The sequence below is a fragment of the Monodon monoceros genome, unplaced genomic scaffold (assembly GCF_005190385.1).
Source record: "Monodon monoceros isolate NGI ecotype Baffin Bay Population unplaced genomic scaffold, NGI_Narwhal_1 Super_Scaffold_5, whole genome shotgun sequence".
Taxonomy (NCBI): Eukaryota; Metazoa; Chordata; class Mammalia; order Artiodactyla; family Monodontidae; genus Monodon; species Monodon monoceros.
The window spans coordinates 104,607,082-104,678,860 of NW_021703782.1; the positions used below are offsets into that span (position 1 = coordinate 104,607,082).

At 42.6% G+C, this 71,779-nt stretch overlaps 2 protein-coding genes across 3 annotated transcripts in view; both read left to right on the forward strand.

Annotated features, from left to right (window-relative positions):
• The first annotated feature begins 6,475 nt into the window (after positions 1 to 6,475).
• On the forward strand, positions 6,476 to 30,346 carry ZBTB43 (zinc finger and BTB domain containing 43). 2 transcript variants are annotated; one of them, XM_029204018.1, is made up of 3 exons: positions 6,476 to 6,612; positions 10,282 to 10,405; positions 24,768 to 27,497. In XM_029204018.1, exon 3 carries the CDS (start codon positions 24,791 to 24,793, stop codon positions 26,192 to 26,194), a length of 1,404 nt encoding a protein of 467 aa, XP_029059851.1. In that variant the 5' UTR covers positions 6,476 to 6,612; positions 10,282 to 10,405; positions 24,768 to 24,790; the 3' UTR covers positions 26,195 to 27,497. The 2 variants fall into 2 exon arrangements, with proteins under 2 accessions (XP_029059851.1, XP_029059852.1); XM_029204019.1 differs by lacking the exons at positions 6,476 to 6,612; positions 10,282 to 10,405 and adding an exon at positions 22,854 to 22,911 and having other exon boundaries at positions 24,768 to 30,346.
• An 18,185-nt stretch (positions 30,347 to 48,531) lies between these two features.
• Positions 48,532 to 71,779, forward strand: part of ZBTB34 (zinc finger and BTB domain containing 34) — a 25,074-nt gene continuing 1,826 nt past the window's right edge. Inside the window, exons 1-2 of the mRNA XM_029203960.1 lie at positions 48,532 to 48,585; positions 67,127 to 71,779. The exon at positions 67,127 to 71,779 is cut by the window's right edge and continues 1,826 nt beyond it. Coding sequence (XP_029059793.1) covers positions 67,137 to 68,651 — 1,515 coding nt within the window. The 5' untranslated portion in view covers positions 48,532 to 48,585; positions 67,127 to 67,136 and the 3' untranslated portion in view covers positions 68,652 to 71,779. The remainder of the gene's footprint in view (positions 48,586 to 67,126) is intronic.

The following is a 71,779-nucleotide window of genomic DNA, read 5'->3' on the forward strand; positions in this document are numbered from 1 at the left end:
CAATAAAAGATTAAAAAAATTAAGAATCTTAAATCAAAATACAGTTTGTGGGCAATAATCAAATCAAGAACATGGATCATTTCACCTGACAAAAATGTTCCTAGAAAGAGTAAGGGTGCAACCCCACAAAATCATGATGTCCCAAAGTACCAGAAGTTAATTGAGTCTATAGAAAGAGGCACATGTCAGAAAGCATTGTGAGTAAGCATTTGTCACATGGAATTGACTAGAAACACACAAATTGAAAATCCAAAATGTTTTTGAGAGCTATGTATTGGCAAAAGTGTCATCATTCTAGGCAGAGATCTTCCCTACTATCTATGGGAAAGAGAAAGCTGATCGGCCACCAAAAAGTGTATATTCCTCAATACTCTCTAAAAGATGCTCTTCAAATTAACCCAGGGAGCTGTTGGAAAAGGAAGAATTTCCCAGAGAGCAGAACCAAGAACTGTAGAGAACAGACTGAGAGCCACTTCTAGAGAGGAGCCAGGAGCCTAATCAAGGAACACACTAATCCCAGGATGGGGATTTTTTTAAAAGGGGCAAAAGATTTGAACAAACTCTGCACCACAGAAGAGATGAATATGGCAAACATGCACATGAAAAGATGCTCAACATTGTTACTCATTAGGAGAATGTAAAATAAAACCACATGAGATATCACTACATGTCTATTAAAATGACTTTTAAAAACTGTTAATACCAAGTATAAAAGGAAGGATGTGGAGCAATGGAATTCTCCTACATTGCTTGTGGGACTGTAAAATGATATACTGAACAATGTAAAATGAATCATTGTGGAAAACAATTTGACAGTTTCTTTAAAAGTTAAACATATATTTAGGATACAACCCAGTAATCCCACTCATACGTATTCATACAAGTGAGATGAAAACTTAAAACCTGTACATGAATACTTATAGTGGTTTTATGCATGATTACCAAAAACTGGAAATAATTCAAATGTTCTTCGATTGGAAAATGGATAAACAAACTGCAGTATATCCATATAATGGAATATCACTCAGCAATAAAAAGGAATAAACTACTAATACCACAACAACATGCATTACTCTCAAATGCGTTATGCTAAGGAAAGGAAGCCAGACTCAAAATGCTACATACTTGTTAAAAAAAAAAAAAAGTGATGAGAGGGACTTCCAAAAAAAAAAAAAAAAGCTACATACTGTATTACGTACGATTCTTTCTGGAGAAGGCAAAACTACAGGGACAGAAAACAGATTGGTGGTTGCCAGGGGTAAGGGGCTGGCTACGAGGGGACACTGGGGAATTTCTGGAGCTAATGGAACCGTCCTACGTCTTGATTGTGGTTATAGTTACATGACTGCATGTGTTTGTCAAAAATCATAGAACTATACACCAAAAAGGGTGAATTCTACTGTATGTAAATTGTACCTTAATTTAAAAATGGAAAAAAAACTGCACTAGTCATTTTAAACTATGTTATGCTAAAATAACAAACACTAACTTCAAACTCTAAGAAGCTTATAGCATCAAAAGCATATTTACTTATTACCCTATATTTTTATCTCTGGTCAGCTTAGGGCTCTGCTACATGCCATCTTCACTCTAGGACTCATTTTGATGGGGCAGCCACTTTCTGGAACATTGCTGGTCTCCACGGCAGAGAGAAAGTAGAGGGAGGGAAATTACACATTGGCTCTTAAAGCTTTCACCTGAAAGTGACACGTATCATTTCAATTCCTTTTACATTGGTCAAAGAAAGCCACAAGGCCACATCTGTGTTCAAGGGCAGGCCTACCACGTATCCAGGAGAAAGACAGGAAATATTTGGTGGACAGCACTCATGAATTCCACAGTCTCCACTCTGATGGTGAATTTGTCGATTTCTCTCAATAATTCTATCAATTTTTACTCTATACCACAGTTTGAGGCTATTATAATATTACGTGGATACAATATAGACTTATTATGTACTCCTGCTGAGTTGAACTTTTCTCATTAAAAAATAGCCTATTTGTATTAGTCATCTTCTGTTAACTTATGCTGCAGTAGCAACATGATAGCATGAATCATGCACTTGCTCAAAAAGTACCCACTTGGAAGTGACACACTTCATATTACATTAGTCAAAGAAGCCACATGACCACACCTAACTTCAAAATCTCAGTGGCTTATAAGAAGGAGAGTTAATTTCTCACTCATGTTATACATCCTTTGTGGGTCATTTGTGCAACTACCCACTCTTCATTCTATCTTACTTTCATTCAAGGACTCAAGCAGAAGGAGTGGTCCCATCTGGGACATGATCTGCTTCTGGCAGAAGGAAAGAACAGTGCTTCTTAAAGCTCTGCTCAGGAGGGCACACATAATTTCATTCACGTTTCAGTGACCAAGCCTGAAGTCCATGGGGTGGGAAGTAGAGGCCTCTTACAGGGAGGAGTAACAAATTACTGAGAACAATAATAAAATTCATCACACTATTTTTAGCAGTGCTTTTTGCCTTAAAGTCTATTTCATCCAATGTTAATACAGCTAACAGACCCAGCATGGAATCTCTTTTACCATTCTTTTACTTCAAATTTTCTTTGTGTTTTAAACAGTGTACAGCTAGGAAACTCCCTGGCAGTCAAGTGGTTAGGACTCAGCCCTTTAACTGCCGTGGGCCTGGGTTCAATTCCTGCTCGGGAGACTAAGATCCCACAAGCTGCACGGCAAAAAATAAAATAAAATCAATTAATTAATTTTAAAAATAAAGAGTGTACAGCTAAAAATTTTTTTAAAGCTGGTGTTATAATTTTTCTTTTAACTAGAAGGTTTAGGTTTTTTAAAATATACTTACTGTGATTACTGAAATATTTAAATTTTTCCACTTTATTTCATGCTTTACATTTTTCCACTTTTTATGTTCTTTTGTTTCTGCCTTTATTTCCTTCCCCTTTTTTCCTTTCCTTCTTTTTAACAATATTACTTTTCTTCCTCTGGTTTGGTCTATAACTATTTTTATTCTTTCAATAGCCTTGAAATTTTAACTTCTTAATTAGAAGTCTAATGTTAATCAGTATTTTTATGGACAGTGGAACCAGTCAATTAGATCGATTGAACTAATGGCTCCAATTCCTCACTTTCTCTGTATGCAAACCCTTTGCCATAATCCTTCACAGCTCCTTCCTACTACAGCCTTGGACTCAGTCATGTGACCTGCTCTGGCCAATGAGATGTTTAAAAAAAGTCTTGAAAAATGTGGTTGTACATTTCCTTTGTGTCCCTGCCATTGCCATGAGAATTTATCCCAACATCCTGGCTGGTGGGTAAGAGACTCATGGAGAAGAGTCAAGGCTCCCAGTCAAAACCATACTAGATCAGCTGACCCCAGACATATAGGCAAGCCCAGGCAAACTCAGCAAAGCTTTCTAACCAACCCCCAGCAGACACTAGACATGTGAGCAATAAACAAATACAGCTGCATCCCTCTAGGTTTTGTGGCTGTTTGTTATGCAACAGTTAACTAACACACACTTCATAATATTTTAACTTCAGTAATCCTCTTATACTTTATTACTATCGTTCCATTATTTTGGTTTTGCCATTTTTAATCACACAAATTATAATTGTTCTTGTTTTTTGTCTCTGATGTTCGTTTATCTTTAACCATGTTTGCCATTTCATTTGCTCACTAATCCTTATTAGTCCTCAGGTCTTCCTCCTGGGATCATTTTACTTCTTCCTGAAATATATCTTCTATATTAGCAGTTCCCAAATTTCTGGCACCAGGGACCGGTTTTGCGGAAGACAATTTTTCCACGGACCAGGGGTAGGGGGTGGGAGGAGTGGTTTCAGGATGATTCAAGCACATTACATTTATTGTGCACTTTATTTCTATGATTATTACATTGTAATATATAATGGAATAATTATACAACTCACCGTAATGCTGACAGCAGGCAGAGCTCAGGCGGTAGTGTGAGCGATGGGGAGCGGCTGTAAATACAGGTGAAGCTTCGCTCCCTCGCCCGCCGCTCACCTCCTGCTATGTGGTCCAGTTCCTAACAGGCTGTGGACTGGTACCAGTCCATGGCCCGGGGGTTGGGGACCCCTGTTCTAGATCCTTCAGTTAAGTTCTGTTGGTAGTAACTCTTAGTTTTTGTTGATCCAAAAAGTACTATGTTTTCATTTTTGAAAGATTGTTTGCTAAGTATGCAATTCTAGGTATAAGATTATTTTCTCTCATCACAGTAAGGCTATTATATCATTAATGATATTATTTCATGCTATTATTGTTATCATTGTTCCCATTATTGTACAGTCAGGAGTTAGTATCACTGTTATTCCATGGTGGATTATCTGACTTCTGTCTGCTTTTAAATTTTTTTTTTAATTTATTTTTAATTTATTTTTGGCTGCTTTGGGTCTTTCTTGCTGTTTTCTCTAGTTGCAGCGATCAACTCTTCGTTGCGGTGCACAGGCTTCTCATTGGGGTGGCTTCTCGTGTTGTGAAGCACAGGCTCTAGGCACGTGGCCTTCAGTAGTTGTGGCATGCAGGCTCACTAGTTGCGGCGCACGGGCTTAGTTGCTCTGCAGCATGTGGGATATTCCTGGACCAGGGCTTGAACCCATGTCCCCTGCATTGGCAGGCAGATTCTTAACCACTGCGCCACCAGGGAACTCCCCATCTGCTTTTAAAATCATCTCATGCTTTGGTGTTCTGCAGTTTCACCAGACTGAATCTAGGTTTTTTTTTTCCCCTATCCTGCTTGGTATTCACTGTGTTTCCTGAGGATGCTTATCTTTCACTGAATCTGGAAAATTCTCAGCCATCATTATTTGACAATTGCCTGGCTCATATTCACTTTATTATCTTCTAACATAACTGATAAGCATGTGATAGACATCACTTTTTTTCATTTCCTTGTCTCTGGGATGCTTTTGGGTAATTTTCTTCAAATCTATTTTTTAGATCACTAATTTCTCTTCAGCTGTATCTGTTATTTAACCTTTCCAATGAACTATACACTTGAAATGTATCTGACTCTGCCACTTGTCTTCTCAGTTCATGGGTTTCTGTTTTTTGATTGTGGGTTCATATTCATTTGGAAGCCTATCCGTGGGAATTCTTTGAGACCTGGGTTGACAGTGAGTTCTTCTCAAGAGGACTTTGCTTTGGCCAAGTACCATAGGTACTATCTACCCAGATCTATTTTAAATTGAAATGTTCAGCTTGTGGGCTTTTGGACCATGCAAATAGTGTGGCCATGTGATGGCCAGATTTTGGCCATGCATCCACTAGGAAAATGTTTTACCCTTCCACCCAGAACCAAGCAGAGTCAACTTTCCTTTCTGCCTGCCTCTGCAGGGCAGTATTTTGTTTTTTCTCTAGTCTATCCTTCCCCAAAGATATATTCCTTCTTGGGTTCCCAACCTGATGTTCCAATTTGGCTGTCATCCTGCCTGGACCCACGTAGATGCCCCCATAGCTGGTAGTAGCGTTATTGTTAACCTTCCTCCAGAGATGATTTTCAAAATATTTGTCAGTATGGCATATGCACCAAGCCAATCAGAAAAGATACAGACTGTACCTGTGCATAACTTCTGAACATTAATTCTAACTTCCTAGGCTTATGTTTCTGCTCCCTTTCTGGCCTCAGATGATTTTCATGACTTTCTCTCAAGGTTATCTATACATTTAAAAAGTGTATTTTCAATACTTCTCCTAGCAATTTTATATATTTTGTTGCCGTTATATTTGGAGATATGTAGTCTATAATACTGCTAGAAATAAAGTCCAAGTAAGTTTATCAGGCTCATGCAACAAACATCCAGGAGTAAGCAGTCCAAAGCTGAGACTGTAGCTTAACGTCATTTGAGACCTAGGTTCTCCCAATCTTTCTGCTTTGCAGGCCATGGCAAAGCACTTAAGGAGCACACTCAACTAGAAATCCTAGTGGACTCCGTAAAAACAAAAACAAAATAAGCAAACAAGAACTTTTCCAGAAGGCCCACTCAATGACTTCTATAATACGTAATATGGGATAGAAGTTGGTCACATGCCTATGCCTAGTCCAACTACTGGCTAATGAGAATGAGTTTACCACGAAGAGTCTGGACCAATTATGTCATTCCCTCCAGTTGGGGTGGAGCTTCTCATAGGGGTTCCCGGCATAGTGCTTGCCACACAGAGGGCACTGGTCCTTTCATTGAACACTTACTGAGCATCCACTACGAGCCAAAGGCTCTGTGGAGGCACAAAAGGATTTGACACAATCTCTGCTAGACAAACTGAGATAGGTCAAAGGGTTTAGGACTCGGTATCCGCTCAATTCTCAGCGGTGGCCCTAAAGTCCCTAATGCAGATTGACGTGCTCCAGGTTATACTGCGCAGCCGCCGGCTCTCTCTGAGCACGCTCCTGACGCCCCGCCCCAAACGCGAGTCCCGTATGCGCACATCGCTTTCTCTCTGACGCACCCCCGGAAGCACTGGCAGTTTTGGTGGGGGCTGGACCGGGAAGCATTTCCGGGGGCGGGAGGCACAGGCTGAGGCGGTTGCGGCGGCGACGGCTGGAACGGGCCTGGCGCCGGTGGCGGCGGAAACTATCCCACCGGTGGGCTATGTGAGCGTCGAGGACTTGGCAGGTATGTCGGAGTCTGGACAACGGGTAGCAAGGGGGCAGGAAGGGAAACCGGAGAGGTATAAGGGCTTCTCTGCAGGTCGCGGCGCGCGCACCGCTGGCACCGCCAGGCCCATTACGCCGACCGGGATGCTGAAGCCGCGCGCGGGCCGTTGGAGTCCCGGCACCCCGGGTTCGACACCTACTGTCTCCGGCCAGCCCGGCGCGCGTACAGCGACCCGAAGGCCCCTGAGGCAGCATTTCGTCCAAGGTCACCCCGCGGCGGCGGACCTCAGCGGGCCAGAGCGCTTAGAGATCCTGCCCCCCCGTCAGTCCGCCCGCCGGCCTTTCGGGGGCGCCGGGTAGGCGCGGCTTGGCGGCCTCGGAATCGAGTCAAGGCCGGGAGAAAGACTACACCGGGACTTCGCTGATACCTGCCTCTGTTTACCTCTGTGTTTCACCTTTTTTGTTGTCTGTGTCACCTGTGGTCACCTGCCCTTTTTGCTTCTCAACTCGGCTCCTGTCAACTTCGTATTTCTCTCCACTTTGGCTCTCTCGAACCCATCTCTGAGTATCTGGACCCTGTCTTTATTTCTGTTTCCATCTTGCTTCTGTGTCTCCTGACCCTGTGTTTACCTTTTAGTCCTTAACTTTCATTCATGGCCTGCCTGTCGGTCCAGCTCTTTGCCCATCTGTGTTTCTCTCTCTCTCTCTGCCAATCGTGTGTCTTTCTGTCTTGTTTTTGCCTCTCCCAACTGGGTTTTTCTGGGCGAGCCTGCCCTGACCTCTGAGCCATGGAAGGTGACTCATGACCCTGTGAAGCTTCCTGTACGGGTGACAATGTCAGCGACTAGACTGCCGTCTGACCTCAACTCTGACAGGTGTCGCCCAACCGAAGTGTCAGGGTGCAGGAGCTCCTGGAGGACAGAGAAGGCCATCTCAGGGCCAAAGTAACTGGATGAATCCTTGCTTTTTCTTACCGTGGTTTTTCAGGCCTGCCCAGCTCCCTACTTTCCCTTGCTCCATCCACATGGCCTCCAGGGTTCTAAAGAGCCTGCTTTCTGAGTTACAGCTGCTTAACCAGGCCTGTCTCCAGGAAGGGTCTGAGATCCTCTGCCCCTTGGGGCTCATGGAACGGTAGCAGAATTTCTGGGAGAGCTGTATGCTTAGTTCAGATTGTGTCACTGTGTACAGTTAAATTATGAGAAACATAATAATTTGGGGTTCTTCATTCTTTGCTTTACAAAAGTATTCACCGGAGAAATAAGCCAGACACAAAAGAACAAATATTGTATGAGTCCACTTATATGAGGTATCTAAAATAGGCAAATTCATGGAGACAGAAAGAGGAGTATAGTTTACCAAGGGCTGAGTGCGAGGAGGGAGTGGAGAGTTCAATGGATACAGAGTTTTAGTTTGGGGCTATGAAAAAGTTCTGCAAATGGATAATGGTGATGGTTCCACAACAACATAAATGTACTTAATGCCACTAATTGTACACTTTAAATGGTAAATTTCATGTTAGGTATATTTTTACCAAAAAAAATTGCTAAGTGTAGATTCCTGGAACTAACAAGCGCTATGAAAAATGTGACTTTAAAAATTCATTCTGTAGCTTTTAGGAACATTTAGTTGAACTTACGTTTCTTGATGCCTGCTCTCCATAGCCAAGGTCCTTAGAAAAAGAGTTTGGTTGAAAGAATTTAGTTAAAAATTTCTACTTGTAGCAGGTTCCCACCCTGGCTGTCCCTCCATATTCATTGGATTCAGTGCAGGAATCTGTTACACAGGCAGAAAATTTGAGGAAGATTTTAACTTTTCACATGAAGAAAACTCTTAGGGTTGGAAAAATAGTCCTTTTATTATAATAATGAAAAATTGTGTTATTTTCTTGTGTGTTTTCTGATGGGGGAGGCCTTTGTTTTATGTTCTCTCATCTAAGTTATCGGTTTGTTTGTAAGCCAGTTTATCAAGGTTTCTTATAAGGTGTAGCAGTTGAATTACTACCATATTGAATCCTAGATACCATCGATTATTTTATGTACCACCAAAGGAAGAGAAAACACTGCCAATTAAGCTATTACATATGCTTCTTTACATTTTTTTTTTTTTTTTGCGGTACATGGGCCTCTCACTGTTGTGGCCTCTCCCGCTGCGGAGCACAGGCTCCGGACGCGCAGGCTCAGCGGTCATGGCTCACGGGCCCAACCGCTCCGCGGCATGTGGGATCCTCCCGGACCGGGGCACGAACCCGCGTCCCCTGCATCGGCAGGCGGACTCTCAACCACTGCGCCACCAGGGAAGCCCGCTTCTTTACATTTTTAAACTTATTTAGACTTTATTTTTTTTGGTTGTGCTGGGTCTTAGTTGGGGTGGGTGGGCTCCTTAGTTGCAGCATGCGAACTCTCAGCCACGGCATGCACGTGGGATCTAGTTCCCCCACCAAGGATTGAACCCAGGCCCCCTGCATTGGGAGCGCAGAGTCCAAATCACTGCACCACCAGGGAAGTCCCTAGACATTTAAAAATGATACTCTAGTGTATGTGTAAAAAGAAGAAAAGTGAAATAAATTGGTTAAAGTGTTCATTAACCTTCTTAACCTTCCTACTCTTGAATACTTTTCAATTCAGGGTTGCATCCGTGCTTTTCCACAGTGTCATCTTTTGTGCCATCAGAAACGTTGATGAGGCTCTCAGGAATGCTCTATCATTGTCTTAGGCAGAGACAACTGTTATAACTTCCACCTGGACATCACATCTTGATTTCAGAAATTTAAAAATGTGAAAAAAATGTGCCTCTTATAATCAGTTGAATATAGTTCTATATTATTTTCATGAACTTTTCCTTTTTACCTTATTTATGTTTGCAATTAGAATAGAAAGAGATTTTTGTCTTATTTGTAACATACTGAGGAAAAAACTTTTATTTTGTTGGTATGTAGAACATACATATGGGCAAGTGCTGTTTCTTCCTTCTGCTTTCTTGATCGAGCTTCTTATCCGGAATTCTAATGAATATGAGGGTGCAGTTAAAAACATTTCCTTGGCTTTATTGTAAGGTAATGGCAGGATGACTGATAAGTGGGGAGTTAGTGGTTAGAACAATAACTTCTCTTTTGAATCTCAAAGAATTTACCACAATGGACCATTTGCCCTGATGTTTTAAAATAAACATTCAGCTGTGGCATGAATCAAACTTCACAAAGTAGGTAGCTTGTTTTTTAAAAACCCTAAAATAGGTTTTACTAAGTTCTTTGGCTACAGTGTTCCAATTAGAAAATATAGGGGTATTGATTGATAATGGTCTGGAGGCCAAAAACACTTTTGCCAAGGATAGTTTAATTCTGCAAAATTACATAGGTATCGACCAGTGTTGGTTTCCTATTTTTGACAGATGTACCATGGTAATACAAGATGTTAACATTAAAGGAAAACTGGCTGACAGTCATATGGGAACTCAACATTTTTTGCAACTTTTATGTAAAACTAAAATTATCCTGTAATTAAAAGTTTATTTAAAAAATACAAAGGCAGAAGCTAAGAAGGTGCAGAAACAAAGCTAATCAAAAAATATCAATTGTGATTAATTTTCTTTCTGCTACTCACCCACAAGTATAGTATTTATTAGCAAAGCACTGGTACACAGTGAATAGCATCAGCATCTCTTACATTTTCAACGTGATTTTTCTTTTCAGAAATCAATGTGATTTTAATTTGAAACAAAACTAAGAAATGGGTTCCTCTTCCTCGTTCATTCATACTGCTTTTTGATGGTCATGGCATAAGGAACTTTACTCCAGGAATACAACTTTGCATTAGGTAAGCTATAAACTTGCTAAAAATGCAGTGTTTTAAATTATTTACTAAAATGGTTTCTTTTTCAGTAAAAAATAATAATGTAGTTGTATTTAATTGCCCTAGACCGGAAAGGTTCTTTTACTTCTCTTCTGAGGAGTATATATTGCACATTTTTTTTTTTTGTGGTACGCGGGCCTCTCACTGTTGCGGCCTCTCCCATTGCGGAGCACAGGCTCCGGAAGCGCAGGCTCAGTGGCCGTGGCTCACGGGCCGAGGCGCTCCGCGGCACGTGGCATCTTCCCGGACCGGGGCACGAACCCGCGTCCCCTGCATCGGCAGGTGGACTCCCAACCACTGCGCCACCAGGGAAGCCCTATATTGCACATTTTAAGGCCAATCACTGCCATACTTTGTACTGTTAGAGCATTTAAATTCCAAGAAATTTTCTGCTAAGTGATGGTTTTTTTTTTAACTTAGAAAAACATTAGATTTGGAATTACGCTTCTGTTTAAATCCTGACATACCACTTCTGAGATATGTGGCCTTGGACAGATCTTTTAACCTTCTTGAGCTTTAGTTTAACTCGTGAGTGTGATGATACAGGGGTATTGCCAGACCCAAGTTTACATAGTCTGCTTTGTGAACTGTAAAGCATTTGACTTAAGTATTTTTGTACGCATGGGGTGTTGGTATTATTGTACATTTGTGCCAGTCTAGAGATTTACTAAAGTAATATTTACTGTGTTAAAATGTGCTCTCTACAGTAAGCATGCAAATTACCATGTGCCGTGATTAAGAAATCTCTGGAGGGCTTCAAGAAAAGTCACTCATGGGTTGGCTTCCCTATTATATTGTTGTCCTCTGTGTTTTTAGGATATGTAATTGGTATTTAAATAGTGTATAAAACTTGACATACAGTTCCTCAGCTGAATAATAAATACAGGCTGCTTTTAAACTTGTCAGAGTTGGAAGGGATCTTGGAGGTCATCTAGTTCAGTGATTCTTTTTATTATTATTATTAATTTATTTTATTTTGGCTGCGTTGGTTCTTTGTTTCTGCGCACGGGCTTTTCTCTAGTTGCGGCGAGCGGGGCTACTCTTCATTGCGGTGTGCGGGCTTCTCATTGCAGTGGCTTCTCGTTGCTGAGCGCAGGGTCTAGGCACGTGGGCTTCAGTAGTTGTGGCATGCAGGCTCAGTAGTTGTGGTGCACCGGCTTAGTTGCTCCGCGGTATGTGGGATCTTCCCAGACCAGGGCTCAAACCCGTGTCCCCTGAATTGGCAGGTAGATTCTTAGCCACTGCACCACCAGGGAAGCCCTCGTTCAGTGATTCTTTAATATTTACCCTTTGTCCTCTGCTTTTAAAAAAAGCCAGATTATCTTAGTGAACAATGGAAGGAGTTAGCTGGGATTGGTATGTTTGTTTTAGAACTGTTACTATTGGATTTTTTTTTTTTTTAACTTTGCAAGGTGACATATAAAATTGCTAGTACTTCATTAAGTCTGAAGATGGTGAATAATTTGCTCTGGAGTTTATGAATGTGTTGTACATTGTAGATTGTTTCAGGTATTTATTTGTGAAAATACTCATCTTTACCTTCCATACTGTCTCATCTCTCAGACTGTATTGGGCCTGAGCAAGTGTTTTGAATTTAAATTCCAGGTTCACTGCTTACGGGTTATATGACCTTAGGCAAGTAGTTTAGCCTCTTTGTCTATTTCTTATTCTATACAATAGGAATAAAAATCTATCGAGTGGGTTGTTATGAGGATTAAATGAGAATACAAAAAGTGCTTTGCACAGTCTTTTACAATACATGCGTTAAATACATGGTAGATGCTGTTACCTCTCCTACTAATTATGACATTTTCCTAGTTACCCAGTTGGGATTGGTAACTACTTTACTTTGCATCCCTCTGTTTTTTAAAACTGCTTTATTGAGACATAATTCATAGGTAGTTAAGAGGTTTTTTTTAGTATATTTAATGGGTTGTATACCCATCACCACAACTTAATTTTAGAATTTTTGTCTCCCCTTTAAAAAAAAAACCAATTTGCAGTCACTCCTCGCCCTGTAGTTCCTTGCAGCCGCTGATTTACTTTTTGTCTCTGGATTTCCCTCTTCTGGACATTTCATATAAATGAAATCACACAAGATTTAGCCTTTTGTGTCTAACTTCTTTCATTTGGCACAGTGTTTCAAGGCTCAGCCATGTTGTCGTATCTATCAATACTTCATTCTTTTTTATTGCCGAAAGAATGGCATAATACATATAGTATGTAATAAAATGGAATAATATTCCATTGTATAGGTATACCACATTCTGTGTATCCAGTCATCAGTTGAGGACATTTGAGTTGGTTCCACTTTTTGGCCATTATGTATAATGCTGTTATAGACATTCATGGATAAGTTTTCTGTGGACATTATATGTTTTCATTTCTCTTGGGTATATACCTAAGAGTAGAATTGTTGAGTTACGTGATAACTCTGTTTAACTTTTTGAGGAGCTGCCAAACTGTTTTCCAAAGTGGCTGCCCCATTTTACATTCCCACCAGCAGTGTATAAGGGTTCTAATGCTTCCATATCCTCTCCAGCACTTGTTAGTGTCTGTCTTATTTATCATAGCCATCCAAGTGGGTGAAAAGTGATGTCTCATTGTAGTTTCGATTTGCATTTCCCTAATGAATAATGATATTGAACGTCTTTTGTATGCTCTTTTGTATATCTTCTTTGGGGAAATGTCTATTCAAATCCTTTACCCATTTTTCAATTGGGTAGTCTTTTTATTATTGAATTTTAATAGTTCTTTATGTATTCTGGATACAAGTTACTTATCAATTATATGATTTGAATATATTTTCTCCCATGTTGTAGGTTATCTTTTCATTTTCTTTTTTAATAGATCTTTATTGGAGTATAATTTCTTCACAATACTGTGTTAGTTTCTGTTGTACACCAAAGTGAATCAGCCATATGCATGCATGTATGCCCATTATCCCCTCCCTCTTGAGCCTCCCTCCCGTCCTCCCTGTCCCACCCCTCTAGGTCATCGCAGAGCACCGAGCTGAACTCCCTGTGCTATGCTGCTGCTTCCCACTAGCTAATTATTTTACATTCGGTAGTCTTTTCATTTTCTTGATAGTATTATGTGTACCTTGGGCTACTCTTGCATCTTCCTGCCTACCCAGTCAGTTAGTCCCATCAATTCTGTTTTCCATACCCACTGTTACTTTCATTGCCTCAAACCTGGAGCATATTTACTGAAATCTTAGAATTGACCTTTGTTTCAGACTCGCTCCTGCTTTAAGACCATCAACATATTATCCTTTCTGAACATATTTCACAGCATGTCACACAGAAGTTTTCAGTGCTGCCTCCAGTGCCCACATTTAAAGCTCAAACTCAGCCTTCAGCAGGATAGTACCAGTCATTCCTTCCAGATTTATCTCTCACCACTCCCTGTCACTTGTAGAAGGAAGCACAGGTAATGATGTACGTGCCACTAGCAGTGGTCTTGAATGGAAAAGAGCTTTTGAGAGGACCTTCTGGTGGTAATTTTATCATAAAATAGGATCTTGCCCTCAGTGTGATGGTACTAGTAACTCAATTTTTTCAGTGTGTCACACATAATACACTCAACCTACAAGAGATGAAAATAAACCAGAATGCCATGTGGTTTATAATGTTTCTTTCTGTGTTAATAAGTGATAGGCTTACAGTTTTTTCTTTGTTGTCCAGTTTTGATAGCACGGTTTTATAAAAAATAATTAGCAAATTTTCTCCTATCTTTGTTCCCTTTCTCCCTTCTTCCCCCTCTGAAACAGTTTATATAGTATAGGAATTAGTTTCAAAGAATTTTCCCGTTGTGCTTTGGGCAGTCATTTGATTATGTTTTATCATTTCTCCATAGTTACTGATCTGTTAGATTTCTATATTTTTCTATAAAGTTTTTATCAATGAGACTTTAAAATTTATTAGGGGAAAATTGTTTTCTATTTTAAAGTTTCTATCATGTGATATTTCATTTCTTATTCCTAATTTTGTGAATTTGACATTTCTAGATTTATTATTGTGTGATCACTTGTAATCAAATGAGCTCATGTATGCATTTCTGCTTTGGGGGATTTATTGATGCTCTCTGTGGCCACTTATGATCATTTATGTAAATGTCCTATGGAAACTGAAAAAGAAGATGTATTATTTGTAGGATACAGAGGTTGTATGTTTCAGTTAAATTAGCATTATTAATGATAACCAGTCTAAACCTCTAGATCCAAATTATCTTTTGCCTTATTGATTTATTAAAGATTAAAAGAGGGACATTTATATTTCTTACTATAATTATGTTTCTGTCACTGTTGTGTTTTTTTTTTAAAACTGTACTACGTTTACACATAGAAGTTCGCAAGTTAACCCTCATGTGAATTATAGAATTCATCAATTATCAATAAACTTTCACCTCATTGGATGCTTTTTTTTTTTAAGATTTATTTATTTATTTATTTTTGGCTGCGTTGGTTCTTCGTTGCTGTGCGCGGGCTCTTTCTAGTTGCGGTGAGCAGGGGCCACTCCTCGTTGTACTGTGTGGGCTTCTCATTGCGGTGGCTTCTCTCTGTTGCTGAGCACGGGGACTACGTGCGTGGGCTTCAGTAGCTGTGGCTCACGGGCTCTAGAGTGCAGGCTCAATAGTTGTGGCGCACGGTCTTAGTTGCCCCGTGGCATGTGGGATCTTCCCGGACCAGGACTCAAACCTGTGTCCCCTGCACTGGCAGGTGGATTCCTAACCACTGTGCCACCAGGGAAGCCCCTCATTTGATGCTTTTTACATTGAATTTACTTTGATATTAATATTGTCTGAAATTTTTTTGTTTTCATATACCTGTTCTTTTTACTTTTGACCTTTTTTGTGATGGATTCTATTCACTTTCCTATATCTAAAAAAGTACTTCACCTTCATTTTGAAAGATATTTTGATTGGGTATAGAATTCTAGGTTGACAGTTTTTTCTTTCAGCACTTTAAAGATGTCTACTGTCTTGCATTGTCTCCTTTCTTCTGGCTGGCATTGTTTCTGACAAGAAGCTTGCAACCTTTCTTAACCTTTGGCCCTCTGTACACAATGAATCCTTTTTCTCTGGCTGCTTTTAAGATTTTCTCTTCGTTACTAGTTTTCAGTGATTTGATTATGATATGCCTTGGTATATAGTTTTCTTCATACTTCTTGTGCTTGGGGTTTGTCAAGCTTCTTGGATCTGTGGCTTTATAGTTTTTATCAACTTGAGGAAGATTTTGGCTGTTATTCAAATAAATTTTGGGCTTTATACCCTCCCACTCCTTCAGAGACTCCAATTTTGTGCCTTGAAGTTGTCCCACAACTCACTGATACTCTTTCCCCCCTTCCTGTTTTCTTTTTTTTTTCAGCTTTTTTCTATTTTAGATTGTTTGTGTTGCTGTGTTTTCAAGTTCACTAATCTTTTCTTCATGTTAATTCTTTTGTTATTCTCATCCAGTGTTTGTCTGTAGAAGTTCAATTTGGGTTTTTTTGTTTTCCTGTCTACCTACTATGCTTAATTTTCCTCTATTTTCTTGAACACATGGGATGTAGAATTTTCTACCATTTGTATAAGTTTGTCATTTCTGGTTCTGTTTCTGTTGATCAGTTTTTTCTTTTTTCTCTCTCCTTAATATGGGTTATATTTTCTTGCTTCTTTGCATCCCAGGTGATTTTTTTTTTTTTAATTGAATGCCAGACATGAATTTTACCTTGTTGGGTTCTGGATTTTTTATATTATGTAAATATCCTTAAGCTTTGTTCTGGAACACAATTAAGTTATTTGGAAATATTTTAATCCTTTTGAGGCTTTTTTTAAAATTTATTTTTAGTTGCGTTGGGTCTTCATTGCTGCGCACAGGCTTTCTCTAGTTGTGGAGAGTGGGGGCTACTCTTCGTTGCAGTGTGCGGGCTTCTCATTGTGGTGGCTTCTCTTGTTGTGCAGCACAGGCTCTAGGCACGTGGGCTTCAGTAGTTGTGGCACGCAGGCTCAGTAGTTGTGGCACATGGGCTTAGTTGCTCCGCGGCATGTGTGAGGCTTGTTTTTAAGCTTTGTTTAATGGGACCAGAACTGCATTTTGTCTAGGGCTAATTTGTCCCCACTGCTGAGGCACGACTCTTCTGAATACTCAAGGCTTTACACTCAGGCAAGTTTTCTTCTATTAAATATTTTATTTGATTATTCCTTCTACTCCATTTGTTTTGTTATTTCTTTCAAGGGCGCTAATTAGCCATATGTTGGATCTCTATTCTCTGTTTTCCTGTTCTGTTATCTTCTCCCTTGCTGTTTTCACATTTTTATCATCCTCCTGCATAAAAGTTCCTCAAAGTGCCTTCCCCATCATTGATTCCATTTTCTATAGTTGCAATTCTTCTCCTTATTGCCTGTTTAAATTTTTGCTCTATTTTAGTTTCCTTACATCTTGTCTTTAATTCAGTTGGCTCTTTTTTTCATATCATTCTACTGTTTTGTCTTATCTTCCTTAAACTTCATTCATGGGGACTGCGTTTTCATGTTTGTGGAAATCAGTTTAAAAATGCTATCTAAACTGTACTCTTTGTTTACACTTTACTATTTTCTTGGTTATTGTAGAATCTATTTACAGACCCCATTTATTTACAGAATAAAACTATGTTGGGAAACATTTTGTTCAGGTCTGAAAATTTCCTCCTTTTTGGGAAGATTATTTGGGGGTCCTTCACTGTACACCTGAATGCTGTTATAATCAACTCTTAGCTCTTTTGCTGGAGGATGGGCTGACTGTATGGACACTAGGGTTAGCTTGAGTAGAATGGCTGGGGCTGGAGGCTAGGTCTGAGGCACTGTTAAGAGAGTTTGAGCACTTCCTTCTGTGTTGGTGAAATTGTTTTACCAGGGGCCTATTTTTGTCTCTTTGGCCCTTGGCTGGCAAAGGATGGGCTATGTTTTTGCCTCCTTCCTGGAGCTACCCTCTCATGTCAAGTCTTTAAAAATTTTCTGCTGAGGCAGTGTGCAACCTTTGGTATCCCAATGCAGACATCTCTGAATGTTGTCAATATGCAAGACCTTTCCTGTGGTCTGCCTTGGCTTTTTAGCTGCAGGCCTTCCAGATGAACAGGTATCTGTTGGTCCTCTGTCAGGATTACTGCTACCAGAATTGCCTGGTTGCTAAACCAGGTGGAATTGCCAGGTCAGTGTCTCCCTTTATCCTGGCCCCATCTCCACTATATCCTTAATTAAAATTTGTTGCATATAGATAACTCTGATCCCAACTTTTCAGGCTAGCTTTTCTGTATTTCTTAGATTTTTTGGTTAGGATGTAGTAGATGGGAAGAATGATATGCTGCTCTCAAGTCTTCCTCTTAACCTGGTGACACCAAAATTTATAGTGACAGGATGCATAACTTTAGAGTATACCAGGTTCCCGCCTCTGAATTCCTCTTGGATTTGTAATTCTTTTGTGGTACTTTTATCAGGCTTTGCATTGAATAACAGGGTTGTATGCGTGTTTTTTATCTCCCTACCAGATTATAAGCTCTGGACAGTGACATTCCTTCATCATCTTAGAAATCTCCCACGGTACTTTGCATATAGTGTTTTATGTTGTGGGGTTTTTAAAAATTTTTTTTAGTGAGTTAATTACTTTTATGAAACTCTTTAACAATTGAAATGGCAACTGTACTATTAATATAGGTCACAACTGCCTGTGAGTTTGTAAATATTGCTTATATAGCAGGAAAACCTGTAGGAGAGGGGGAATATGTAGAAATGCCACATTCACTCAAATTTAAGGGTAGAGGTCAGATACTTGCTAAATTACAAAGACTGTTAACCACCTTGACACAGTTAAAAATAAAGTTACATGACTTTTTTTCCAGTTTTTTTTTTTTCATGTGTGGTAAAAAATAAGTATCATTCAGGGGGCTTCCCTGGTGGCGCAGTGGTTGAGAATCTGCCTGCCAATGCAGGGGACACGGGTTCGAGCCCTGGCCTGGGAGGATCCCACATACCGCGGAGCAACTAGGCTCGTGAGCCACAACTACTGAGCCTGCGCGTCTGGACCCTGTGCTCCACAACAAGAGAGGCCGCGATGGTGAGAGGCCAGCGCACCGCGATGAAGAGTGGCCCCCACTTGCCACAACTAGAGAAGGCCCTCACACAGAAACGAAGACCCAACACAGCAAAAATAAAATAAATAAATTAATAAACTCCTACCCCCAACATCTAAAATAATAATAATAATAAATATCATTCAATTTGCCACTTTAACCATTTTCAGGTGTACAATTTAGTGACATTAATTATACCCCAGTGTTGTGCAATCAGCACCACTTTCTAGTTCCAAAATATTTTCATCACCCTAAATAGAAACTCTATCCATTAAGCAATAACTCCCCATTTCTCACTCACCTGAGCCCCTGGTAACCTCTAATCTACTTTCTCTGAATTTGCCTATTCTAGATATTTCACATAAGTAGAATTATACATTTGTACTTTGCATCTGGCTTACATAAATGTTTAGCGTGTTGTTTTAGTGTAACATTTTCAGTGTTCATCCATGTTACAGCATATATCAGAACTTCATTCCTTTCTGTTTGTGCTCTCTATGTGTCTTTTCAGTATAATTGATTTATAATATTGTTAAAGTCCTCTATTTCCTTATAGATCTTCTGTCCTATTTTTCTATCCATTATCAAAAGTGAGGTAATGAAGTCTCCACCTGTTTTGTAGATCTGTATGTTTCTCTCTTCAATTCTGTTAATATATATTTCTTTTGTTAGGTGCATATATGTTTTGTTTTAAATTTTTATTTATTTATTTATTTATTTATGGCTGTGTTGGGTGCTTGTTGCTGTGCGTGGGCTTTCTCTAGTTGTAGCGAGTGGGGGCTACTGTTCATTGCGGTGCGTGGGCTTCTCATTGCGGTGGTTTCTCTTGTTGTGGAGCATGGGCTCTAGGCACGCGGGCTTCAGTAGTTGTGGCTCGCAGGCTCTAGAGCGCAGGCTCAGTAGTTGTGACGCACCAGCTTAGTTGCTCAGTGGGATCTTCCCGGAACAGGGATTGAACCTGTGTTCCCTGCATTGGCAGGCAGATTGTTATACACTGCCACCAGGGAAGCCCTAGGTACATATATGTTTTTAACTGTCATGTATTCTTGATAGAGTGATCCTTTTTGACTTAAAATCTATTTTGTCTGATAATAATATAGTCACCACACCGCTCTTTCTGTTTCTCTTTGCATGACATACCTTTTCCATTATTTTACTTTCAACATCTTTGTGCCTTTGTATCTAAAGTGAGTCTCTTATAGACAACATATAGATAAACCATGTTTTTTAATCCATTCTGCCAGTCTCTTGCCTTTTAATTGGAGAGCTAATCCATTTACATTTGAAGTAATTTACTGATAAAGGAGGATTTATTTCTACCATTTATTTCTAGCTATCTTCTGTTTATCTTACATGATTTTTGTTCCTCAACTCCTCCCTTACTGCTTTTTAATTGAGATTTTTGTTTTGTTTTTGTATACAGTTTTGATTCCCTTCTTTCCTTTTCATGTATATTTTTAGTTATTTTCCTAGTAGTTACCTTGAGGTTTACAATTAACATCTTAAACTTAGCTAGTTTCAATAGTATATGAACACTGTGCTCCTCTACATCTCCATCCCTCCCTCTTCATTATTGTCACTGATTACATCTTAATACATTGTGTGCCTGATAACATAGATTTATAATTATTGTTTTATTCATTTGCCTTTTAAATCATTCAGGAAAAAAAGAGGAGTTGTAAACCAAAGGTATAATATCAGCTCTTACATTTACCTATGTTGTTACCAGTAGTCTTTATTCCTTCATATGGCTTTGAATTACTATCTAGTTTTCTTTTGTTTGTTTGTTCGTTTTGTGGTACGCGGGCCTCTCACTGTTGTGGCCTCTCCCGTTGTGGAGCACAGGCTCCGGACGCGCAGGCTCAGCAGCCATGGCTCACGGGCCCAGCCGCTCCGCGGCATGTGGGATCTTCCCGGACCGGGGCACGAACCCGTGTCCCCTGCATCGGCAGGTGGACTCAACCACTGCGCCACCAGGGAAGCCCTCTAGTGTTCTTTTATCTCAGCCTGAAGGACACCTTTATCATTTCTTGTAGAGGAAACCTATTAGTAACAAACACCCTTAGCTTTTGTTTATCTGGGAATGTCTTAATTTCTCCTTCATTCTTGAAAGGATAGTTTTGCGGGTGTAGAATTCCTGGTTGACAGATCCTTATCCTAGCACTTTAAATATGTCGTGCGCTGCCTTCTGAGTGCTGTGGTTTCTGATGAGCAGTTAGCTGTTGGTCTTACTGAGGATCCCTTTTGTGTGATGAGTGGCTTCTTTCTTGCTGCTTTCAAGATTCTCCATTGTCTTTGGCTTTCCACTATTTGACTTAACAGTGTATCTCATGTGGATCTCTTTAATTTTATCTCCTTGGAGTTAAGCTTCTTGGATGTGTGAGGTTTATGTCTTTCATCAAATTCAGGATGTTTTCAATCATTATGTCATTTAATATCTTTTCTATTCTTTTTTCTCCTTCTGAGACTCTGATTTGCATGTTGGTATATTTGGTTTTCCATAGGTACTTCAGATTGTGTTTCTTTTTCTTCATTCCTAATACTCCTCAGACTGGATATTTCAATTGCTTTACATTTGAGTTTGATGAATTTTTTTCCTTTTGCCTGCTTAAATCTGCCATTGGACTCCTTATTATGAATTTTTAATTTCAACTTGTATTTGTTTCCTTGGTCTGCCATAATAAAATACCACAGGCTAGGTGACCTAAGCAACAAAAATTTATTTTTTCAGAATTTTAGAGGCTAGAAGTCTGAGATCAAAATGTTGGCAGATTTGGTTCCTCCTGAGGCCTTTCTCTTTGGCTTGCAGGTGCCAACTTTTCACTGTGTCTTCACATTGCACGCATGCCTGATGTCTCTCTTTCCAAATTTCATTTCTTATAAGAATACCAGTCAGCTTGGATTAGGTCCCAACCTAACAACCTCGTTTTAATTTAATTACCTTTTTAAAGGCCCTAAATCCAAATATAGTCACATTCTGGAGTACTGGGGATTAGGGCTTTAACATAGGAATTTTGGAAGGATACAACTCAGCCCATAATACAGCTCTTACACTTTTCAGCTCCAGAATTTGTTTGGTTACATTTTATAATTTCTGTCTCTTTATTGCCATTGTTCTCCTGATTTTCTTTAGTTCCTTGTCCATAGTTTTCTTTAACAATTTGAGCATATCCAAGACAGTTGACTTTAACAGCTTTGATTAGCACTTAACAATGTCTGGAATTCTTCAAGGATAGTTTCTAATTCTTTTTTTCCTGTGAATGTACCGTATTTTCCTTTTTCTTTGTATACTTAGTAATTTTTGGTTCAGAACTGGATATTTTTAGTATTCTAATGTGGTAGCTCTTGGAATCAGATTCTTCCCCTCCTAGGGGATTTTTTTTGTTTCTTGTTGATGGCTGCACTTGTCTATATGGTGATTTTTTTCTAAACTGTTTTGCAAAGTCTGTATTCCTTGTTGCATGTAGTCACGGAAGTTTCTGTTGCATTATCTATGGGATAGGCTGTGTCCTGACAGAGATTTCCTTAAATATTTGGGCCCAAAGAATGGGGAGTGGTGTTTGTATTTTAAAATCTTACGATGGATGCTACTGGGAAAACCACTGCAGCCTGAGGGGGCCAAGAAAAAGCTTGTGTGGGTTGGCCAGACTGGCCAAGATGCAAAACCCCAAATTTTTGGACAGTGTTGTTCTTGCCACCCTGGCATCAGCCAAGCACTCTTGGAAATTGGGCCACTGTCCTACAAATTGTGGCAGAGCCGAGGAATGGGGATTATTGCTGGTTTGCAGCATGCTGCTCTCTTAACGAGGTTTAGCAGCTTCTTCTTTCATCAAGCATTGCATTGGTTGCTGTAAGTGTCTGATCAGATTCCAGAGTTCAGAAATGGTTTATTCTGATCATTTTAACAGTTTACTAGCTGTTTTAGTGGAGGGATTGACACCTAAAGCTTCCTACTCCACCATTTTCTCTAACATCGCTTATGGCGTTTATTTTTATAGAACTGTTTTTAAAAGCCTTATCTCGGTCACATAAAATTCCACAACAGATATTTGAAATCTTGAGGAAAAGATGAGTTATTCAGTAAATAGTGTAGGAAAAACAGCCTTGCCATTTTGGAGGGGAAAGGAAAAACTGGATCCTAACCTTCTCCTTATACCAAAGTAAACTCTTTTTTTTCTTTTTTTTTTTGTGGTACGCGGGCCTCTCACTGCTGTGGCCTCTCCCGTTGCGGAGCACAGGCTCCGGATGCGCAGGCTCAGTGGCCATGGCTCACGGGCCCAGCCGCTCTGCGGCATGTGGGATCTTCCCGGACTGGGGCACGAACCCGTGTCCCCTGCATCGGCAGGCGGACTCTCAACCACTGCGCCACCAGGGAAGCCCTGGGTAGGAATTTTTAAAGGATGTATATGATTTATTCTGATATATGTGCAGAGAAGTTTCTAGAATATACAGGAGTTTGTTAATGGTGATTTCCTTCCGGGGGAGGTGGGGGACTAGGAATAAATGATGGAGAGATTTTTTTTTTTTAACATCTTTTTTGTAAATTTTTTTATGCGTGTGTTTTATTCCCCCCTTCCTTTTTTCAAATAGCTATGATCAAAATTCTTTACTGATGAGATAAGAGAATCCAGATGTAGTTCTCAGAATTTACATACCTCTAGTCTATATACATTTATGTAGTTAACTTTTCCTTTTGAAATTACAAATACCTAAATAATTTATTTCCTGGTCTTATTTTTTTGTTTGTTTTAAATTATTATGAAATGTTTTAAGAGCTATAAACCATAAATTAATACTTCATTCTAAAAACCTGCCTTACCTCTTAAAATTATTAATGACTAATCTGGTATTTTAGCATCTTCTTAGAAGAGGCAGCGATGTGATAGGAAAAATAGCATAGGCTTTGGAGTCATAGAGACCTAGATTTCAAATTCCAGCGTAATAAAAACTAGCTTTTATTTTAGCCTTAGGAAAGTTACTTGAAATAGTGAACTTAAGAATGTCAGTCCTCTGCGTTTGCAGGGTCGTTACAAAGATTAGGTGAAAAAAGATGTACAGTTCCTGGTATTGGGTTGGCCAAAAATTTCCATGTTACAGAGAAACCCAAACAAACTTCGGCCGACCCAATATATAGTAATTACTCAGGAAACATTAGTGTCTTCTCTTGGCATCTCTCCCTATCTCTGAAAGATAACTTTCAACCTTTGTTGGGTTATCTGCTTCTTTTATCTCATACTTAGAAAATCTGGTATTTAGCAATGTTTAGATATGGTATTAGACCTAGGTGACAAATAGCACCAATAAATCTTTTGAGTTTTCTGGTTTGTTTTAATTTACTATGGAATTATGGGGCCTGAGCATGCTGCAGAGTTCATCTCGTTGATCACTCTAGTTAGGAATTGTCTCTAATGCTTGACTAATCCCACAAAATATATTTATAGTAATGCCACAGGCAATCCCTTATTCTTTGTTATAACTTTATTTTCAGATTGAGTTCATTCAGTAACAGGGACGGTATTTACTATCCTCTTTGTTCTATAACTTTTTAAACAATTTGGAGATCACCCGATAGAATACCTTGCCTTGCCATTTCGTTCTGCTTCACATTATGAGAAGCTCTTAAAGGGCTTAAATGCTGACAGCAACTAGAGAAACCCATATTGTTTGGGACCTAGGCGAGTTCACCCCTGTGGTGCTGAAGGACCAAAGGCCTGACTGTTCTGGCCCCACCTCTTCAGCCCCCTGACCCCTTAGTGGGTTCTAGCCTGGTGGTTTCCTTTCACTTCCTTGTAGTTACCATGATCATTTCTGCCTGAGAGCCTTCACATGTGCTTTTCCTTTTTTCCACAATTCCTTCCTCACCCCAACTTGTCAAATATGGGTTGAACCTGAGGCCTCTTAAAAATTCTGTCGTTTGGAACAGATATTGTGTTTGTTTTGACTAGAAATATTTACTTTGTTTTACTTGAGATTTATATAGCTTACAAATATCTCTGGATTCTATTTTCCCACTCATAGACACAGGCGGTATCAAGAGTTAATACCATAAAGAATGGTGGCTCGTTCCTGCTTTTGGCACACTCGCACCTGCAAGCCTTGCTCTGGGGAATGAATGCTCCACCCACCATGCCCACAGGCCAGGGGACTTTATGGAACTGTGGAACTTGTCTTAGTTTTCTTAGTGATCAATAAGTTTCTCTTTGGGCTGGAATTAGTACTAATTTTTCTTTCTCTTGTAGCACCAAACACGATTTGTGATGAAATGGAGCCTGGAACAAATTCTTTTCGAGTAGAATTTCCTGATTTTTCCAGCACCATTCTGCAGAAACTGAACCAGCAGCGCCAGCAAGGACAATTATGTGATGTCTCCATTGTTGTCCAAGGCCACATTTTCCGAGCACACAAAGCCGTTCTTGCTGCCAGTTCACCCTACTTTTGTGACCAGGTACTCCTAAAAAACAGCAGGAGGATTGTTTTGCCTGATGTGATGAACCCCAGGGTGTTTGAGAACATTCTCCTATCAAGTTACACGGGACGTCTAGTAATGCCTGCTCCAGAAATTGTTAGTTACTTAACAGCTGCAAGCTTCCTCCAGATGTGGCATGTGGTAGACAAATGCACTGAGGTTTTAGAAGGAAACCCTACAGTCCTTTGTCAGAAGCTAAATCATGGCAGTGACCACCAGTCTCCCAGCAGCAGTAGTTACAACGGCCTGGTAGAGAGCTTTGAGTTGGGCTCTGGAGGCCATACGGATTTCCCCAAAGCCCAGGAACTGAGGGATGGAGAGAATGAAGAGGAGAGCACCAAAGACGAGCTGTCATCTCAGCTCACCGAGCATGAATACCTTCCTAGCAACTCGTCCACAGAGCATGACCGGCTAAGCACTGAGATGGCGAGCCAGGATGGGGAGGAGGGGGCCAGCGACAGTGCCGAATTCCACTACACCCGGCCCATGTACAGCAAGCCCAGCATAATGGCTCACAAACGCTGGATCCATGTGAAGCCTGAGCGCTTTGAGCAAGCGTGCGAGGGCATGGATGTGCATGCATCCTACGATGAGCAGCAGGTCACAGAGTCCATCAACACCATGCAGACAGAACACTCGGTCCAGCCCTCGGGAGTGGAGGAAGACTTTCACATCGGGGAAAAGAAAGTGGAAGCAGAGTTTGACGAACAGGCTGATGAAAGCAATTATGACGAGCAGGTGGATTTCTATGGCTCTTCCATGGAAGAGTTTTCTGGAGAGAGGTCGGATGGGAATCTCATTGGGCACAGACAGGAGGCTGCCCTAGCAACAGGCTACAGTGAGAATATTGAAATGGTAACAGGGATTAAAGAAGAAGCTTCCCACCTAGGATTCTCAGCCACCGACAAGCTGTATCCTTGTCAGTGTGGGAAAAGTTTCACTCACAAGAGTCAGCGAGATCGACACATGAGCATGCACCTTGGTCTTCGGCCTTATGGCTGTGGTGTCTGTGGTAAGAAATTCAAAATGAAGCATCATCTCGTGGGCCACATGAAAATTCACACAGGCATAAAGCCATATGAGTGTAATATCTGTGCAAAGAGATTTATGTGGAGGGACAGTTTCCACAGGCATGTGACTTCTTGTACCAAGTCCTACGAAGCTGCAAAGGCTGAGCAGAATACGACTGAGGCTAACTAAAAACAGGGTCTGGCCCTTGAGTGGCAGGCACAAAAATAAACTATGGTAATTATGCAAATCTGGGCACAGATGATGCGTGCTACTTGCTATTATGAGAGAAGCTTAAAAAAAAGGAAGATATTTCTGAAAGACCAGCTCTAAGTAGGCCAATTAAAAAATCTTAATTCTTCAAATTTGTATGTTCCAGGCCTGGAGTGGGTAATGGGGATAAGTTAGCCCACCTCACACCTGGCAAGGTAAACCTTCAGGCCCATTGTGAATGAGGCAGGTGGACTTGGTGATAGAGACACCTGCACTTGGAATTGGACTCCAGCCCACCAGTTCCATTTCAGGTGGCAGCAGTTTTTGATCACTCATTATTACAAGGTCATATTGGAATTTTATTTTGCTCTTACTATAGATACTTAGGTAATGTGGGTTTGTTTTGGTAGCTGCTTCACTGAATGAAATGCTACTTATGTAATAGCTACAGATAATGTGATTCCTAGGATACTAAGTTGACTAACAGAGCTCTCTTACCTGGGTTTATTCTTTCTAAAGGGTATTTTAACCAAAACTATGGAGATACTAAGAGGGTGACATTCTAAGTAAGAAACAAATAACTTATGGTACAAGCTTCAAATTCTGTAAGATGCCACTGTCACAATGTGTTTCAGACTCTTGATAAGTCAGAGTTTTATATTTTAGTACTAACATTTAGTTTAAACAACTGTTTGTAATTGTAATTCTCTAGGGTGCCAGACATAGGTATTTCTAACTGGTTTGCTGTCCCAAATCCTGTTTAATTGTAGCATCCACACAGTGGGATCTGCTCTGTGGCTAGTAGACATCTAGCCTGCTTTGACTCTCTGACCACGGTACCATTGGCTGCTCCAGCCGATTCACTCTGTCTTAGATTACGGTGCTTCCTGAAGAGGTCAGTCAATGACCACAGTTACTGGGAAGGAGCCAGAAGTCACGGCTGAGAGTTACCTGTGAACTTCAGGAGCTAATAGAGTGCTACAGTGACACTCCAACTGTCAGACTGAGAGTAGCCAAGTAGCAGAATTTTGAGTGTCAGGTTATACTTGGGTGGGGCAAGTTGTGGGGTACAATTACCCAAGAAAAGAGGAGTCTTGAAAATACACTGGTGGGGGAGATACTCGTAGAGGGGTACACTGAGCTAATCCTCCTGGCTCTTTAGGAGTGCTGGAATGTGTTTTAAAAGGCAGAAAGAAAGAGTCCTAATTTTAGGAAGTAGTCCACAGATTCATGCTCTCATATTATAGATAAAGCTGCGTAAGTTTACAAGTCCACACAGCTATATCTACCAAAAAAAACAAGAAAAGCAGCTATTCTGAGACCTTTTCTGAGGATCACTCAGAGGTTTTAGGTTAAAAAAGCATGTTCAGGATGTTTTAAGCTGTGTAACATACCTGAAGTTGTCACCAGGGTAGGGACAGGGTGCTACTGTTATGTTAACTTTTCCGTAAACTTACCGGCTTATTATTTCTTAGTGGAAACTTTTTTTCCTTAAAATAAAAGTAACTTTTCTTGGATTTGGGGTGAAGTTTTGTTCTAAAAGTTTGGCTTTGCTCTAAAGTGAGAGACTTTGCTGGCAATGGCCTCTGATCCTCAAGCTCCTACCATCAAGGCATTTACTTGTTAAACGTTGTTTGGAAAGGGGAAAGAAAGACTTACTTACCAGTTAACTCTTGTAATCGAGGTTACAAAACAGGGATGTATTCATTAACACTGTATCATTCTTGATATATAAAAAGCACTTTGTATTTAAAACTTTATTATAAATATATATATATTGATTTTTTAACCTAGAAACTAGATATTACCTCTTGGTTGTTTGCCACGTTAATATCTTCTTCTCTTAGTGTTGAAACTTCACCAGTTAACAGTCATCTCTGTGTACCTAACAGAGAATATAGAAGTGACTTAAAATCAAGCTCAGTTGCTCCTTCTCTTTTTCTCACGTTAGAAGCAGTGGGTTTTAGGTAGGATCCTAGCCTTTATATGTGAGGAGAAATTGTTGTATTACTCCTACTAATTTCAGTACTAAGGCAGTGAAGTCATTTTGTTCTGCCAAAAGCTGATCACCCTCTCCCATGGTTATCAGCAAACCATTTTCTGCCTCTTTGGAAGGTTTGATGTGCTGGTTTCTATTCAAGATTCTATTCAAATGAATGTTGGGACACTTGGGAAGAAGAGCCTGAGAGGTAAAATAAAAATATTCTGGAAAAATCATGGTCCTTCAATTATGTTGAGATCAGCACAGCACCCCGTCATGAGTAATGGTGAGGAAGAGCTCTTGTTCAGCCAGGACTACTGGGCAGCTCTTCGGTGGTAGTTTTGGAAGCAGTCAGTTGTGCTGGGACTTATTTAATGTGTTATGAAGAGAGGGATATCTTTTATTGAACTCCTTATATGTACATCAGCTACTAAATGTAGAATATAAAATGTAAGTTCCTCACATCTGCAGTTTTAAGCTTTTTATGATAGTGGGGTTTTTGTAAAAATTAGAGTTGCTAATCAGGTCAGCCAGAGCCTGTGAGGTGGCTGGGCATCTGAAGTGCTGGCCGTGTTCAGAGAGGCAGGGGGAAGGGCATTGCCTTAGTTTGGATGTTAAAAGTGAATGTTTATAAACTTTGCTTTTAGGATTAGGAGATCATACTGTATTACTACCTTTTTTTTTTTTTTCCTGCCCACCCTGAGTTGGATAGTCTCTCTCCTTACCCTCAGTACAGCTTTAGAAAATCTTTATCCTTCCCATTGAGTTTGGATAGCAGGGGGTTAACATTTCCAAACAGTCTTTCAGGGATCTTGTCAATGGCCTACAACCAAGGTATTTGTCCCCTACTTTGAGTCTTAACTGTGGTTTTTCTCCATTCCCAGTGGGACAGGGCTTCAAGGCACCACCAGTGGTATTTAATATTAGTACTTATGCTATGCCTTTAATTTTAGAAACACACATTGCAATAATCCACTTGGTAAAGTAGGTATCACCGTCTAACTGAGGAAGGACTACGATAGCCTTTCTTCAACTGTGGAGGGTTGTCCTCTGGCACTCTCGGACCCCAGCCTGTTGATTCTGATTTCTAGATCTCACATTCCTCCAGTCTCTTCTTTTGGCCACTACTTTCAAAGAGTCTGCCCAAAAGGGTCTCCTCCGTTCTAGTGGGCATTTGCTGAACTAAATTGACCCTAAGCTGACTTCTAGCTGTTTGGGAAAGCTGCTTAGTCTCAGTGGTCTTCCCACGGAGGCACACACCTCCTCAAGCTGCTGTAGAAGTGAAGTTGGGGCAGAGCAGAAGCAACAACACCGTGCTTTCCCTGAGGAAGAGGATTTGCTGCAGCCCCCTGGGGGAGGGTGGAGAGGATGCCATCCCACCAAAGCCAGGTGTTTGCTTTTATAAGGTCTCCGATAATTAGGAATACTGAAAACCAAGCAACATATATCCGCGGCCTCACCCCCAGCCGTCTGTGCCACACTAATTTTGTGATTTAGGTTGCTTTCATGGGTGACTAACTTTATTCAGTGAAACCAGGGTGTGTGTTTGTTTGGGTTTTTTCTTTGCTACTTATGTGTTTAAAGGTACATGTTTCTTATTTCAAATCTCTACTGATAGTGCCCTATGGGAAGATGCTGGAACACATTTTGCAAATGTGACTTTTTTTTTTTTTTTTTAGTTTTGCTTGAAGCCTGTGTCATAATGTCAGTTGCTGCTGCCTTCTTTCCTTTTATGAGGTTCCCAATGTTTCTTCTAGAAAATTACTTTATTTATGCAAGTCAGGTGACTCTTAGACCACAAAACCATTTGATGATAAATAGATTATCATTAGGTGCATATCTTATTGATATTTTGTGAAATGTTATGCCTGTGTTGCAAAAGTTGAATAGTTTTGTCTTTATATATTGCTGTCTTCAGTGTACAGCATGGTTTTACTTAATTGAATGTTACTGTTTAATATTTTCTTCTTATAGAAGAGACCACGGCCTTTTGTATGACATGTTTTAATAAATGTTATCTGTCAACTTTGTAAAAGTTTTGTTTTTCACTGTGGATATATGACCACATATCTTTGTTTTCATTCTGGCTTTTGCCACCTGAGAATAAAAGTTATATCGTGGCCTTTTGACAAGTAAATGCCAAATAGACAGCCCGATCAAATGGCTAGCGAGTGATCATTTGCTGTGTCAGGTATTTATGACGATTAACTCACTTAAACCCCCACCAGCCCCATCAGGGATTTAGGTGTGCTGGTTATTCTGTTTGCTCCTCCAGATTCCCTCCCCACCTTGTGCTTCGCTTTGGAGGCTTGCCTCTATGGACCCGTCCTTCTGGCTTCTGGTTAGGATCTACCAGAGACACGCTGGGAGGAGCTTGGCGGATGGGAGGAGAAAGAAGGCAGGGCATTCACTCTCTCGGCTCCTTTCTGCCAGGTGTGGGTGGACAGCAGATGGGCTCCTCTGCCAAGGCCCCAGCTCCTGTCAGGCAGCTTCAGGGCTGGGTAGCAACACCCTTCCCTTGTCCTTTCAAGCTGAGGGTTGGTCTGACTCCCTGTTTTGCCGGCCCTCGGGGGCTTAAGTGTCCTCATAGGAGTTCCTTAACCCCCTGCCCGTACCCTTTGTAAATAGTCCCTTATGAAACTCTCCTCAGTCCCCCCAGCTGAGTATGGATCTGTTTTCCTGCCAGAACCCCAGATGATGCCTTGGGTATACTCGTTTCACATGTGAGCCTGCTGTGAGTCAGAGGAGGTAGGTCTGTTACCAAACGTGGTTCTGCGACTGTGGGGTGGAGCTGAGATTCAAAAGCAGGATTTCTGGCTACAACACACGGAGGTGGTTTTTCCACTGCTCCGCAATGCCTCCATGCTCTTTAGTTGGGTCTCTGCTTCACCTCACTTTCCCCTCCCCTACTCCCCTCCCTCTCCCCCCTGCCCGCCAAGAAAACCCTCAAGAGGCAGCAATAGTGCTCTTTAAAAGTGCCGCAGGCACTGTGGGCCCCACGTATTTCCTAACAACAGCTCATTACCAGAGACACTGCTTGTTTTAGACCAAACTTAACCATCTTCCCACACAAACCTTCTGTTACCACTGTTTGTTGTGAGGGGTTTTTTTTCCCCTCCCCACTGCTGATTTTGAAGCCAGCTACAGATTGCCTCAGCTAGCTTAGCCATTCTCTGTATGGGAAGAAGTCCAAAAGAACCATTTCTGGCCTTTTTTTGAGGTGGGGCCGGTCCACCCTGACCAAGGGCAAGCAGTTCAGGCGCTGCAGCATGGTGACCCCTCCAACCCCTACTTTTACCCTTCCTGGGTACCCTGCTGAGGCCTCTGGTTACCTGCAGTCCAGCCCACCTAGGAAGCAGGTTTTCCCATACAGCTCCTGCAGGTGCAGAGACCTCTGTGTGTGAAGATGAGAAGCACCGTATCTTATTGGGAGAAAGGAAAAAGATGAAGTGGCTCATTTGTATTTGGGAACAGAAGTGGGGTGGAATGTGAGGGGTGTTATCCAGATGGAGCATGTAAACACCTGTGCAGTTTATTTAGATTTCCTCATAGTCAGATCAGGGACTGCTTCCCACCGAACCACCGAAGCATTTGTTGAGAACAGTCTCCACGCCTGGGCACCTTGGAGGGTGTACAGCTCCAGAATTTGCCCACAGTCAATGGACCAGTGAGCAGGTCAGCAACAGGAAATGAGGTAAGCTTGTTGAGCTTATTCTTTCTCAGTGCAGAACATGAAAGATAAGAACTCTGTACCCTTCCATCTCTATCTTGTGTTCTTTTTAAGAAAACTTGCTCAGTGTCCTGTGTTTAGAGTATGGTGAATGAAGATAGGAACAAATGGCATTTTTTTCCCATAATGAGAAATCAGAAGGGGAGTGAAGGTGGAGAGAGAAGTCTTATAGTCTTTTTCTGAACTGGTTTTACTAGTTCGAATCAAAACAACCATCTGATTTTATAATCTTCTATCACTTTCTTGTCCCACTGCAAGTAGCTTGATGCCATTACAGGAGAGTCACAGCTGTCCTTCAAGGGAGTATGTGGGCGCTATAAAACCAAGATAGTTCATAAGCAGTATTGTAGGTAAATAAACGTTATAAAAATAGTGGCTTTTAGACCGTAGAAATTGTGCGTTCTATTTTTTTCTTCCTCATATTCCAAAATAAAACAGTACTAAAGCCATTAAATGTTTTTATAACTTAATGAGATACTTGGTACTCCCCAGAGTATAATAGTCTGTCTAATATAATAGCTAACGTTTATTGAGAGAGGCTAAAGGCTGCCTCTAGAACTGCCCCTGTCTTGTTAATTTGGGGTCATCCATGCTGGGATAAAATCTCACTTGTTAGGGTTCTTTGAAAAGCTCCCCAGCCGCACAGCACTCCACTCATGGTGAATGGACGCCAAATCTGTAAATGCTCCTAGAATTCCTGCAGGATCTGGCTGAATAGAAATTGAAGGCTTTAAAATGGTAGCAGTGACCTTGAACCAGACTAGAAAGGATTACTTTTTTACCTCATTTATATAGTGTGTCATGATGTGTGAAATATCTTTTGTCTGCTCACAATATGAAGATACAGAGAATTTTTCTTGGAGAGTTTTTTTTTTTAATGCAGTTCTATATATTTATTGGGCTCTGAACACCCACTCAACCCACTGAACACTGTACCTACTTCAATAGGTGTAAGAAGAATTGAGGTTGCAGACTATAAATAACAGCCCTAAGTGAAGGTCCATTGCATGCTTAACATATGCTAAGTATTTAACTTGCATTAACTCATTTATTCCTCATAACAGTCTGTTTCTCCCAGGCCACCTTATGTAGCAGGAAAGGATGACAGCTTCCTATTCTGCTGGGGAGATGCTTTTTCTTTCCTCCTCAGAAAAAACCCTCTCTAAGGCCATACTCCTGGGCCAGGAGGGCTGTCTGTGTCTGAGATATGCACAGTTGTCCCTCTCCACCTGCAGGGCACTGAGCATGACTTCTAACGTCAGGGAGCAAGGACCTAGGCCAGATTATCCTGGTACATTTAGGTGGTGGGTGACTCACTGGGTGTCCCTTAGGTTCGTGCACTTTGCTGTCTTTGGAGAAATAGAGACTCCATCCAGAGACTACTCCAGGCCTGGCATCAGTAGGTCACCCTGCTTGAACTCCTAGGGTTTAGGAAATAATGTGAAGAAATTAACCCCAGGAATGGAGAGTCCAGTGATTTTCAAACTGGTAGAAAAGTCCCCTCAAGGCCTACTCCAAGAAAAGGGGAGGGGAAAGGAGCATGATCCCCCTCCACCTTCCCACCAGAGCAGCTTTAATTTCACATAGTACAATCAACCAACTGCTTGCTCCTTTTTTTTTTCTTTTTGCGGTACGCAGGCCTCTCACTGTTGCGGCCTGTCCTGTTGCGGAACACAGGCTCCGGACGCACAGGCTCAGCGGCCATGGCTCACGGGCCCAGCCGCTCCGTGGCATGTGGGATCTTCCTGGACCGGGGCACTAACCCGTGTCACCTGCCTCAGCAGGCAGACTCTCAACCACTGCGCCACCAGGGAAGCCCCTTTTTTTCTTTTTTTCTTTTTTTTTTGCATGCTTGCTCCTTAACAGAGTTTACATTTATGTGGGCCTACTGAGTTCCGCACTGTTGTAAGCACTTTTCATGGGCTGACCCTTTACCTTCACACCTACCTTGTGAGGCAGGTGCTAACGCCATCGCTGTCTAGCAGGAGGACACTGACAACAGCCAGGATTCAAACACAGGCAGCCCAAGTCCTGGGCTCCACTAAGCTACACGTGCTCTGTTGGGTTTAGAATGTCCAGAGTAAACCCTATTCTGCCTGCTGGTGCCCTGGGTGTTAAATTTTGAATGTAAGTACCTAGAGAGGGGTTCCAAAGGCCAAGGGCTTATCTGGGCCCTGACTACTGCTCTAGTGTTTATCTCCAGGAGACCGGGTCTTGGCACCAGCAGCGCCTGCTTATCTCTGGGTTGGTGGGCCCCGAGCAGGCCCACTCTGTCCCCATCAGCCTCTGGGACAGGTACGCCCTCACAACAGCCCCCGCGCCTAACATGGTCTCCTACCACCTGACTGCTCCAAGCCCTCATTCTCAAGCAGATCTAATCCTGTCACCTCCCATGATCCACCTGACAGGATCTTAACTCCTTAGCTTGCCATCCAAGGCCCTGATCTCACATTAGCCTACTTGTCCAGTCTTATCCGCTGATCTCCACTTGGGCCCTGGCTGCTCTCCTTGGGCTTTTCTTTGTCGTTGCATGAATGATTTTCCCTGCCTTGAATACTCATCCTTCTCTTTTCCATCCATATTCCCCTAACCTTTATCCTCCCAGAAAACTTTGTATTGTTCCAGGCTCTGCAAAAATAATCCCTGTGACGCCTTCCCTGAGCACGCCTGAAAACTATTCACACCACTCTTAGTGATTCCATTTTCATTTTGATCTTAATTCTGCTGTAGCGTTTGTCACTGTATTGTAATTTTATATATACCATCCATTCTTCACACAAACCCATGTCCCCTGCTAGACAGTGAGCTCCTCAGAAACAGGAACTATGTCTTAATTGTCTCTGAGTGGCCATTCCTGGCACAGTCCTGATTAACAGTCAGTAAATACTGCTGAATTTTAAAAATAATAATATATGCAGATTCACCGTTGAATCTTTATCCACCAGTTACAGCCATGGACTTTTTGCTTTGTCAGAGATCTTTCTTAGGAAGTATGGGCACCCAACAATCTTATAAAGGCCGTCTTCCCACTAAATGTCATCTAAATGTTGCTGAAATTGCCTGTTAGCTAAGAATTCTAAGATAAGTATACATCCTCTTTCCTAACCCAAATGAAAGATTTTGTATCTGAGCAGGTACTGAGCTATAATACTGGACACTTTAAGTCAGGCAGAAGAAGGCAATGGGATTTATCAAAAAATGATTTCTGGTAGAGCAAAGTCAGTGTCTGGCTCACACCAGAATGTCAGTAAACAGTTGACTACTTGCTTTGGAAGCAGAATAAACTGAATTGCCATACTCCTTATTAAATATACCAGCCCTGTAGTGAAGAAAAGTGATGAATTTTTTTTTGTCGTTAATTTCTGCTGAGCAGCTTGTTCTAGAAGAGGGCATATTTTCAGTGAGATTTTGGCACAGTCTAAAACAGATGGTTCCATGTTATTTGGTGCTTCATCTAATACTAAAATTTGTGGCAATTGATTAAGGACCAAAAATTGCTTTTGGACAACATTCAAATTGTGATTGTGGCGATCTGAGCTTTAAGTAGCAATAGAATGTTATAGTTTGGAAACACAGGATCAGGCTAGACAATTGGGCAGGTTATAAGAAATAAACCACTCGTTTTGTGTGAATCGGCTCTGAGAGAGCATGGCATGAGACCTTTCTGACCATCTGAAAGTAGGGCAGCAGTGACCTTGTGACTCTCACAGCAGCTCTGTCTAGAAGGTGTTAAGCAGTTCTGCTAGAAACCGATACAGAAGCATCTCGGAGCAAATAAATGTTCCCAGTCCTTTCAAGTAGAAGGATCTTTTTTTTTTTTTAACATTTTATTTATTTATTTAGCTGTGCTGCATGGCATGCAGGATCTTAGTTCCCCAACCAGGGATCAAACCTGTGTCCCCAGCAGTGGAAGCGTGGAGCCCTAACCACTGGACCGCCAGGGAATTCCCAGCATCATTTTTTAATATTAGAAAAATTTGCTGAGCTCCCTCCCACCATGATAATTGTTGATCAAGAAAAATTCAAAATCGCAAACCACTATTGTGAATTCAGTAATACTTAGATGCATTTATATTTATTCTTCAAAAAGTATATAGTTGAAAAGTATTAATGCAAACATTTGGGATATCTCAAAAGTAGCTTTATATTCTTCCAGGGTCTATTCTTTGATTCATTCATTTGCTTATTTATTTACCAAATGTTTATCGACCACCAGCTTTGCCCTGGGCTGGGCCTCCAGATGGTGATTCCCTGTCTTCAGAGGTTGTGAAAAGCACTCCAGGAGACAAAGAAATGGACATTTCAGGTTAGGTCCTTTGCTCTTTGTGTCATATAATTGGCTAAATCTTATGAATCCAGGCCTGTAAATAAGATTTAACCATCAACTTTAAGAGAATACTTCTCAAACAAAGCTAGCTGTGGATGTGGTGAAAGCCACTGAGCTTAATTCATCTGTAGGACCAGACCCCAGTTACAACCATTTCCTGTAATAACTACCTTCAATATCACCTGCTTTTCTGGATTTTCTGGGTTTTAACTCATCATTGTCATCCTGAGGGTGAAAGCGTGAATCCCTATCAGTAATTCCTAATTCTGCCTTCCAGGATTTTCTTACTCTCCCCCTTTTTTCTTCCTAAATTTTTAATTAATTAATTAATTTCTTTATTTTTGGCTGTGTTGGGTCTTCGTTGCTGCGCTCAGACTTTAGCTGCGGTGAGCGGGGACTACTCTTTGTTGCGGTGCGTGGGCTTCTCATTGCAGTGGCTTCTCTTGTTGTGGAGCACGGGCTCTAGGCACGTGGGCTTCAGTAGTTGTGGCACGCAAGCTCAGTAGTTGTGGCTCGCGGGCTCTAGAGCGAAGGCTCGGTAGTTGTGGCGCACAGGCTTAGTTGCTCCGTGGCATATGGAATCTTCCTGGACCAGGGCTCAAACCCGTGTCCTCAGCAGTGGCAGGCAGATTCTTAACCATTGTGCCACCAGGGAAGTCCCCACTCTCCCCTTTTGAACAGAACCCTTTTCTCCTAATTTGTCTGCCATAGTTTAGCACATTGAATTCACAACGACAATATGGATGCTATAGAATAAATCATTAACAGGCTCTCAGCACACTATCTAGTAGGTAGAGTTATGCTTTCAAAAGGCCTAACACTATGTGCTGTTCTAGATGCTGGGGATATAGCAATAAATAAAATAGATAAAATTCTCAGCTCTCCTGGAGTTCACATTCTAGAGGCAGATAAGACTGGTAGCTCTCTAACACTAATGAGAATTACCACAAACTTCAACACCGGAACAGGATAACTAGGGAAATGCAAGAAGCCTTCCTAGTGCCATGAGCATCTGAGCAGGGCCTGAAAGGATGGGTAGAATTCTGACTTGCGGAACTGTGGACTGGAGTGAAGAAGAGAACAACCTACCCAGAGGGAAAATATGAAGAAAGGCATGGAGGTGGGGAAGTGTGAGAGGAGCTGTGGAAATACAGTAGGAAAGGTAGGTTTGGGGGCCAATGTGTTACTGTGGTAATGGATGTCAACTACCAAGCATTCATTGTATGCCAGACTCTGTGCTACATTCTTTATGTGCAATATCTCTTTAGGTCTTTATTGCAATCCCGCTTGAAAGGTAAGGGAAAACCAAGGCTCAGAGAGGTTAAGTAAGTAAGTGGCAGAGCCAGAATTCCGAACTAGGTCATCTGACTCTGGAGCCCAAGCTCGCGGCAATTACAACATGTTGGTGCTTGAGGTCATGAAGGACCGCAGATCCCAGGCTGAGGAGTAGGGATTTGATTTCAACTCCAAAGGGCGATGATCAGAGCTGTCAGGAAAATTAACCGAATGGAATGATATGACCCATGACATATTTGTGCTGCATTCCCTACATGGACTGAGTGACAAATAACAGGCTTGCCAACGTGGTCTCCTGGGTGTGGAACAGGTGCCTGGTGGGAGGAGCCAACGTGAGCCCAGGTAGGTCAAGTTCAAAGTCAGTGTTGAAATGGGGCAAGCTGGACTCCTAGTAGCCTAATGGGGGGCTGTTGATAACCTAGGTAGGGCCATCTGAGAACAATAATTGCAGAGGCTCCTTTTAAACTTGCTTTTCTCCATGGGATTTTTGCCTCTGGCACACTGATCATGTACCCTCCTGCCATGCGTGCCAGTGAAATTCCAATTAGCAATTTCTTTCATGTAATTCAAGAATTGCTCACCAGTGTCCTCAAGAATGGACAGAGCAGGGACTTCCCTGGTGGTGCAGTGGTTAAGAATCTGCCTGCCGATGCAGGGGACATGGGTTCGAGCCCTGGTCCGGGAAGATCCCACATACCGCGGAGCAACTAAGCCTGTGCGCCACAACTACTGAAGCCTGCGCACCTAGGCCCCGTACTCTGCAACAAGAGAAGCCACCGCGATGAGAAGCCCTCGCACTGCAACGAAGAGTAGCCCCCACTCGCGGCAACTAGGGAAAGCCTGCACGCAGCAAAGAAGACCAGCACAGCCAAAACAAAAGAAGAGAAAAGAAAAATGCGCAACACTCACCCTCTTCTTTACATGAAGGTCACGAGGGGAAGGGTGGTTGGCAAGGAATTTCAAGAACTCCATCCACACACACATTCAATTAAGTTCAATTTTTTAAAGGGACTTCCCTGGCGGTCCAGTGGTTGGGACTTGGCGCTTTCACTGCCATGGCCCCGGGCTCAATCCCTGGTCGGGGAACTAAGCTTCCGCAAGCGGTGCGGAGCAGCCACAAAAAAAAAGCTCAATTCTTTGAAGACTTGGGAGGTGGCTGTCACCACCGCTGTCCTTTTTATCTCACCTAGATGATTGCGCCAGCCTGCTCTCCTCACTCCACTTCCTACACACACCTGTCAACCTCACTCTTCCATGTCACCAAGCTGCTCTGAAACCTCCAGAGGCTCCCCAATTCCTACCAAAGTCGGCCCAAACTCTCCAGACCATAGGATTAGACTTCCAGACTTTCTTTCTGGTTTGTTTTCACTATTTCTCCACCCTACCTATTCTACTTTCCAGCTAAATCCCATATTCCCTTGAAATTGCTCTCAGCTTCCCTCTAACCATGAGCGTTACTGAGATTCCCTCTGCCAAGCATGCTCATTATGTGCTCTCCTCCTGCCAGAATCCTGCCCATTAGTCCTGTCCCAAATAAAGGCCATTTCTAATGCCACCTCCTCAAAGAAGCTTTCACTTTTTCCCATCTCGGTATCATCTGTTCTTCCTTTAGAGCCCCTGAAAAATTTAGGACGTGTCACCCCTTCAGGCATCATTTGTATGCACATTGCTAAGCTCTGTGAGGACCAGAAGGGTGTAGAGACCTGCTTATGTCTGTTCACTACACGTCTGTGTTACAGCAGAGGGCCTGGCACCCAACCAGTTTGTTCAGTTGAAGTCAGAGCAGCCTCCTACAGTCTTTAGCAAGGCTTGGGTGGCAGTAGCAAGATGAGAAACTGGAGAGACCAAAATACTCACTGAGATAAAGAAATATCAAATTCTCGTTCTGAAGAGAGCTGAAAATGCGTGACACTATACCGTTATTGGTGGTATTTCCTCTTCTAAATTGTCGCCCTGCAAATGCAGATTTTTTGCAATCAGCCCCCCAACCCCCAAGCCAGGAACCGCCTCAGAAATTTCTGGGTATTGAAGGCTGGCTTTGTCACATTCAAGTTGCTCCCTTCCTGGAGGCTGAAATGTGCTGACTCACTGAGAGGACCCTGCTGTACCTCCAGCAGCCCGTGAACAACAGTCACAGCCGCAGCAGAGCCGCTGCTCCCCGGGGGCCTCTCTCCCTTCTTCGCAAATGGAGGCTGATGACAATTCAGCTGTATTTTCTTTTTGAACTTAGGAAAATGACTAGCTTGTCTGACTTTAAGCACAGTCTCTTCCTTGTTCTGTGAGTAATCTTACCAGAGTCACAAACTGCTCCTTTTAGAAATCCAGACCCCAAAGAATCACCCTGCCTAGGGCAGGATGAAAGTCAGCTTGTTATTCTACAGAATGCCTGGGAGGCAGTGTGTCCCGTGATTAGAGTGGCACTTGAGGGGCAGGGATTCTGCAAGATGGAGGGGCAGCCTCAGAGCCTGTGGTTGGGAGCCCCTTCCCACATATGACCCTTATCCGCTCCAGGGGAAAGTGTTACATCTTAAAGATCTTTTCCAGACAACAGCTACACTTTCTAGCAGCTACTGACCCCTGGCCTCCATGAGAGGTCATGATGATAAAGAACTTGTGCAGACAGTGATCAAGGAAAAAAGCCTGGGTGAGAGGTCCTCCCCTGTTCACTAGGAAAGGAGAGTTTTCTCTTGGTAGAGTTTAATGACCCCTACGGACACAAGAAACCTGGGCAGGGTGTGCTAGTCTTTTCATCGCTCTCTGAGTTGGTTTAAACTTATATTTACCCCAAAGCTTTGCATTATCGTTGTGTGATTCAGTCCTGGACCTCAGGATTTCCTGCTGGCCACATGCACTTTTTTTTGGTAACTGAAATATGATCAAGCATAAAAATGCACAAATCATAAATGTACAGCTCAATGAATTTTCACAAAATGAATGTACCCATGTCATCAAAAAACATGGGGCTCAAAACTCCCCTCATTCCCCTCTCCGTTTCCTGACTGTAAGCACTGTAGATTAGTTTTGCCTGTCTTTGAACTTTGTATGAATGGGATCATAGAGCACACATACTCTGTGACTAGCTTCTTTGGCTCAATGTTGTGTTTCTGAGCTTTATCCACATTGTTGGGTGTGATTGTAGTTCCCCATATTCATTTTTAATTCCTTTGTTCTGTAAATGGGATGGTCCCCAAAATTGCAACTCCAGCTCCATCAGAGTACCATACTCTGTAGCAGACCATTTCGGCTGTGGGCTAGATGGTCATACATAATCCTTATTCTACTAGAAACAGCATTCCCATCTGCAAGAATGTGACACAAGCAAGGAAAATGATGGCTATTTGGAGAGACTCCTGGGCCAACAATATGGCTTGAATTTGAACAAGAAAGGGCCATGCTTAAATTTTTTCCTCCAATTCTGACTTTCTGGGTCTCTCGATAGAGGGCTACGGTCAGGCCGTCTTTGGAGTGTGCTTTAGAATTCCAGAGGGTCTTTCTGCTGAGGACGTTTAACTGGGAGAGGGATCCAGAGGCTCAAATTATCAGCGAAACTTAAAGAAGAGATCCACACATTTCACTGAAAGGAATGGCTGTCTAATGGGTGGGTTTCTGGGGTACATTTTTGGTACAAGATTGCTGATGTGTTAATGGAAAAGAGGTTGTTTTAGGTGACCTCTCCCACTGGGAGAAGGAACTTCATCAGTTACACGCTTCCATTGGCACCTGGGGCTTGTTGTTGCTCACTTCTTAGAGGTAAACGCTGCCTGTTTTTCAGCTCTGTGGAGAGGCAGGGTGAACAGCAATTTTGAGAGGAGATTGAAGTGAGGACCAGGTGGGCTGGCATTGTAGGGGATGGCAGCTGGATGCTGCCCACTCAGGAGGGCTCTGTGAATCTATATTCCTACTTCTGAGCCATCTCATCCTAGTGGGAGCCAGCTAGAGCCTGACATCTTTTTATCCTTCCTTAGTTCTTGGTTTTAAGACATTTATTGAGCTTGGTGCTAGGCACAGGGACCACAGTGGGGAACAAGACACAGCCCCTGCTCTCAAGTCACAGGAAGCCCCTGACAACAGGAAATGCTGGTAACTTCTAAGAATTGTGCGAGAGCCAGACAAGGTCCCTGTCGTTAAGCTGCTTAAGCCTGACAGACGAATCAGCAGATGCCTAGGGCTCAGGGTGATAGGTCCCAGGTAGTTGGACATGATAGAGAAGGCTTAGCAGGAAAATAAGACTTATCCTAACAAACCCCACTGTGGATGGACACAGGAGCTTCTGGCTTTTGCTTGTTTATCACACATAAGACACTTTGCAAAGTGCTTTACAATCATTATCTCATTGTACTACTCCTGACAACCCTTTGGGATCAGAACGCTTATCTCCATTTCACAGGTGGGGAAACAGAAGTTCAGAGAGGTTAAGCATCTTACCTTTGTTCTGGGACTTTTGACCAAAGAAACTGTGTTCTTAATTTTCTTGCTTGACCGGAAGTTGAGCCACTCCTAACAAGACTTCAGGCCCCAAAGTTCTGCCTAAGACTCCAAAAAGATGAGCATGTCCAACTTGATCAAAATTCAGGGAACTCAAGGAAAAAGAAACAAGAAGAAGTTTAAAGGAAGAGGAGAATGGGTAGAGGTTACTTTTCTGTATGTCCTGTGAGTAAGGGGAGTGGGTTAAAAAATAAGAATTGTTACAGTGTAAATTGTCAGCTAGGCCAGGCTTCCATGCTGGGAGATAACAAAGGGGCTTTGATTCTCATCATGCAGAGATGAGATCCTCTCTGCAGTGGAGTACCCTGGACAAATGTAACCCACTGACTAGTTTGGCCGTGAGTGCATTTGAAGTAAAGAAGGGGCTAAGATTCCCCAACCTGCTTGAGTCTTGACTGACAAGGAAGGCATCATCCCCTTTGAACAGAGACTGTTCTTCAGGCGATGAGAGTGGGAGGGAGGGAGGGAGCAGATCTGCTGAAGAGTTTTTCTCATTAAGTGGCCAGAGGCGAAGATTCCACGGAGCTAAGCTCCATGATGAAAGGGGAGCCGAGAATGACAGTGGTTGGGGGAGGACAGGGGAGATCCAGAGGGGCTGGGGAGGGGGTACGGGAGACAAAGCCAGGGTGCACTCCCATGCTGCACCCTCCCCTGCATTGCTGCCATTAGCTCAGTCCCTCCTACGTGAACAGCTACTACTGACTCAGCATCCACTGAGTACAAGCCTTTGAAAACCACTTTATTTCAATTATCTCGTGGCATTCCCATAACAACCATCTGGGACAGGTGCACTACAACCACGTCCACCTTACAGATGAGAAACCCAGGTTCAGAGAGTCTGATTCACTTGCCCAGGGTCTCATGGTCTTTACCATGTTGCCCAATCTTAGAAAGGTGGCGAAAAAAGTTAAGTGTCTAGTAACAGTGGACGCACTGAATCTGAAAACAAAGCCAGCCCCATTCTGGGCCAGGGATAGTGGACAGGACCACAGGGATGAGACCAGGAGATAGAGGAGACACAGGAGCTGCCGAGGAGCAGATCCTCGGGGAGCCCATCAGAAGAGGATTGATCAGAACAGGGCAGGTACACAGGCAAACCCCAGCTCAGTGTCAGCAGCCGGAAGAAGATTAAGGTCAGGAAGGCAGGTAAAGGTGCCATGAGCCCCTGCTCACCCTCTGGTTTAATACAGAAGTCAGGTAAGAATTTCAAACTGGTATAAAACTTTGTCATCAGGTAATGTACTGTCTTCTCTCTTTTCCCCTTCCCTGTTTATTTTTTCCATAGCCCTTCTCACCATCTAACATACTATATATCTTGTTAGTTTATACCTCTCTTTCCCTGATAGCATGTACACTCCTGAAGGGCAGGGATTTTTTTTTTCCTGTCCACTACTATATCCCCAGCACCTAGAGCAATGTTTGGCACTTAATTAGCACTCAAAAAATATTTGTTGAGTGAATAAATATGCAACAGTCATGTCATGACAGGGTTTCCCAGGCATTGTGTGCCTCCACTGCCCAGCTGATCTGCCCTGAGTGTGGTGATGTCACCTCCTCCTATCAGGGCTCCATCCTGCAGTCACTGATTCCTGCAGTGTGAACAGGCAGGGAGAGGATGCACGGGGACTCTAGGAGGCAGGATCAAAAACCAGATGCTGAGCACCTTGTTCGTGCTCAGCAAGTAAAAAAAGCAAAGGTCATGGTGGCAGATGTATACACTGACCAAAACTCAATTTACCTCATTAACGTTGATTAAAAGAAAGAAAGATGGACTCTCCTCCCTCCTCCACAGTGCCTGGAACCATCCTGAAGCCCCAGGGACTCAGTTCCCAAAGGGCTCCCCTCCATTCTGATTCTGTTGTAAGAAAGAAAAAGAAAGAGGGATTAAAGAGACACCCCCTCTCTAGATCCTCATATTTGAAATCTTTAGTGAAGCCATCAAACAATCAGATGCCATGACTTTTATTTTTCAACAGCTTTCAACTCAAGAAAGTGCTGAAGTCATGTCTAAGGTCAGTGGAACTATTTGTTGTGGGGAATTTTACTGAGGGGAAAAGTTTCCATCACCCCGGGCATCTTTTTTAAAGAGTCTTGGTCATCAAAGTCATCCTGCAAAACCCTCTGACTTCTGAGGGAAGGCGAGCAATCCTTCTGGTCTCGTGTTTGATGGACAGGATGTTGGCTTTACATTAAACACATGTGGCAGCAAGAATGCTCTTCACGTGCAGCTTGCTCACTTCGTTGAAATCCAAGGCATGCCTGGCAGGTTTGTGCCTGGTTTAGAACACTTAGAGCTCAATCACCTTTTGAAACCAGGCTGCATCTTTGCAGATATCTTCACTTTACTGACTTTAGTCAGACATCTGCCTGTGAGAAAATGTGGTGTGAGTTACAGCAGTCCACCTCAAGACATAGCTTTCAAGAATGCCATTGATTCTGAGATACACTCTGGATTTATTGACCGAGTTTGGGGCAAAAAACACAACCAGATTAAATATGCTCATTGATTGTAAAATGTCTTTCCAGGAATGTTTAAATGTGAACAAGAATGTTTATTAAAAGAGGAAATTCGGGAATGTTAGGCCCCATTGTCAGATGGGTAGGAAAGGGTAAAAAAGATTAAGTGATTCACCCAAAGCAAGAAAAAGGGGGAAAAGGGGAAGAGAGGTGTGGGTTCAGTCTCTCAGTTCATCCACTCATTTACTCCTGCTTTGATTCCCTCAGCAAATATTCACTGCTGCTCATTTAGTACCAGGTTCTCTGCAGGGTGCAGAGGAAATGGATCAATTAAACAGCCCCTACCCTCAAGGAACACAGACGTAGAAGCAAAAACTGGTAGCCGTTCCTTATCTATTAATTCAACAAATATTTATTGAGTACCAAACACTGGAGAAACAGCAAGAAAGAAGTCAAACAAGGTCTCATCCTCATGGAGTTTACAGGCTAGTGGTGGGGGACACAGATATTAAACTCATAATTGTACAGGTCATTAATTAATTGCCATTGTGGCTACTACACAGGAGAAGGAGAGAGTGCCAGGAGTCTATTACAGGGGTGGTGTTGGAGAATCAGCAGGAAACAGGAGAGAGCAGATCAGGAAGAAAGTGACAGTGAGGAAGGACTCCAGAGGCAACACCTGAGCCCAGTGGGTGCCAGCAGGGCTTAGATCAGAGGCAAGCCAGGCCCACCCAGAGGCTGGGCAGATGAGACAGGAGGACAGGAGAGAGCAAGCTCTCTCTCCAGGAAGTGAGAAAAGGCTTCTTGAAAATGGGTGGAGGCTCTTGAAGCCATCTATCATCCCTTGCTTTCTTGCTGACCAAGAATAATTATTGTGTGTGCCGTGCTCTATTATGGTCATATTTACCACTGAGGTCGGTGTCATCACCCTCTATACAGATGAGGAGGCCAAAGCTCAGCAGGGCGAGTGCCTGGCCCCACTTCAGATCATGGAGCCCTTGTGAGGCTGAGTTATGGCAGTCCACCTTGTGAGGCTGAGTTACGGCAGTCCACCTTGTGAGGCTGAGTGGGGACGGGGACCCGGATCCACCTCACTGCTTAGCCATAGCACTCTACTGCCCACCCTTGGCTGTGGGAGGGGAGGCCACACATCACACCCCTCAGCCTAATTGCCCTTTAACAGATGAAGAAGAAAGGCTCCCATCACACAGGCAGTAAGGACCAGAGGAGTCTCCCAGGAAGACTGCTCTTCCCGGACTGGGTGGAACACCTACTCTACTCTGCAGAGTTGGCCAGGTGGAAACCTGACCCACTAGGATGTTCTATAATAGAAGTCATTGGACAGCATGGGACTGTTTGGAGAGGCTGACTCCCCCTGCTGGCCCCAAACTACTCAGGTAGTGAGACATGTGGAAGGGGCACACCAGTGGGTCCTGGTGAGGGGAGCAAGAGTGAGAAAATCCCAGATAATTCACATAATTTTTTGTTTAAAGGATATTCGTGACTTATGTGTGTCAAGACTCTGACAGATGCCAACAGACAATAAGCTTTGCCAGACTCTGGGGATTTCAAAGTGGACCTGAGCTTTGGCAGAAAGGGTCCCCTTGTGGAAGCCAGAAGAAGGAGAGGCTGGGATCAGATAACCTGGCTATCTTGACTCTCTAAGTGCTCAGGAATCTGGAATAGATGAGAAGTGGAGATTTGGGCCCTATCTGTCCAAGAAAGGGAAGAAGAGGAAAGGAGGGGAAAGGAATTAACTTTTACAAGCACTTCTACACTATCTCAATTAACACATGACATGGAGGGGAGGCTGGAAGATTTGTTTAGCCATGTACCTTGGAAGAAGAGAAGGCAGAACACAGATATTGGCTTAACACCAGCCGCCAATGTTGCATACCTCCATTATGGCAAAACCCCTCCTTGACTGGATGAAATATGACTTTTATCATTTCATAAATACCGCTAGGGAAACTGGGTAACTGTGGAATGAGGCCCATACATCACCCTCTAGACTCTTTTTTGTTTGTTTGTTTTTTGTGGTACGCCGGCCTCTCACTGTTGTGGCCTCTCTCGTTGCGGAGCACAGGCTCCGGACGCGCAGGCTCAGCGGCCATGGCTCACGGGCCCAGCCGCTCTGCGGCATGTGGGATCTTCCCAGACCGGGGCACGAACCCGTGTCCCCTGCATCGGCAGGAGGACTCTCAACCACTGTGCCACCAGGGAAGCCCATCTAGACTCTTTTTGATTTCAAATAGGCAAAGTTAAATCATTTAAAAATGCCACAAACATCATGGGAAAACACAAACACATGCACCCTAATTGTGAAGTGACAATTTTCTAACTAAAATAAGTTAGTAGAGATTATGACACATAATCAGCTAAATGACAACAACAAATGCGGGGCACTGGAAAAATATATGAGTTGAGTGACCCAGTGAGGTGGGGGAATAAATATAAAGCTATGAGGGAAATACCCAGTGTCCAATGGACGGATGGCTAATAACTTTGAGACACGTGGCACAAAGTTTAAATACTAAGGAACATTTCAGTCTTTATAATCCTTAATGACACGCAAATATGATTATTACAGCCAAGAAGATCCCAATTCTTACCAACAAATTTAGCAAAAATCAGTTAAAATGATGAAGCCCACAGCTGGTCTGTGGAGAAAGAGGAACTCACTCATGTGGGGTGTGAATCAGCCCAGTGGTCCTGAGGAAACCTGGCCTGACAAGACGATGTCTTCCTATGCCTTTGGGTTCACAGACTTCACTCTTGGGGTCAGATCTCAAGGAAATAGCTCAAGAAGAATAATAATTAGAGAGTGAGACTCTCTGCCCAGGTGCCTGCAGTTAGGTTACCTAAAGTTCTGTTCGCAACATTCCATTGCCACAAAAAGTTCCTGTCTAGAGTCAGACAGACAAGGGAGCTCATCCCAAGTCTGCCATTTAGCTGTGTGACTTTAGATGACACTTAACTTCTCTGAACCTCAGTTCACTCCTTGATAAAATGGGGATATTAACAGTCCTGGGGTTGTATATTAAAGGAGGTCATGTCTATAAAGTGTCTACAGCGCCCTGCCCAGTGTCCAACAAAAGGTGGCCCTTGTTATTGTAAGGTGACTACTGGACGGAGCCTGGAGAGAGTTCCCGCTTGCGGAGGATGAGGTGAAGTCTCAGCTTTCTAACTTGAAGAGGAGCTGATATCTTTGACTCCTAGTTTATTTTTATTACAAAGTCAGAAAAAGGAAAATAAACTTCTGCCACAACTTCGCAGGAGTCCACCAAAATGTAAAGGGAAGGTCTTCAAAGGGTGTTAAATTCGCCTGAAACAGAGAGGAAAACGCTGAGCGAGGCTCCCACTCCTACCCGAGTGTCAAGATTGGGTGTCTCCAAGGATCTGGAAATGCACATGTTTTTTGAGACTTGGTCTGTGACAGGAGTTTCACATCCCCAAGTTCGTTATTTTTATCTCGGCTTTGAGGGAAAGGGAATCTGCCCAAGGTCGTAAGTTAGGTGACCCTGTCTGGCAAGGTAACCACCGCACAGGTAACTGCTGTGCAGCCTGGGTGAGGGGCAGGCATCCGAAGGGCTGTGAGAGCGAGGGTCTCGGAAGCGGAAGGCTGGGCGCACGGTGGGTGCAGGCCCCGGGTGATGGCAAGTCGAAAGTCCTGGCCTCTCACCCATTCCGCTCCGGGAGCCCCGGTCGCGCCCCGCGGAGCAGCCCTCCTCCCGCCAGCAGGGGGCGCCGAGGAGAAGGCGAGCGGGAGGCCGTGAGCGCGGAGCTGCCGCCGCTCCCTCCCGGAGTCGGGACCAAGGCTGCCGCTCGCCCATTCGTCCGCGGCGAGGCTCCCGGACACAACCCGAGCGGGATCCCAGACTCGGAGTCCCGGAGAGAGGCCAGTCCCGCGTCGCCAGCACGCCGGTCCGCGCCTGCCCGGAAGTGCAGGCGCTGAGGGGGCGGGGCCGAGAAGCGCTTCCGGGGGCGGGGGGCGCGGGCTGGGGCGGCAGCCGGAGCGGCGGGGACGGGCCTGGCGCCGGCGGCGGCGGAGGGGGCGCCGCGGGCGGGCGATGTGAGCGCGGCGCTCTCCGCAGGTAGGGCGCGCCGGCGGGGGGCGGCGGGCGGCGGGCGAGGCGCGGGCGGAGCCAGCGGGGTCGGTGGCAGCCCCTAGCCGCTGTCCGGTTCCCTCTGGGCGCGGCGGGGCGGGAGCCTCCGCGCCTGGTCAGCCCCGCGGGCCGGCGGGTGGGCGGGTGGTGCGGGTTGGAGCCGAGGCCGGGCGGGGTCGGGACGCTCTGGGCACCTGCTCTGGTCCGGCGCGCGCCCCCAAGGGGCCAACCCTGCTTGGCCCCGGAGTCCGGGCGCTGCTGGCGGGTCTGAGGGCAGCGCTCGGCCAGCTGCCCCGGGCTCCCCAGCCTCCGCCCGGGCGTCTCGGAATCCCCTGCTTCCGGGCCCCTCGGCCCCGGGGGCGCTCCCCCTTTGTACGGGGAGGCCGGATGGTTAAGTCCCCGGGAGAGCCGGGCCGGGCCGCGGGGTCGGCCCTGCTGGTGGCTGCAACCGAGCTCTTGCCCCACGCCACGGCTTTTCTCCAGGTAAACAGGCGGCGGCGCGTCCTGCTTGGCCCTGGACGTCTCCATGGTCACTCTCGCCCTCAGACGGTCCTGCCATTACGGAGGGCTGGGCTGGCCTGGGTGTGTAAACAGTGTCCTTCTAGGCTAGGCGGCTGTGCCTTGGGGCATGAATAGTCTGGGAGTCTCAGTCTTGAGGCTTTTAGCAAGCCTTTTCCATGCTGGGCCTCAGTTTCCCCACCTGATCAGTGAGGGTTTTAGATAAGCTCTCTAAAGACCCTTCCAGCTCTACCATTCTGTGTATGTCTGAAATTGGAATGGCTGTCCCTGATTCAAGATACTGGGCAGTTTCACCGAAGACTTTTTGCAAATGTGGACTTTTTAGCCACTTGATACACTTGTTTTCAGACAGGGTTTAAAATGAATCCAAGAAGCGTTTCTAAACCTAACCTTATCCTAATTCATTCCTTGCTTTTGTTCCTAGTAGTAGTCAATCACATCCTGCTGAGTTTTTGCGTGCAAAATTTTTTTTTGTTGTTTATATCTGCCCATTTTCTCTTTGTTCCCTAGTCAGGCCCTCTTTACCTCACATCTGGATTATCGCAGCAGCTTCTTAGCTAGTCTCTGACTTCAGAAGTCCCCCCCACCTCTCCCATCCTTCCTTTATGCTAATGCTAAACTTAATATAGGAAGTCAAAAAAAGAGTTGAGTGTTTGCTTGCTTATTAAATGTCAAGATGCTGTTCCATGTGGTGGGGTAAAGTAGTAGGAGGCACACTTCCAGCCTCCAAGCAGCTTTACACTGGGTGCTGAGACTTTACCTGTGGAAAGGTAATTGATGAGACAAGCCTGTGTGCTGTAGAATTAAGAAGAAGGAGAGATGGAGGTTACTACAGGCCAAGTGGTCAGGAAAGGAAGGGAATAAGGAAAGATTGGCTGGGCTGGTTCCTGAAAGAACTGGAACACTAGGCCAAAGTTGAAACTATTCTAAAGGCAGTGGTGAGAGGCAAGAGACTAGGGGTGGCTCATGATCATTTACAGGAGGGGAAGGGAGAGGCTGGGGGCCAGGGGATCAGCTAAAAGGCCACAGGTATTTATACCACTATTCAAAGCTGAGTACATCCTCTGCCTGCCACACTGCGTCCAGTCAGTGCCTGCCGTGTCTTTTCAAGGCTCTCCTCACCTTCTTGGACCTTATTTGCTGCTTCTCCTCCCCGTCTGTCTCCTGCAGAAGTGAGTTTGTGACTGCTTCTAGGGCGTTGTGCCTCTTGTTCCCCCTTCTGAAGTCCTGGCCTCCTTTTTCTTCTCCTCTGTGTAAATTCTCCATTTCACTTCCTTCAAGCCCCTACTGAAGATATACTTCCTCCAGAGGGTGTTCCCTGACTGCCCTACCCCCATGCCTTTGTGGCACTCAGAATCTAAAGCACAGAATTCAGCACTTGTTCCTCGGTTACTGAACTTGCTCTTGTCCCAGCTGAAGTGGGTGTTTTTTTTGAGGGCATTTTGTCTTAACACTTCTCTTGCAGCCCTTGTAATATCTAATACTGTAGCTGGGCTTTTGTAATAGGTATGCAAATACTTCCTAATTTTTGTTGGTAAATGACTTAAATTTTTTTGAACCGCCCGTTTTTAAAGGAGAAGCTTTTATTAGTTATCAGATTTCTCTGTCATATATCATTTACATCTAATGCTGCCATTCAAGGTGGATGTTTTCAGCTTTCATTCTTCGAGTGCAGATAACATAAAATGAATCTTTGAAACATTAAAATGTTTACTCTTGATTATGGGAAAGGAAAACATCATGTAATTCTTCAGTTGGAGGCTGTGGGGAAAGTACATCAGCTTTGGAATCAGACCGGTCTGGGTTTGAATCCCAGCAAGGCTACTTACTAGCCATGTGAACTTGGACAATTTATATAATGTCTCTGATCCTCTGTTTTCTCATTTGTAGTATGGGGATAATAAAATCCATTTCCTAGGGTTTTGTGAGTTTTAAAGTGAAAAAAAGTATATGAAGGAGGTAGCAAAGTTTATAGCACCTAGTAACTGCTTAATATTTACATTTGCATCATCATCGTCATCATTATTAGGTGTAAATTTATCAAGGTAGAGAAATGATAGGCAGCTGAACCTCGGTGTATTTACTGAGCTGTGTATTTCTACATGTCTGTGGATCCTACTTTTACCTTCCAGCTGAAGCACTTGTCAAAAATGTCAGTATCACAAATCTATAATGTGTCATTATGTTTTATTCCCATTAATTTTCATCTTTCTCTAGTTTAAATTCTGCTTAATGGTTTTCAAACTTCTTAATTGTGTCCATTTAATGTTTTGTAGCTGACAAACTGCTGAATTTAGCTTAGTGAAGGTCATCAACTGAAGGCAGTTTAATTTCTAACGGTTATTTTCTGGTTGTATTGATGGCATGGAAAACTTCATGGAAGAAAGCAATTCAAGGTGAGCTTTTCTAATCCTTTTATCTTTCGAGGTGGGACTTAATATATTTCCCAGGCCTGGTGCCCCCTGAAATGCCAGCAGTAAGCAGATAAGATGCTACTCCTTGACTTTTTTGAGTTCTTTGCCTTAAGAAAGCTTATTCATTCCTTTAACTGAAACAAATCTTTCTATTTCATGATAGGATTTTAAGCATCTAATTGCCCACTTCATAGACAGAAGTAAAAAGAATGGACATTATGCAGAGAAATGGCTGCAAAGTACAAGGAATTGTAACCCCTTAATTATCACTGTGTTGGTGTAATTATACACCCTTAAATGAGAAATTTTTTTTCCACTCAAAGGTGATCAGTAAGACTCTAGCACCAATAAAACCCCTACTTCTCACCACTGTGCCTGGATTAAAATCTTATTCTTACGGGAGATAAGAATTTTGGCTCTGGAGACTGCCAAATCCAGGTTCAAATCCTGGCTCAGCCAGTCATTAGTGAGTTTGGGAAAGGTTCTTAGTCTCTCTGAGTGTTTTCTCATCTGTAGAATGGGGATAGCTGCCGTGTCTATCTCATAGTGTTGTCATGAAGATTCAGTGAGCAGGCAGAGAGCTTACTTAGTGTACAGAACGCAGTTGGAGCTCAGTAACTGTTACTGCCAGTCAGGTTAAAGAGTCCATTCCTGCTCTGCTAGGAAAGCTCAGAAGAAGCTTCTGATGTTTTGCACTGACTGAAAGACAGTCTCCACTGTCAAACGAAACCGCACTCTCAGAATTATTGTATCTGAGCAGACTTGGAGAATGTTAACGCCTTGGTAGGAAATCTAACAGTTTGGATAAAAATGTTCTTTCAGGCTCACATGAATTAATGCAGTAAGAACTCTAGACTTGTTTTCTTTTAAATTAGGATGAGTACTTCATGAATATCCATCACGGAATGCCATTTTATTTATTTTTTTCTTGCATTGGGTTTCAGCGGCACCAGAATGTTTCATGCAGGCCTGGTGTTATTCGGCTGCTGCTTTCTGAAGGATTAGATTGTACTTCATGACAGCTCAATTTTAGTTTTTCTCTAGACCCAGGCAGAAATACCTAAGAAAGTTATTTTTGTATCCTTGTGACTGCTGTCACCATGCCTGTTGTCCCCAGTGCTTCCATTCAGCGGTCTTGTTAATGACTTTTTGTTTGAGAATGATAAGGGATCTTCAGGTCTTCAGTGCCTGATAGAGAAAGTCTAGCTTGAGTTGTGTCTCCAGTATCAGCAAGTGACTGAAGCCAGCAGGTGCAAATCTGGGTTTGGAATCATGAGCATCTTGATGGAGAATAATGGGTACTTCCTGGTGCCTTAAACAACTTCCAAATTTGTAACCTTGCTTTCCTTTCTTGGAAGTGTCGCAGGGTATTTTTAAATGAAGTGGAGCAAATTAGAGTGTTTATGGGTTAGATGGGAGTGAACCACCTTGCTAGATTTTCCCTGCTGGTGAGACGATCCTACGTCTCTTGGGTGTTCAGCAGGAAAAGTTGAAAGCTGAGGGTGCCGCCATGGTGGCAGTCATGGATGTTGAGCCACCAGCTTGGTTTAGGTTGCTGAGAGCCTCTCTCTGCCAGACACACTGCTAGGCTCTGGGCACACAGTCCCTGCCCTCAAGAGAGCTCACCACTGAGGGTGTGAGCTCAGCAGCACAGGAGGCTCAAAAATCAGCACATCACATTTGCTTAGGTTTTACACTTTTACTTTTGCTCTGGTTGTCATTACGGAGAAACAGTTCCAGAGTTTAAAACCAAGGATTTTGTAGAGGGGATTTCAAGGCCCATGTGGGTGTTTTGCCCAGATGACATTTAAGTGTCTTTTCTCATCTTTAGGTTCTCCTTAGAATGGATCTGCAGTGTGGGAAGACGGCACTTGTCTAGGTTCTGGTTTTCACTGTTTGGTTTCCTTACAGCTTAACAAAAGGCACGATGCAGAATTTTATTAGTCAATGAAACGGTGCCTTAAGGAGAGGGCTAGGTGTGCATGTTTCCTCTTTTGTGAGCATGTTACAGTAGGAGCAAATAACTGTTCCTTCTGTTCTCAACTGTGTTTTCTGTTTTCCCTTTTAGTAACCGCATGTTACCACATTCATCCTTGGCTAGTACAACTTTTGATTACTCCAAAATTGTGCCTATTGGACAACTCTGTTCAGAGGCCCAGTGGGCAGCCTAAACTCAGCTTGTCTGAGGCGGAACTAATTTCCAGAGTGGATAGCATCCCTCCGTCTCCAAGCCCTGTTGAGTCCTTCTTTGGACTCGTGTTCAAATTGGCTGCCACCGGAATCCAGTTTGAGATTTCCAGTCTCGTATTCAAGGCCGTCCACGTTCCCACTGTGGCATTCCTTTTTCCCTCATCACTCCTTGTACCTGGGCCCTGGCCACTACCCCAGACACCATACATTTTCACTCCAGTGTTCTTTGCTTCTGCCATCCCTCTGCCTGAAGTGTTCTGTTCCATTTGAAATGCAAAGTCCTGTTCAAATATTACTTCCACCATGAAGATTTTATTTATCCTCTTCGATTAAAAAAAATTCTCTTTGGTCAAAAGTAATCAGTCTTGTCATTGCTCTCATAGTTCTTTGTTTCTGCCTCTATAATTGTCTGCTTGATACAATAATTACCCATTTGCAGCCTATCTTTCTCTAGATTCCTTGGTTTTAAAAATTGTATATTTTTAGGTAAAACCCTATGCCATGTCTTAAAAAAAACTTTTAGTGAGAATAATACAGCTATATGATAAAAAAATTCAAAAAGTATAAAAGTCTGTTTCCCTTCCCTCTCCCCAGTCTGTAGTCCTCATTCCCAAAAGTCACCAACATTAATGGTTTCATGGGATTCCTTCCAAAGTGGATACAGCAGCATATACTTGTTCTTTTAAGAAAAGTACATGAAGTGAATCACATATATACATACAGATTTTTCTATGGCTTGCTGGTTTTGGCTAAATATTAGAGCTCTTTTCCATGTCAAAGGATACAGGTATATTTATTCTTCTTAATGGCTGGGTAGTGTTTTGTTGTTGATTGGTTTTTTTGTTTTGTTTTGTTTTTGAACAAGTCTTCTCTGGATTTTGAGCTCGTTTCCCTCTTTTTTTTTTGCTATAGCAAATAAAAATGCTCAGTGGACATACATATCCTGATAAGCTATTGTAAGTACTGTGTATTTGTAAGCTTAATTCTTTTTTTTTTTTTATTTTTTTTATTTTATTCTTTTTTTTTTTTTTTTTTTGCGGTACGCGGGCCTCTCACTGCTGTGGCCTCTCCTGTTGTGGAGCACAGGCTCCGGACACACAGGCTCAGCGGCCATGGCTCACGGGCCCAGCCGCTCCGTGCCATGTGGGATCCTCCCGGACCGGGGCACAAACCCGTGTCCCCTGCATCGGCAGGCGGACTCCCAACCACTGCGCCACCAGGAAAGCCCTGTAAGCTTAATTCTTAATAGTTAATTGTGGGCCAAACGATGAATGCTTTTTACATCTTAATTGATATTACCAGATTATCCCTCAGGATTACACCTGCACACTTTTAAAATGTGTGCAGGTCTGATCGGTTACGAATGGTATCTCATTTTTTCTTTTTGTAATTCACATGACTTGATCATGAATAAAGCTAAACATCTTTTCATATGTTTTTGATCACTTTTTCTTTGAACTGTTAATATCTTTTGCACCTTCTTCCATAGGATTTTGTGTGTCTGTCCAAATCTGTTTGAGTTATAATATAGCTCTTTGTCAGATGTGCATGTACTTTCCCTCAATATGTCGTTTATCTTTTGGCTTGGAGGGTGGATTTTTTTTTATATATTTCTATGTTGTCAAATGTATTTGTCCTTTGTGGCTTCTGGGACTTATGTCATGCTTGCAGAGGCCTCTATGACATTATTATAAATAAATTCACCCATGCTTTCTTTTAGTTATTTTTTAGTGATAGTTAAGTCTTTTAAAAATAGTGTCAGAAGTCACAATATAGTCAGAAGACTATAATGACATTAAGTGAAAAATAATAGGACCCTCCTTACATTCCCTAGTGCTTTATAAGAAATTGTTAAATGTGCAGCACCTTTGAAAACTTAGGGAGCTGTAATTTCCATTAATCGGGCATTTTATTTTATGTGAACCTATAGTGGTCACATGGAAGAGCACTCACTACCTTTTTGCCTCATTTGCTCAAACTCAGTGGGAGGAGCCAGGTGAGAGGAGGAACAGAGTGGCAATGAACTGGCGTCTGTCCACCCTTCCCAGGACCAGCCTTGTCTGTTAGATTATGGTCAGCTGGTTTCCCTGTCTTTATGAAGTGACTTTTTTAAAGCTCCTTCAGGTAAAACGTGTTTATTCTTGGTGAGCTTTGGAATCTGGATTAGGGGGTATCATTCCCTTGTTTGTAGCGTTTCAGAACAGCGTCTTGTCCTGATGCCTGGGTGTGGTCATATGTTCTGTAGCTTTTTTTGGGTGGGAGCTTGCAAAGATTTCAAGCAGCTTTACTTGCTAAGCCTTGTTGTCATATGGTCTTGTATCAGATCTTAGTTTTCTTTTCAGAGCATGCATGCATGTTTATTTCTAGGACCCTTCTCCTTCACTTCGCACTTCAAGTCTGTGGGTCGAGTATCCCAGGCTGGCTTGTATGGTAATTTAGGGGACAGCACCTTTCCCCTGTGGCTCGTGCCCACACTGCCTCGCTGTGTGAGTGGCCTCCCTTCTCTGGTTGCCCAGTCTGCCTGAACTCCCCAGCATGTGGCTGTGCTCTTCCCGAACCTGGTCGCTCTTCACTCCTCATGGTTCTGTCTTGCTCTGGCCTGTGCTGGCCTTGCTGCTGTCCTCAGTGCTTTCAGACCTGGCTTCCTCGCTACTTGGTCAGTCCTGGATAGCCCCTCACAGTCTGCTCTTGCTTTTTAAATGCCAGTCTCAGTGCTGCTTTGAATTCTCTTGAACTTGGGCTGAACCTGTGTCTTGGCAGCATCTGCTCTCTGTGACTTTCACCCTCGAACACCAAAAGGACCACTTACTTGAGCCCTAGATCGGTGGTTTCTAATGAATAGAGGCTTTAGCATATGAAGATGGCTGTTTATTTAAAGCAGGTAAAATCAGTCAGGATGCAGGGCTCTGATGGGGAAGCGGGAGTAAAAGCTGTGAATATGGAAGGCATAATATACTGCAGCTGGAGGGCCACCTGGGACTTTTTTCTGCTCATAACCCTTCCTTCTACCGGTGACTTAGATCTGGAAAAGAGGGAGATTTTGATCTTGAAAGAGGGTACTGTGGTAGATTCCTAGAGCTGAGATTGCATGCACAGGGCACGTGCGCTTGTAAGTTTGATGGATATTACTAAAATGCTCCCTTTTGCCTTCATCTCCTTCCTCCTGGCAGAGGAAGGAGTAAGAGCCCTGGGCAGTGGTAGGAGGTTGTCACCTGTCACTGTCCCATTCGCTGGCCACCACCCTAGGGCAGGAAGGTAACCTAGGGCAAGCTTTCGTTTCCTCCTGCCTTTCCCTCAACTCTCCTGTCTCCCTTACTGGTCCAGCTACTCCCCTTGGGCAAATTAAACAAGGATAAGGGGTTATTGTGTAGGGGTCTAGATGGCCAGACTTTGCAACAGCCCTGAAGAAGTTAAGTTAGCCTCTTGGAGCCTCAGTTTCCTCACCTCTCAAGGGAGGGTAATCGTACCTGCCTTCTGGTGGAAGGTCAAGAGAATTCATACGTATGTATGAGTAATACATATAGGCCTTTACGACGTGCCTGGCATGTATCGAGCGTTCAGTAAATATTGTAATGGATGATGATGATGATGGGCTTTTCCAAGTAAGGGGGGAAGGCTAAGGAGTGTGCAAGGTGGCAGTGATCCCCTGGGGCTGGTGTGGAGGTGGCTGGACGAATGTCAGGGCTGCCCACGTCCGAGGTGGTCCTTCCCAGAACCCACTGTTGAGGCCAATGGTGGCAGCCTCATCAGCTGACCGTGGCGGAGGCTGTGTGTGAGGTGAGAGCTGCTTCCCGAGGGGCGAAAGCATCCTCCAGTTAAAGAAACTGGAGAGCAGAAAGTTTGTGTGTCCGTTGGTTGAATGAGCAGAAGGGCATTATGAAGAAATCGGGGAGCTGACAATTTTGAACTTCCCAGAGACCATTTCAACTAATATTCTCTTTGTATATGTTTTTAAAAAGAAGTATTTCACATTGTTATCCAAAGTATAGTTTTAACAAACAAAACCAAAATGAGTATTGTTAAAATAAGTATTAATGGTATTGAAGAAAAATATCCAGTTTATATATACTTGTTTTTAATTAAAATATAGCAATGTAAATGTCTAGTTTGGGGATTTTTTTGGTTTACTATTGATATAATGGGACAGAAAGACCTGTGATTAATCTGCTGAATTAAAGAATACTGATTCTGATGTCTTTAGTGAGTGGAATAATCAAATTCATTATCGTTTTCTGAAGCAGCTGCAAACTTAGTCTAAATGAAAAACTAATATAAATCACTTCTCTGCATTATCAAAAATGAACTCCATTCCCATCTCTCTCTGAGTTGGGAGGAATCTGCAGTAAGCCTGTATCAAACTGCAAGACTGGGACTCTTATTTACCTTTGGGTTCCCTTTGGTTTTGTGCACGTAAGAGATTGAAATTGAACATATCCTATAAATGTAGAAAAATAAATTCCCATTCAGTATGTCATTTAGTGATTGCAGTTAAATCTAATACTTGCAGCACATTTGACAAAAGGCTCGTTTTCTTAATTTGCAGAGAACTCTGACAGTTCAATAGAGAGTCAGATATGGGCAAAGGATATGGGTAGGCAGTTCGAAGACAAACTTAGACAAATTGCCATTGAAGATGAGAAAAGATGATCAACCCCATTTATAATTAAATCACAGCAAAACACTGAGATACCACTTTTAACCTGTCAGTGTGGCGAAGGTGAAAAAGTTCAGTATTCATTGTTGGCAGTTACGGGGGTACAGGCACTTCATGTGCTGTTGGTGAAGGGACAGTTGCCGCCACCTTTTGGGAGGTAAGTTGGCATTATCGATGGATGTGAAAAACTAACGCAGTAGCCCCTCTGCTAGGAGGAACTACTGTGACTATTTAAATGGTTTCCTGCTTTTGGTATCACCTGGGGACTGATTAAGTATTGAATACATGGTGGCACATATGAAATTCATTCATATGAATTTCATGGAATACTATGAAATCAGAAAAGGGAATGAAGTAGATGAGCTTGTGCTGCTGTGGAAAGATTTTAAGGTATATTAAATACTTTTTTTTTTAACATCTATATTGGAGTGTAATTGCTTTACAATGGTGTGTTAGTTTCTGCTTTATAACAGAGTGAATCAGCGATACATAAACGTATATCCCCATATCCCCTCCCTCTTGCGTCTCCCTCCCACCCTCCCTATCCCACCCTCCCTATCCCACCCCTCTAGGTGGTCACAAAGCACCGAGCTGATCTCCCTGTGCTATGCAGCTGCTTCCCACTAGCTATCTATTTTACATTTGGTAGTATATATAAGTCCATGCCATTCTCTCACTTCATCCCAGCTTACCCTTTAAATACATTTTTAAAAAGCAGAGTGCAGAACAGTTTATGCTGATATATGTTTATAATTTTCTCTGAAAGAACACCCAAAAACTCTTTCCAGTGATTGAGAGACACTGGAGAAGAATTTTGCTATCCATTTTATATTTTTCTGTACGATAGTTTGAAGTTTGACCAGATGCATATATTTTATTTTAAAGATAAAATTAAACATTGATCTAACTTTGGTGTAGGCCCACTGACATTCCATTCAAGGGAGAAATCAAGACCCTCGAGGAACCAGTGATTAGCCCATGCTGGAAAATTGCAGAGGAGTGGAGGGTTCTGTTGGAACTGATGTGTCTGTGAGAGGTTCTGGCTTCCTTTGCTTCAGGACCACTGGACCTGATGTCAGGTCTGGGTGTGGAATTGTGATTAATTATGCCTTTTCCTCCTTTTATGTGACTAGGACTTCGGTTACCTGTAAATTCCCTGTGTGTCAGCCTCTGAGAAGCCTCTTATTCGAGAGTGTTGCTTGTTAGCAGCTTTAGGCAGGAGTCTCTGAATCTCATTGTCACTGCCGAGAGGACGCGTCAGTGTCAAGGAGAGGAGAATGGAGCACTTCCTTTCTCATTTTGCAGAAAAATGGAATTCCTCCTTAGGTGTTAATCATGGTCTTTCATTTTTCTCTTCAGTGATTTTCTTTCCAGTGTAGTTCTGTACTTTTTTCTGAGAAGAAGATAAAAAGCCACACAAAGGAGGAAGACACCTCATTGTGGAGCTATTTTCAGTTTTACAGACTATTTCAGAAATGCTTTTTTGTTTTCCTTTTTCTACTGGTTTTTGCCCAGGACTCTGTACCTTTAAAAAGCTGAATCCACCTTTCTTTTGCCCTTTAATTCCAAAAGTCACTATTTACACATCCTTGTGTCCCGAAAATGCTGTAATGAATAGGTAACATTTGACCACTTGGCAGGTGCCAGGCAGTTTCTGTGTTTCTAGAAGGCAGTCTGGTGCAGTTATGAGCATGACCCCTGGAGCCAGACTAAGTTCATCTGTTAACTGCGGGACCTTTGGCAAGTGTCTTAACTTCTTTTCTTCAGTTTCTTCATCTATAAAATGGCAGCAATCATAGTATTCCCCTAACAGAGTTGATAAGAGAATCAAATTAATTAATCTGTGTAAGGTGTTTAGCACAAGATAGGTACTCATTATATGTAAGCTATTATACACATTCATTGCATGAATTTCCCTCATTCAGCTATTGCAACAGTCATGTTGGGCTGTTCTAGTCATGTTCTAGGTACAGAGATCAAGGTTAATGGACTTGTCTAAGGTCACGTAACTATTTAAATGTTCATTGTTACTATTTTTATTAGAAAGTGGCACAACCAGGATTCATATCCAAGTCTAACTTCAAAGCCAGTTCTCTTTGTTACACCATCCTGTCCCCCTAAAAAAAGTCTCTAATAGCTAACCTTGATTGCCACGTGCCAAGCAACCATTGTGCTAAGTGCTTCCTACATGTGTTCCTTATAACAACCCATAAGGCAAAGACTATTGCTATTGATACTACCATTAAAAACAAAAAAACTGGGCTTTCCTGGTGGCGCAGTGGTTGAGAGCCTGCCTGCCGATGCAGGGGACACGGGTTCGTGCCCCGGTCTGGGAGGATCCCACGTGCCGCGGAGCGACTGGGCCCGTGAGCCATGGCCGCTGAGCCTGCGTGTCCAGAACCTGTGCTCCGCAACGGGAGAGGCCACAACAGTGAGAGGCCCGCGTACCGCAAAAAAACAAAAACAAACAAACAAAAAAAACTGAGACTTGGAAAGGTTATGAAGTACCTTGCCCAAGGTTTTACAAATGGAAAGCAGGTATCATTTGAATCCATATCCGACTCCAAATTAATGCTTCTAATGGTTATATTAGGATCTTTTCTTATCTCTTAAAAACTAGATGAGGTGCCTTAAATTTTTTTAATGTTACTTATTTTTAATAAGTAATACATTCACATAGTTTAGAAATTTTAAGAGTTCAAAATGATTCACTGAAAGCTAATGGGCCTTCCAACTACCTCATCCCTGTCCCAAGAGGCTATTTGTTTTTGTGCATCATTCCAGAAATATTTTGCTAATATTTTTATATGAATATATTGACACAGTGAGGTATATATGTTTTCATAGTGCTTTATACAAATAGCATATATACAGCTCTGCATCTCAGCTTTTTCATTTAGCAATATATCATGGTGATTGTTTCATACCAGTATGAAAAGAGCTTCCTTATTCATTTCTTCTGGTTGTATAACAGTCTTTAGTATGGACATACCATAATTTATTAGCCAGGCTCCTCTTGATGAGAATTTAGTTTGTTTCCAGTCTTTTGTTATGAGCTGTCCTGTAATAAATTCCTGGAGTTGAAATTGCTCAGTCATGGGGGATCGTTTGTAATTTTGCTGGATACGACTGAAATGCCCTCCAAAGTATTTGTACCATTTTATGCTCACCAGCAGTGTCTATGTCAAATTATCATCTAGTAGGGCTTTAAAAATACATATATTTCTGTCATTCCAAGTAATACATGTTCACTATAGAAATTTGAAAAATACAAAGAAGAAATATAAAACATCTTTACTCTTACATTAATGTAAATATTTTGTATAATTCTTTAATATTATCTCTATGTATATTTAATATTTGTAAATACATATATACTTTTAGAAATATCATTCTGTATATTCTGTGATTACCTGATTTTTTAACAGCTTTGTTGAGGTATATAACTTACATATAAAATTGACCCATCTTAAGTGTAAAATGCAGTGACTTTTAGTAAACTTAAAAAGTTGTCAAGGGCTTCCCTGGTGGCGCAGTGGTTGAGAGACCACCTGCCGATGCAGGGGATGCGGGTTCGTGCCCCGGTCCGGGAAGATCCCACATGCCACGGAGCGGCTGGGCCCGTGAGCCATGGCCGCTGAGCCTGCGCGTCCGGAGCCTGTGCTCCGCAACAGGACAGGCCACAACAGTGAGAGGCCCGCGTACCGCAAAAAAAAAAAAAAGTTGTCAAACTATCACTGTAATTCAGTTTTAGACCATTTCCATCACCCATAAAGATCCCTCTTGTTCATTTGCAGTTGATCTGATTTCTTGCTGTGTTCTTAAATATTTATTCATCAAATATTTATTGAGTATCCACCATGTGCCAGGCAGTTATCTGGCACATAGTTAATATAACAGATAAAAATTCCTGCTCTCATGGGAGCTAACTTACATTTTGTGGAACTAACTTTGAATTCTTCTTTAACGTCATTTTAGTGATGATACCGTATTCAGTATATAGCTGTATCATACTTTAATAATTCCCTTATTGTTGGACATTCAGGTTGTTTCCATTGTTTGCTTTGTAATTGAATATAGTTATGGATAAATTCTTGTGCCTATATTCATGATTTTGTTTTTACAACACTCAGAGTGCTGAGTTGAGAGAAATTCCCATTTTAAGGCTTTTGTTATATTTGCCTACCAGAAGTATGTGAGAGCACCCCTCTTCCTATAACACTGCCAGCTGGGTTGCGTTTTTAAGTCTGGGCAATTTGAGAAAGAACAATTGTGTCTTGTGTTAATTTTTATATTTTGGTTTATTGATGAAGTCGTTAAGCATTTTATCCCTATGTTTAAAGGAAATTTAAATTTTTTTTTTTTAGCATCTGTTCATATTCTTTGTTCACTTTTCAGTTGTTATATTTGGCTTTTATTGATTTGTAAGAGTTTTATACTTCCCTGCCATAGATGTTATATTTTTCATAATTTGTCTCTTTTTGTTTTCTGGTAAAAGATATTTTTTAGATGTATAAAAGTTTTACTTAAATAGTTAAATCTCCCTTTCTTCTTCTGGTGTTTGCCTTTGTGTGCTCAGAAATGCCTTCTCTTGAAGTTATTTTTGGGTATGTTGTGAAGAAGGGATCTAACTTTATTATTATTTATTCATATTATCCAAGCAGCATCTATTTCCAGAAATCTTCCTTTTTCACTGATTGAAAATGGCCCCCAGGGCCTTCCCTGGTGGCGCAGTGGTTGAGAGTCCGCCTGCCGATGCAGGGGACGCGGGTTCGTGCCCCGGTCCGGGAAGATCCCATATGCCGCGGAGCGGCTGGGCCCGTGAGCCATGGCCGCTGAGCCTGCGCGTCCGGAGCCTGTGCTCCGCAACGGGAGAGGCCACAGCAGCGAGAGGCCCGCGTAACGCAAAAAAAAAAAAAAAAAGAAAATGGCCCCCAAAGGCCCATCCTGGTCTGATTTCTATCTACTTGATAGCCTCATGTGGCCTCTGCCCTTGCTCCTTGTCCCAGCTGTGCCACAGTGCTCCAGTATTTCCTTCCTTCCTGACTTGGGCTCTCATCTCTTTGTGCATGTGATTCCTTCTGTCTGGAAAATTGGAACTTTCCCTGCAGCACCCCCCGTACCCCCCAATATTTGGCTAACCTTTATCATCCTTTAGGTCTCAGTTGAGATATCATTTGTTCAAATGGCCTTCTCTGACCACTCCTCCGTTATGAAAGATCTCATAGCTCTTATCACAATTTACAGCAAGAGAATTGTAGCTCACCCAGAGCTGTAGTGCCAGGCATACGGAAGACTCTCAGTATATATTTACGAAATGAATGAATTATAGCCTACTCCTACATTTTGACATCTATATGTTTGGCTGTATTTTTCTTTTTCTAAAATTTTTTCAGTATTTCTTCTTCTAGATCTAATGTCCAGTATGGTGGCCATTGCTCACACGGGGCTATTGAGCACTTGAAATGTAGTTTATTCCAGATTGAGATGTGCTGTAAATGCAAAATACACATCACATTTTAAAGACTTGATATGACAGACATGAAATTCCAAGTGTGTTGTGAAAATACTGGTGACTTAGTATGAAAAAAAGAATATAAAATATCTCATTAATAACTTTCTAATGTTGAAATGATAATGTTTTAGATATATTGAGTTAAATTTTATACTTTTCCTTTTAAACAATATAACTGCTAGAAAACATTACACACATGGCTTGTGTTGTATTTCTGTTGGACGGCAGTGTTCTAGATGAATTTTAAAATCATTTTGTCAAGTTTCTAAGAAAATACTCCATTGGGCTGCATTATATTTATAAACTAACTTGCGGGGAACATGTCCATCTTGAGAGTGTCAAATTTTCCTACCAGAAGCATGATATGTGTCTTTGTTTATGCATGTTTTTGTCCTCATTAAAGTGTTATAGTTTTCTTCTTGTAGATCCAATGTTTTGTTTATCCCCCAGGTATTTTATAGTTTATGTTAATATTGTTGGCTGTAACTTGTCATTAGCTTACCTAACCGGTTTTTTATGAATAATAATTTTTTAAATCCTTCACTTATTACATCCTGATTCTAACAGATTTTTTTCAAGCAATTCTTTTGTGTTTTCTATGTAAATAGTCATATCTCCCTTGGATGATAACTTCACCGCCTCTTTTCTAAAGGCTATATGCCTTAATTTTCTCTTGCCTTTTTTCTTTGGCTGGAATTTCAAGAACAACATTAAGTAAAAGAAGTGATGGGCAGACAACCTTGTAGCCTTCCAGGCACTAGCAGGAATTCCTTTACAAAAGTGTTTACCATAGAGTGTGCCAGGGAACACTAATTCTTTGGAATATTAATATGTGTACCTTGAGAGAAGAGTTTCATGGTTAAATGAGTTTGCAAACTGCTGAGTTAAATAGAATTCTTGTCTGTAGGACTTTGCAGATGGGTTAGTATGCTAATATGTTTTTTAATTCCTAGGAGGTAGGGATATTGAGCTTGGGGCTTGTGTTCTACTAAATACATTTTGGGGAATGTAGTTATATTTCCTTTTTAAGGGTGATGTTGCCATTAGCTTGCAGTAGATGCTATTGTATTAGGAAAATATTGTTCTATTCTTAGCTTATTAAGTATTTTTATCCTTACTTTGAAAGTAACTTAACTTTTTAAAATGCATTTTTGGCATAGAATTCATTTGGCCATATGGTTTTTCTCCTTTGACTTATTGAGGTTGCAAATTACATTTGTGTATGTCCTAACATATAGCCATTCTTACATTTGATCATAATATATTATTCTTTTAATAGGTTATATTTGCTAGTATTTCCTTTAGGATATTAAAGTAAGTCTGTTTAGTGAAGTCTCTACGTAGGTAAAGTTGACGGTCTTTATGCTGTTTGCCATATTCTAATATCAGACTTATTCCATATGAACTGAGACGCTTTAAATATTTTAGCATGCATCTAGAACAGTGTGAATGGCCTGAGGATCATTTGTGCTTTGGCACTTCTGTTTCTTTTTAATTCTGCCAATTTATGTTATCCTAAAAATATGTCCATTCCACTTGGATTTCAAATTGATTTCAATCATAAATCTAGGATAAATAATGGCACAGGCTTCCTCTCTAACTAAAATGTTTTAATAAATTCTGAGGTGGTTAAGAAAAATTCTGATGTGATTTATCATCACACTGATTGATCTTTTTCTGCAAAAGTCTTAGATTTCGTTGCACATTGTCTTGTCTTAAATTTTAAAACTTTGTCTCTGTGATTAAATACTGTCCTGTATTAATTACATTTTTGTTTTCTTTGGGTTTAGTTTGTTCCTTTTCCGACCACATAAGTGATTTCATTTATTTTTATTCTTTATTGTTTAATGATAAAATTTTTTAAGGCACTGACATTGTTAAAATTTGTTAGTTCAGAACCCCAGCATTTCATTGTGAAAAATTTCAAACATACCCAAAAGTTGACTTTTACAATAAACACCTGTATACTCAATCTAGACTCTACACTTGATAACATTTTATTTTGTTTGCTTTATCACATATCTGTCCATCTCTTTTTGGATGCATTGTTAAGTAAGTTGAAGATATAAGTAAACTTCATTCCTAAACCCGTACTGCAGATTTGATGTGAGTTTTCTTATTTTCTAAATAGCTCTATTCCTTATTGATTTTCTTTTTGATTCAGTGCTTATTCAGGAGGTGTTTAAATTTCTATTGATTGGGTTTTTTTGTTTTGTTTTGTTTTGTTTTGTTTTTGCGGTACACGGGCCTCTCACCGTCGTGGCCTTTCCTGCTGCGGAGCACAGGCTCTGGACGCGCAGGCTCAGTGGCCATGGCTCACGGGCCTAGCCGCTCCACGGCATGTGGGATCTTCCCGGACCGTGGCACGAACCCGTGTCCCCTGCATCGGCAGGCGGACTCTCAACCACTGCGCCACCAGGGAAGCCCTATTGATTGGGTTTTAAAAACAAAAATATAAATGTGAGATCTAATTTTGTTGTTTTGGTCAGAGAATGCAGCCTGGGCTCTACACCGTTCTGTAGTTTTGAGTGATCAGGGCTGTGGGCTCTAGGCAGAGGGCAGCCAGCCTGTCCTGAGCACGCCAGCAGTGTGAGCACTAGCCGAGGATGATGCACTCCTGACGTGTCCGTCACTCTTCTTGATCCTCCTGTCTAAAAACTCTTCACTGAAGGCGACCAAGCATTGCGCTATGAATTACCAACCCAAAAGGATGTAAATGTGTGTAGAGCTGAAGGGGAAAAAATGCACATCAAGACAACAACTCAAACTCTAAAAAGGTTTAAGCTCCATTCAGTGTGCTGTATACTTGCAAAATACCGATTGGAAATATACAAATAAGGCAGCATTTTTTTAAATGAATTTACTTCTGTTTTACAGAGTACTTCAAATCCTCAAAGGTAGGTGAAACAGAAAAATGTATTTCTTAAAAGGATACCAAGTTCTCAGTTAGAGCTAAAATGGCTCTACTGTATGTTACATGTTTTACTTTGATCAAGATGTATGTCAGGTAATTAGGAGACTTGGCTAATGGATCATTAGGTTATTTAGCTTTAGGTGAATTAACCAAGGCATGAAAGACTGAAAATAAGTAAGAGGAGAAAAGAAATGCTCAGGCGGACCCTAGGAGGTATAGTAGCTACAATGGAGGGGGTGGTGGTATTTTTGCAAGGCTGTGTTTATGCCACTTGTGCTTAGTGAGGAGTCACTGGCGAATTATGAAACTCTCTCTTTCCTCAGATTACGCTTCATGTCAGTAGAAATGGACAGCAGCAGTTTTATTCAGTTTGATGTGCCCGAGTACAGCAGCACCGTTCTGAGCCAGCTAAACGAGCTCCGCCTGCAAGGGAAACTATGTGACATCATTGTCCACATTCAGGGTCAGCCGTTCAGAGCCCACAAAGCAGTCCTTGCGGCCAGCTCCCCCTACTTCCGGGACCATTCAGCATTAAGTACCATGAGTGGCTTGTCAATATCAGTGATTAAAAATCCCAATGTGTTTGAACAGTTGCTTTCATTTTGTTACACTGGAAGAATGTCTTTGCAGCTGAAGGATGTTGTCAGTTTTCTGACTGCAGCTAGCTTTCTTCAGATGCAGTGTGTCATTGACAAGTGCACGCAGATCCTAGAGAGCATCCATTCAAAAATCAGTGTTGGAGATGTGGACTCTGTGACCGTCGGTGCGGAAGAGACTCCAGAGAGTCGTAATGGAGTTAAAGACAGCAGCTACTTTGCCAACCCGGTGGAGATCTCCCCTCCATACTGCTCTCAGGTACGGCAGCCTACCACAAGCAGTGATCTTCGGATGGAGACGACACCCAGCAAAGCCTTGCGCAGCCGTGTACAGGAGGAAGGGCACTCGGACCGAGGGAGCAGTGGGAGCGTCTCTGAGTACGAGATTCAGATCGAGGGGGACCATGAGCAAGGGGACCTGCTGGGGAGGGAGAGCCAAATCACTGAAGTGAAAGTGAAGATGGAAAAGTCTGACCGTCCCAGCTGTTCCGACAGCTCCTCCCTGGGAGACGATGGCTACCACACCGAGATGGTTGATGGGGAACAAGTTGTGGCCGTGAATGTGGGCTCCTATGGTTCTGTGCTCCAGCACGCCTACTCCTACTCCCAGGCAGCTTCACAGCCAGCCGGTGTAGCTGAAGCTTTTGGAAGTTTGAGTAATTCCAGCCCATCCAGATCCATGCTGAGCTGTTTCCGAGGAGGTCGTGCCCGCCAGAAGCGGGCTCTGTCTGTCCATCTGCACAGTGATCTGCAGGGCTTGGTGCAAGGTTCCGACAGTGAAGCTATGATGAATAACCCCGGGTTTGAGAGCAGCCCCCGGGAGAGGAGTGCAAGAGGTCACTGGTACCCGTACAATGAGAGGTTGATCTGTATTTACTGTGGGAAGTCCTTCAACCAGAAGGGAAGCCTTGACAGGCACATGCGACTCCATATGGGAATCACCCCCTTTGTGTGCAAGTTCTGCGGGAAGAAGTACACGCGGAAGGACCAGCTGGAGTACCACATCCGGGGCCATACCGACGATAAACCATTCCGCTGTGAGATCTGCGGGAAGTGCTTTCCATTCCAAGGTACCCTCAACCAGCACCTGCGGAAAAACCACCCTGGCATAGCTGAAGTCAGGAGTCGCATCGAGTCCCCTGAGAGAACAGATGTGTATGTGGAACAGAAACTAGAAAATGATGCGTCGGCCTCAGAGATGGCCCTAGATTCCCGGATGGAAATTCACACGGTGTCTGATGCTCCTGATTAAGATGGTAAAGAAGTGCACCCCACAAAGCACATTAATCAACGCCTATTTGTGATTTGCTTTGTTGTAACCTTTGGTTTTCCCAACCATCTGGAAATCTCTTGGTCTCTTGGCAGTTTTTCTAAGGTTTCTGGAAGGAACACTTCATTGTGTTTATCCTTTCCCCCGCCCTCCCTCCCTCAAGGAGCTCAAAGCATGAAGGGCAGCGTATCCAGGGAAAACACAGGCTGACAGTATTCCTCTTTGGCTGAACTCTTCATCCAAAATCTGCCAGTGATTTAGCTATGCCAACTGGTTGACCCTACATTCTCTGCCAAGAGGCATACTCTCTCATTGTGTGCACTGGCACCAGTGCATTTCCATGGAGGGAGACTGGGATGCCGTCAGCTGATACAAATGGGTAACCTTTTCTAATTTAAAATTACTTTTAGGGGGTAGTTAGACAATTTTTATATATATATATATAATAAAGCAATTATTATATATATAGTATATATACATTCTCAAATTTGATTTTATTCTGGTTGAGGTGAATGTAAGAGGAATATATAATTTAATACAATGTGAACAGGGCTTTTGACTCTGTCTCGCCCCTACCTAATATGTTAGGGTTTTGCCCCTTTATTTCCCTTATAAAAGAATGTTAATAGGTTTTCAAATATATTAATCATTGTGTCCAAAAGCAAGCAAAGCAAATCACAGTGTTCATAGCTCTGCTTCATAACAAATACATAAACCAAATGCCATAAAATGTATTCAACTCTAGTTGGAAACCATTTGGAATTTTTGTTAGTTGTCCAGTAGGTAAGCTGGATGACCCGTGGTGCTGACCTTTTTACATACAGTAGTGTTATATTAGTCAACCCCAAAGGAGCAGTGGTTTTCAATGTTTTTACTGGCCTATGAATCTACCTTCATTCCGTACTGTAGAAACATACCAGGTAACTAAATCGAATCACTCTCTACCGTGAGTTAGTACTCGCACTAAAGGAAAGGGATTTGTAGTTCTGTCTACAAAGTTCTCCAAGCAGTGTTGTGGTTTTTTTTCTTCTTTCTCTTTTCAAACAGCCAGTTCAGGTGCACAGCAACTTTTTCTACATGCAGTTCCCAGGGAAACTGCAGAACTTGGAATTTGTACTTTTTGTAAAGATATACTCTATGGGAATTGCAAGCAATATATCTATCTTAGTATTGTGTGAGCTGATGAGAGCCTCCGTGGCTCCCCCGCTCTCTCAGTGTTTCCTGCTTGAAGAAACCAACAGTTAAAAAGCCCTCTAAGATACTCTGTGTGTCACCAAATCTCTGTGTGTCACCATTTTTTTGGTCACGTGGTGCTATTTTTATGTTATGTATCTTTTAGGTCAGTATAGTTGTAGAAAATGTGAAATCTAATGGTAAAAGTGAATTATAATTTTTTTCCTCTCTTGAGTTTATAGCTTGAAAAAAGACCTCAAAAGCATGTGCTGGCAAACACATTACTGTATGAAAACATACCCGAGTCCTATTTGGATAATGTTTTATTAGCACTTGAGGAAGTGTCTTCAGTTTTATATTTTGTTCACCCGTGAGCTCCTGGTATACAAAACGGGCTTTATGAGATTGCCCTGGCGCTGTGCACTCCGGCAGAGGGTAATGTAAGCAGTTTGGTGGTGAGTTTGTGCTGCAGCCTGTCGGTAAGATGTCAGCACTCCAGGCTCTCTGCTTGAGAACCTTGGCCCTGAAACTCACAACTAGTGTGTCTCCATGGGAGAAGGGCACAGACCACCTAAGAGAAAAACAAAAGCGAAATTCGGACCAACCTCAGAGGCTAGGAGTTAAAGGAATACAAAAGTAGATGTTTGCTGGTTTTCCGTGCTTTTTTGGCTCTTAAAATACCAAGAATGGAGTTGGGGTGGGGGGTGTTTGGGGATTTTTTTTTTTTTTTTTGGGAAGAAAATCATTCAGGCCCTTGTGTGTGATCGCCCCCGGGGGTGGTAGCTGTGCAGTAGCATCTCTTCAGCACAGGGGATCTGTTCACGCGTGAGCCGCTGCTCTCCACATCAGTGTTACTACGTACAGACACACGCGAGTCCTGCCGCTCCAAGGAGCGACTTCTGCTAACCGGGTATATAGTATGCCTTTTCCTGTCAGACTGCCTAAGTCAGGGGTCTGTTCTCTCCCTGAAGCACTTGCTCAACTCCTGTCAAAGCCGTGTGCCTCAAGGGGAGGCTGGACCCCAAGTGTTTACCCACTTAAATATGTTCTGGGGTTTCAGGTAAATGTTTGTGATTTTTTTTTCCTTACATGAATAAGTTTGATTTTTCTTTTTTCCTTCAAAGAATTAAATGCAAAAAATTTGTGTTGTGATACAAATTAAGTTTGTGACAAGAAGCGCCCAAATCGAGGACATGAGAGGTCAGGCTCAGGGAAGGAGCCTCCTTTTCACTCAGGCTTGGGGCCTTCTGAGAGGTCTCCAGAGCATCCTGTGATAAACGAGACAAGTGAGGAGGGGCGGCACTTGGGGCAAGCGCCTTGAATGTCCTGGTTCTTGTCACCGTGTCCGTCTTAACCTTATTTACATGGAGTTCTTTGTATTTGTAAATTTGTTTAACTGGTTTGAGTTTACCAAAGAGTGACTTATCCAAAATTGTCTTTGACAAAAATATACATTGCTTTGATTGTACAGTTCAGGTTCAGACATTGTAATGGGACTGTTAAGGGGCAGAAAATTGATTGCGTTTCTCTCTAATAATCATGATTCCACATTTTGCAAGTTCCACTTGCTCCCATTCATGTTGCTAACACTTTACCCTTTCCACTGCTAGCAGTGTTAAGAATGAATTCTCAAGCCATAACCCAGTACTGTAAGGTCCCACAGGGCTTCGAGGGAGGCCGCGCGCGGGCCAGCACAGAGCTGCGTGGCCTCTCTGAGCGCGCGCACTGCCTGCCGTGCTTCTCAGTGTGCAGGGCGAGTGAAAGATTAACTCCGTTCACATCGGGCAGCAGCAATTAATTGTGCCTTGTCACATGAGGATGTGCCAGGAGGATTAACGTGACCACAGAACAGAAACATTCTCTCCCCGAAGTTCACTTCACGTCTCTGCAGACGAAGTCCGCTGTGTAACTCCTTAGAGCGACTCTTTTTGGAAAGC

Coding starts and splice junctions, on each gene's coding strand:
- ZBTB43 (XM_029204018.1), top strand. CDS start 24,791: ATGGAGCCTGGAACAAATTCTTTTCGAGTAGAATTTCCTGATTTTTCC.